Source organism: Mustelus asterias, chromosome 12 (genome assembly GCF_964213995.1).
Source record: "Mustelus asterias chromosome 12, sMusAst1.hap1.1, whole genome shotgun sequence".
Classification (NCBI taxonomy): domain Eukaryota; kingdom Metazoa; phylum Chordata; class Chondrichthyes; order Carcharhiniformes; family Triakidae; genus Mustelus; species Mustelus asterias.
The window spans coordinates 39,931,788-40,003,876 of record NC_135812.1 but is presented as its reverse complement, the minus strand read 5'-3'; positions in this window follow the sequence as shown (position 1 = coordinate 40,003,876).

Below are 72,089 nucleotides of genomic sequence, written 5' to 3'. Positions count from 1 at the left end.
GCTTGGCCAATCCACCTAACCTGCACATCTTTGGACTGTGGGAAGAAACTGGAGCACCCGGAGGAAACCCATGCAGACACGGGGAGAATGTGCAAACTCCACACAGACAGTGACCCAAGTTGGGAATTGAACTCGGGTCCCTGACGCTGTGCGACAGCAGTGCTAACCACTGTCACCATGACCCCAACTTCAGAATGGCCTGCAGCCGTTCCAAGACATCCTTAACCCTAGCACCAGAGAGGCAACATACCACCCTGGAGTCTCGTTTGCATCCACAGAAACGCCTATCTATTTTCCTTACAATTGACTCCCTTATAACTATTGCATTCCCACACTTTTTAGTCCTCCCCTATGCAGCAGAACTAACCATAGTGCAATGGATTTGGCTGTTGCTGTTTTCCCCTGAAAGGCCATTCCCCTCAACAGTATCTAAAATAGTTTTGCAGGGGAATAGCCACAGGAGATTCCTGCACTGCCTGCATAGCTCTCTTGCTCTGCCTGGTGATCACCTATTCCTTTCTTGCCTGTGGAGTCCAAGCCTGCAGTGTGGCCACCTCGTTATTCATGCTATTTATGATACTCTCTGCCTCTGGATGCTCCACAGTGTCCCCAGCCATCGCTCCTGCTCTGTAACGTGGGCTTCCAGGAGATTCAGCTGGAGAAACATCCTGCACACGTTCTGGTTCCGGGCACGGGAAGCATTCCCGGCCTACCACATGGAGCACGAAGAGCAGGACACAGTTTGAACTCTCCTGTCATGTCTTACCCATTTAGATTAAACTTTTGAAAGATGCTTTGTTTCAGATTATATTCAATTCTCTGGGGTCCTTCTTTCCTGCTCCTCGTTACTACTGAATATAACCTTTACCAACTATAAACCACAGAAATGACCTCTGAGGCTACAAATGATAAAATGATTAAATACTTACCCCGCCTTTCTACTGACCAATCAGCTCTTCCCCTTGTGTCCTCTACTACTGCAGCAGGGCAAGATCACACCTTGCTTTTACCTTGTTTGTCCTCCTCACAGTGCCATTTTTTTTTGGTTGGAGATTTTTTATGTTAAATCTATTGTATCATTTCCGGTACATGTATTAATACAGCATAGCTCCAGTGAGCCTGTAGGAATAAATATAAATTCATAACAATTATGATTGTACTTTGAACTATCCTTGTAGAATTATTTAATTAAATAAAAAGTGACACTTGGATTTAATTGAAATTACTATGTATTTATTACATTTCAAAATGGTGATTCCTCACTTCCATGCAGGTGATTCATATTTTATACTTGCCATCAAAGTTGACCCACTTTTTGGAAGGATATTTTGAAGCTTCAAAAGTCGATTTATACATCGCAATCTACAGTACTTACAATAAATAAATGGTTTTTAAAAATATTGTACTGTGTTGACAAGAGCACAGAGCAAATTTATCAGTCAGCAAATGGGAAATTCCAAGGTCAAGGCTTCAGGCCATCAGTATAAGTAAGATGAGTGAGTTACAAAAGAGGTCAAAGGTTCAAAGGATTACTCAAATCTGTTTGGCAAGCTTCAAGAGTAAGTTGAAGCCCTGTATATAAAAATAATAATCAGGAGCCCTCATGTTACCCACAATTCAGTGTCAATAATGAGACTATGTACGAACATATTGAGCTTTATTTTCATAAAAGTCATTTTAGTCGTTAAAATTCATGCCAAAATAACTAATATGAAGAGTACAGTTTAAAAAATGTAAGACGTAAATTATGTTGTGATGAAATAAATAAAATAATGGGCTGGTGTTTAAAGTGCACATATGTGAATAGACAGGGAGGATCACTAAATAATGAAAACACTGGGCCTGGCAAATACTGTCAGAATTACCCTGGTTTGCAAAAGAGGAGCTGAGAGATCAACAACACAGGAAGGAAGCCAACACTTATTGCAATGATGAAATAGCTACTCTGTGACAAGTCCAAATACATTTTGATAGCATTCAATCAAATTTAATAATTAACAGTAAGTGTTTGACCCTTCCACTATGAACCCCAATGGTATTTGGAATTGTAATGAATGCAAATCACATTATGAAGGACTTCTTTGGGAAAGCAGAAGCTGTCTGCGAATGACCAGTAAGCATTCAAAGTGTTCAAGATGATCAGTGGAGCAGTTTGGGGATGTAGTTTGTTTCCAACTTATTCTTCATTACTCCAACATAGATTATGGATAAATAAATGGTGGACAAGATAAGTGAATACCATCTGAGATCTGAGGATAACATCAGTGACTTAGATTTTGATGCTGATGCCTCTTACTGTCAGTACATCCAAAGCCCAATAAGGCAATTACAAGCAAACAACAGTCACCAAAATCATCTTAGAAATTACCAACAAGAACAAAACAAAGACATCAAGATAGCAAGAACTGTCTCCCCCTGGTGAATGTTGCAGGCCATTTAAAGTGGCGTTTCATTCGGCAGGTCTGCAATATCTTGCCAAGCAGGAGGGGCCATAAAATCCTGACCATGGTTTTACAGGTGACTGTTTGTACAATTAAGCTTGCAGTAGCCACAACTTAATATTGTACTAAACTGTTGTACAGTACTATTTAAAAAAAAAATCACAACATGGATAATACATTTGTTCAGATGGCACTTGCAACACAGGCTTACATTGTGATTGCTTGCATTGCAAGACCCAGATCATGTCAAGTTCTTTAAGAGGAAGCTCTCAGCTTAGGTAGGCATTTTTGTACAGAAGATGAGAATTAATCAGGTGGTAGATCAGCCCTGGAATACTCTATCATGTCTCTGACCACCTGGCATTCATGATGTGGAGATGCCGGCCATTTAGCAGTGGTGAAAGAATGACATGTCGTATGAGGAGTCTAAAAGAGAAACACACATTACAAAAAACAGCAGAAAAAGTGTTTCAAAAAGTCAAGAGGATTAGAAGAAAATGCATGAGGGAAAAGGTAGTGAAGGCTGCAAGGATGGACATATAAACAATCAGCACACAGGCAGTTTGGATGTTCTTCTTGTTTTTATACTTTGGTTTGGTCTTGTTAATGCATTAGAAGGTGGGGGATCACAGGACATTGCCTTCTCAGTATAAATATGAAATATTGGCAGGAATATCACCATTATGCAGTATATTAATCCTCAACAGAACAACAAGTTACAATTATATAGCATATTTAATGTAGCAAAATATCCCGAGGTGCTTAACATGGCAATATCATAAAAATGTTTTGACATTGAGCCACAGAAGGAGATATCAGGATAGATGACTAAAAGCTTGGTCAAAGACATATGATATCATAAGCAGCTTAAAGATGGAGAGATGTTTGAAGAGGTTTAGGGAAGGAGTTTAGAGCTTTGGGCCCAAGCACAAGAATGACGATAAAATTGTGGTGGTGTCAGAATGGGAGTCAGTGTAGATAGATCAGCAAGTACATGAATGAAGGGTGAATGAGACTGGTGATAAGATAATTAGGAACACAAGAACAGGGGTAGAGTATTTAGTGAAAGTGGGGTAGACTAATTAGTCATTTGGGCCTGTGCCACAATATAATGAGATCATGGCTGATCTGTGACCAACTCCATATAACTGCCTTTGCCCCATATGCCTGAATACCTTTGTTTAGCAATAACTTATATTTATATAGCTTCTTTAATGTAATGAAACATTCAAGATGCCTCCCAGGAACATTATAAAACAAAATATGACATTATGACCCATAAGGCAATATCAGGTCAGATGACCAAAGAGGTAGGGGGGCAATTCTCCCAAAAAAATGCTCAGTGCCGAATTCACGTAAAAACTGGAGTAACTCCCGCTGGTTCTTTTAGCAGGATTTTCAAAATGAACTCCCACACTCTGAGCACTGCAGAGTGCCCTAGCAGGATTCACTCAGTGGGCGGGGCCCACTCCCACTGGAGAGGCCAGCAGCATAGCGCTGAGTGGGTCACTATGTATGCGCCGATCTGTCATTGTGGAGAATGGCGCATGTGCAGTGGTTCTGCACTGCCAGCCTCCCAATCGCTGGCCAGCCCCACGACTCCATCGCTGCCCCTCTGACCCCCCCCACCCCCTGATCGCTGGCCACTCGGATCTCTCCAGACCATGTCCACCCCCACCCCGGCCCGCCCCAGCCCAATCTCCCCTCCCCCCCACCCCTAGCTGACAGTCCCAACCCCCACCCCCCTCAGGCCATGACAGCGACCCCCCTGCCCCCTCTCCCCCCTTCCCCCCCACCGCAGCCCTGACCCCCTAGACGTCTCTTGCAATAAATGATAGCATTCTACTTGGGTTCCTAGTTACTTGCTGCACTTGTATACTAACCTTTTGTGATTCATGCACTAGGACACCCAGATCCCTCTGCATCACAGAGCTCTGCAATCTCTCACCATTTAGATAATATGCTTCTTTTTTATTTTTCCTGCCAAAATGGACAAGTTCACATTTTCTCACATTTGACTCCATTCCCTAGGTCTTTGCTTGCTTACATTAGGTTAACAAGGAATGAATGAGGGTCTCAGCAACAGATGAATTGAGACGGGTAAAATTCAGCAATGTTATAGGGGTGAAAATATATGGCCTTATTGATTGTATGAATATGAGGTCAGCAGCTGATCTCATGTAACACCAAGATAGCTACATAGCTTAATCTCAGAGTGTGGCCAGAAAGAATATTGAAGTCAGTAGCTGGAGAATGAAGTTTGATTGGGGATCAGAAAGAATTACTTCTGTCTTTCCAATATTTAATTGGAGGAAATGTTTGCTCAACCAACACTGAATTTTGGATAAGCAGTTTGATAATACAGCAGCAGTAGAATGGTTCTGGAAGGATGTGAAAACTAATGTTTTACCTTCAGACAATGTTATCAAGGGATAGTGTGTGGATGACAAATAGGATGGAGGACCAAGAATTAATCCTTGGGGGAAGCAGAAATAACAGTGTGGGAGCAGGAAGAGAAGCAATTACTAGTGATTCTCCAGCTATGGTTAGGTAGATATGAATTGAACCATATGAGAGAAGTCTCACCAATTGGACAACAATAGATAAGCTTTGGCGAAGGCTGCTATGGTCAAGAAAATCAAAGGCTGCACACAGTTAAGAAGGATGAGGAGAAAAAGGTTACCTTTGTCACAGTCACATTAGGTATCATTTGTGACTTTGACAAGAGCTGTTTCGGTCCTCTGGTGGGGTGGAAACCTGATTGGAGAGATTCAAACATGAAGTTTCAAGAAAGATGGAAATGTGTTGCAGTGTAGATATAACCATAGTGCTGTGACGAAGGGAGTTCTAGCTGTTTGATCCAGCAACAGTGAAGGAACAGCGATACAGTTCCAAGTTAGGATGGTGTGTGATTTGAAGAGGAACTTGCAGGTGATGACGTTCCCAAGAATCATTCAGATGGTACACACGGCTGCCACTGTGTGCTGGTGGTGGAGGGATTGAATGTTTAAGGTGATGAATGGGGTGAATGGGCACCACCTGCCCCACATGTGGTAGAGTCTGCAGTTCCATATTAGACTTATCAGCCATTTTGGAACCCAGTGAATTGGAATGGAAGAAAATCATCCTCAATCCTGTGGGACTGTCAAAGACAACGAAGGAGGATGGGGTATTGATTAAGTGGGATGCTTGTCCTTGATGGTGTGCAGACATCCAGGCAAGTGCAAAGCATCCCATCATACTCCTGCTTTGGGAATTGGAAACGTGGCAGACATGCGAGGGAGCAGCATGGAGCAGAAGGATATAAATTGGCAACAAGAGTCAAGGCTTATATGCATACCTTGGGAGTCAGAGAGGCACACCAGTCAACTGCTCGGAACTAACCTGAGCTGGATGATAAATAATAAATAGTATCATCACAACAAATAAGTAATTTGACTGGTTGGTGAGTATCTGGTGAGTATCGAATAATGTTCAAGGTTTATCCTATACCTAGGGTTTAAAATAGTATAAGAACTGTACTTTTGTAAGTTGATAGTAAGTTGATTGGCCATTAAGTGCTTAGTGTTAGATTCAAGGCAGGAGAACAAAATAGTAATGAGGGTCCGAGAATGGTAGGAAGGAAGAAAGAGAAAAACCTAAGAATACACCAACGGTCAAAAATAGATGTTACAAACGTAAAGGCTCTGTTTTTGAATGCCTGTAGCATTCGTAACAAAGTAAATGAATCGATAGCACACACTGAAGTAAATAAATATGATCTGATAGACATTACAGAAATGTGGCTGCAGGATGACAAGGATTCCTTTTGAGGTGGTTTCTGAGAGCTGCACATTCTAGAACCAACCAGAGAACAGATAAATTAGACTTGGGGCAGAATTTTATGAGATTAAAAAGGATGCTCGCCCAACCAGAACTCATGTGAGATTGTGTGAAAAAACATTGGGCGCTTGTCCCTACGCCATTGTGCATGTGAACGATATTACGATTGGCAGGCACACATGGAAGTCAGAAACATTCCAGTCAATACTTAAAGGGCCAATTAAGGCCATTCATTTACCAATTGAAAATAATATAACATTGCCTGTGTAATTTTGCAATCATCGCAAGGGCAGCGTGGGAAGGTGGCCAACACATTTTCTTTACGTCCTCATCCAGAGATGGGATAAAAGGTCCCAGAGAAAAGGTTTTGTCTCTTTCGGCTAGTGTTCTTGACTATAAGACCACAAAATGTAGAAACAGAAGCAGACTATTTGGCCCATTGAGTCTGCTCTGCCATTCAATGAGATTGTGATTGATTTGATATGATAATTCCCAACTACACTTAACCTGCCTATTCCCATAACCCTTGATTCCCTTCCTGATTAAAAATCTGTCCAACTCATACCTAACAACCCAGCCCATACAGCCCTTTGGGGTGAAGAATGTCACAGATTCACTACTCCCTGTGAGAAGAAATTCCTCCTCATGGCTGTCTTAAATGGGTGACCCCTTACTCTGAGATTAGGCCCCCTGGTCCTAGACTCTACCACAAAGCGAAGCTCCCTGAGAATCCTATATGTCTCAATAAGGTCACCTCTCATTCTTCTAAACTCCAATGAATAAAGGCCCAACTTAATCAACCTCTCTTCATAAGAAAATCTCTCCATACCCTTTGGACTGCTTCCAAAGCCAGTATTCTTTCCTTAGACAAGGGGACCAAATCTGTTCACAGTATTCCAGGTGTGATCTAACTAGTGCCTTGTATAGTTTTAGCAAAATTTCCCTATTTTTATACTCCATTCCCTTGGAAATAAAGGCTGGCATTCCATTTGCCTTTTCTGCTGTGTGGTTGATTTGATTTGTGAGGTTTCTCTGTCATTCGTGGTGCATTTCTGGATAGATTTCTTTTGGAATACCTTTTCTTGCTATCTTTTGTCTGAAGATTTCAGCAGACTGCACCAGTAAGTGAATGAGACAGTGCATTTCTAATCAAGGGCATTGCATACACTGCTGTTGAGACCTCTTTTGAGGACGAAGTGAGGGTCAGGAGGAAGAGGAGGCCAGATGGCCCCAGGAGTAACGTGTGGGAGGAGAGGTACAGGCATGGGGGTGTGCAGCAGGGCCAACAGAGAGCACAAAATGGAGAGGTCCACAGGAAACACCACTGCCCTGTAGCTAGAGTGTGCAGGCAGTGCTCCAACAACCTCAAAATGTCTGAGGTCTACTGCCAAAGGGCTCTGTCTTTCTAGGGACACAGTCATCACCATTTGCCAGATGATTGGGCTGAAGATTGCCTCCAACTGTGTGGGTTGGAACCCTATGTCAGTGCCACTGAAGGTCACAGTGGCCCTCCACTTCTTTCCAGGGGTCAGTGGAGGATCTATGTTGTGTGTCAAATCTGCTGCCCACATTTGTATCAAGCCAATCAATGATGCTGTCTTCTGATGGATAGTTATAGTCATCTATTACCGGAAGGATGAGGTCAGCCAGGCTGAGAGATCCAGAGGCTTTGTGGTGATTGCAGACTCTCCACATTCAGTGTACCAGGAACTGCACTCATGTGGCCATCAAGACACCTGCAGTTGATCCAGGAGCCTTTGTGAACTGAAAGGGGTTCCATTCAATGAACGTGCAGATCATCTACAATTACTAGCCACAGATCTTGCAAGTCTATGCCTGTTACCCTGGCAACTCATAGAATGCTTACACCCTGCAACACTCACAGATGCAAAGGCTATTCATTGCTACTCCTCATTTGAATGACTCCTCGTCTCAAGGGCTATGCCTTGAAAAGGTGTTTCATGACCCAAGACATCTAGGAGCATCTGAGAACAGGATTGGATGAGAGCTACAATAGGAGTCACACATTCACAAGGGTAGGCGTAGAGAAGACTATTAGGCTGCTGAAAATAAAGTTCAGATGCCTGGACTGGTCAGGGGGCACTACAACATCCTCCAGAACACGTCTCCCTTTTTGTCATTGCCTGCTACGTTCTGCACAAACTAGCTCGGGTACCCACCGGAGGCTGAAATCAAAAGGCAGCTCCAAATGCCATGGAAGACGTATCTACTGAAGGATCTAATGAGGAGCCCAGGCAGGCATAGGGTGAGAACTTGAAGGCAGGAATCTCCAGGGAGGCAGGGACAACAGGAAGACCTTGACCTTAAGCTTAGCTGCCATGTTATCAATTCCAGTTCATGCCAAAGACACTGCCTCCATACCAGACATTTGTGATGCACAAACCCTGGACCTCAAATTCCAATTGGAGCCTGTGTAATAAAATTCAAAGCTCCACCGGCCCCTGCACCATCACGCATACTCAGCCCATTACAACAAAATCAATGTTTCTGTGATATTCAAAGAGACATGGAGAAGCATAACATTTTCTGCTTTGAATAATCACATCATCAAGAGAGTTTTGAAACATGAATGGAAATAATGTCACCCAGGAGAAGCACCTGTTGTGCTCAAGGAGCCTTAAACTTATGTTTGTGGGTTCTGCACCTTTGATGGCAGTGGCAGTGGAGGCAGTCTGCTAACTGCCATTGTGTCAGACCTGATGCCCTTGGCAGTTGGCCTTTGGCCGGCTGAGCCTGAGTCTGGGAGTGTGTGTCCTTTGCCATTGCTGGGCACTCCTCAGTCATTATGGCTTCATCAGATGCATTGGTCACTGGCAGAAGGGCGGAGAAGCTGCTGCCCTTGTCCAAATCATCCTGAGAGGAGTTCTCAGAGACACATTCAGCTCATCCACCAGTGTGAACTTTTTTTTGAACCTTGCTGCTCACCATTGATGGACTTAATTGGGAGACCAAATACCTCATCCATCTCTCAATCTGGCTGTGATCTTCTGACGTCATTGTTTGTGTGAGGGCTTGCAGGTCTGAGTGCAACCCCCGGACCCCTGATTCTGTTTCTGGAACTGCCTCTTCTTGAGAGTTGCCACACTCTCAATGAAGGAGGCTCTGCGCTTGGTGCTCTCTCCTCATGAACTCCTCCATGACAGAGACCATGGAGCACAGACTTTCAGGGATATCTGCCAAATTTTCCTACGCATTCTGCTGGACATCTAGCATCTGCCACCTGATTGATATCTCCAAAGGCTCATCATTTGTTTTGGACTCAGCATTGTCCTTATCTCCAGCAGTCCTCTGATGCCAGTGCCCTGGGCACTCTCTGCTTCCGCCAGCTTTCCATGTGAGTGTACTGTGTCCTCACCACCATGCAGTACCATCTGAGCTGACAAACTAATACCCACTGATGTTCTTGTATCTGTGCCGTGCCTGATTCAGAAAGAGGATGTGATGTGGATCATTCTGTCTATGTTTCATTTTCAGCAGTTAATTTGGGGACCTCAGGGTCTTTGGAGCCACTTGAGGATATTGCATCTGAGGGAAGAATACAATGACTGCTATTCTCCTGAACTGGGACTAAGTGCCCACGCCAGCTTGAAACCTGGAGGGTTTCCCGTTGGCATTAGCAGCATCAATCCGGCAGGATTCTCCCACCTGATAGATTTAATTTATTCATAGTGAGCACCTCACTGGCCACTGTTCTGAGACCAGGTCGCTATTTTTAAATTTCTGTGCTCCCCCTCCCACAAAAACATAAATGGTGGCCCCCACACAGACGAGGGGAGCACCACCAACCCCTCACCAAGAAGGGGCATCCTTTCCCTGAACCCCCAAATAATAGGTGATCACACCTCTCCACATCACCAGGCATGTGGGTGACCTGACCACCCCCCATCCCCCTCCCCCCTGACCCACTCCCTCCTCAGACCCCTACTTAGGCCCCCTTTCCCCCTCAAACCCCCACTCAGGCCCCCTTTCCCCCTCAGACCCCTCCATTCAGGACCCTCCAAGCCATGCACCTTGGCAGTGCCAACAGTGCACTGTCGCCCAGTATCCTGACACTGACACCCTGACCTGGCAACTTGGGGTTTGTGGGGGTTCATGGAGGTAGGTCCAGTGGCTATTTGCCCTACTGCTGCTGCCAGGCTGCAGAGAAAGGATCCCTCAAGGGTCCTGGGGGTTGGGTGAGTTCTAGCTGGAGGCATGAGGTTGACCTTGCTGGGTAGCCTCAGCAACTTCAAATCAAAGCTGTGTGAATATATTGAGGCTGAGTGCGGGGATGGGAGTGTAGTGGCTGGGCTTCTCCCTGTAGCCCTGGGAGACCTGTAGATCACCCCTGGCATGGTGATTTCAGTAAGAAGTCTAACTTTTTCAGGCAGCCCTGTGATCAATATCTGCATTCCTGCCTGTCAGCTGTGCAAATTCTGAAGTGGCCAGATCACTTTAACCTCCATATCTCCTGATCACCTGGCAGGATTTTAAATCATTGCATCACTCCACTGGGCAGCAGGGATTTTCTTTTTTCCCTATCAGAAGCTGCAGTGAGAGCAGACCCCTTTGAAGTGGAGGCAGCAGAGAGCGTTGGTTCCAGTTTGCCCAGCTGTGCACTCAAGCTCAATGTATTTACACAGCTTTGATTTGAAGTTGCTGAGGCTTCCCAGTCAGCTGAAATTGTTGAAACTCTCTTCACTGCACTTGAAGCCTTTGATCTGTAACAAGTTCAATGTGTGGTGCCTGGTAAGAAATTCAGCTGTCGGCTCAATGGATTTCTATCATCCTTCAGCTACCTGTGTTTATTTTTATTTCCCTTCACAGTTGAATGCATATGAAGTACCTCATTGATCCTGTGACGGCGCCCCTTCGCTTTGGGAGAGGAGTACGGCAGGGCTGCCCCTCGTCCGGCCAACTGTATTCTATATGCGTGGAGCCATTCCTGTGCCTCTTGCGGAGGAGGTTGTCGGGTTTGACTCTGCGCGGCCCGGACGTAGGGGTGGTCCTGTCTGCTGATGCCGACGACGTGCTCCTCGTGTTCACGGACCCGGCTGACCTGCGGAGGATGCGAGAATGCCAGGCGGTGTACTCCGCCGCGTCCTCCGCCAGGGTCAACTGGGCCAAGTGCTCCGGACTCCTGGTCGGTCCGTGGGAGACGGACCCCCTTCCGGAGGAGCTCAGGCCTTTCACCTGGAGCAGGACCAACCTCCTCTACCTGGGGGTCCATCTCTGCCCAGCCGAGGAATCCTGGCCGGTGAACTGGCGGGAGTTGGAGGCCAAAGTCTCCGCCCGCCTGGGTCGCTGGACAGGACTGCTCCGAGTGCTGTCCTACAGGGCGCGAGTTCTCGTCATAAACAAGCTGGTCGCCTCCATGCTGTGGTACCGGCTGGTCACTTTGACCCCTCCCCCTGGCTTTGTCACCGATATGCAGAAAGCCCTCGTGCGGTTTTTCTGGATCAAATGACTGCACTGGGTCGCTGCCGAGGTGCTGCATCTCCCGATTGAGGAGGGCGGACAAGGTCTGGTGTGCCTCCGCACGCAGCTAGCGACCTTCCGCCTCCAGACCCTGCAGCGATACCTTTACGTCGAGCCTCCTCCACGATGGCGTGCGATGGCGACGTATTTTTTCCGCCACTTGCACGGCCTCAATTACGACGTGCAGCTCCTGCACATCAACCTGGGGCGTATTCCCACCTCCCTGCGGGAGTTGCCCGTCTTTTACCAGGACCTCCTCACGGTCTGGAACACGGTCGCCTTGCGACGCAGCTCTCCCCCGTCAGGAGTAGCGGCTCTCGTGTGAGAGCCGCTGCTCAGGAATCCGCACCTCCACCCTTACGACTTCAGGTGGCTGGCAGAGAGGAGGGCCGTGGATGCCGGGGTGACCAGGATCGGGGACGTGCTGGATGGCGGAGGAGCGGGCTGGATGAGCCCCCACGTGTTGGCTGAGCGCGCGGGGGTGGCCGTCTGGCGCGCGGCCAAAGCCATCCGAGACCTTAGGACGGTCGTGCTCGGCCCCGGGTGCGCACGCGGTCTGGAGGCGGCGCAGGCGTGCGGTGGGATCCCGCCCGAGCGTTCCCCTGCTCGGTCGGAATTCCACATTGGCCCGAAGCCTAGACCTCCCCCCCCGGGTCAGGTGCCCCACTGCGTGTGCCGCCTCGCGGAAATGCCCTCCGTGCCCTTTTCCACCGCGCGGAGGCGTTTCCTGTACAGGCTGCTGCTGCACACCTTTCACTACCGCGTCCTCGCCCGTCGCCCGGATACACCTTGGCGGGCCTTGTTGCCGCCGGGCGGCGGAGGTCCCCAGTGGAGAGTCCCTCTACGGCGGGATCTCCCCCAATTATCTCGGGGACCTGGGGTGGAGGGTGCTGCACGCAGCAGTGCCGTGCAACCGTAGGTTTTTTCGGTACACGGGCTCCCGAGACTGCCCTTTCTGTGGCCTCGTGGAGTCCGTGGACCATGTCTACGCTCTGTGTTTTAGGCTGCACACCCTTTTTGGTTTCCTCAAACACCTCTTATTGATGTTTTGTTTGCACTTCAGTCCCACGCTCCTGATCTACGGGCACCTGGTGCGGAGAGGGGCGGGTCGGGATGCCGACCTCCTCGTGAACCTGCTCCTGGGCCTGGCGAGACGCGCCATCAATAGGTCCAGGCAGCGGGCGATCGACGGGGCCGTCCATCCCGACTGTCTGCCCCTCTACCGCGGCTACATTCGCGGCCAGGTGTCTCTGGAGAGGGAGCATGTGGTGTCCACGGGCGCGGTTGACGCCTTCCGCGACCGCTGGGCGCCGCAGGGGCTGGGGTGTATTATCGACCCCGATAATCACCTTTTGGTTTGACGTTTTAAGTTTCCTTTTGACTTTGTTTTTGGTTCGGGCTGTTCCCCCCTTCCTTTTGGGGAGCTGCCCCTTTTACTTTGTCCCTAAGTTAATTTGAGTTCGTTTATTACGTTGGTACCCGAAAGAGCTACCTCATTGATCCTGACCTCAATGTTAATTGTCTAATCCTGATTGACAGTCTGTGGTCTAACTTCCTCTTTGAAGTGGTTTTGCAAAAGAAGTGGCCTGAAGGTAGATTGAGTGGGAGCTTTGAGGGGGAAAGTGGGCTGAGTGGGGAGTCTGAGAAGGAAGAGGTGGCTCTATGGGGGGTCTGAGGGGGAAGGGGGCTGAGGGGTCAGGAGGATTGTGTGGAGGGTCTGAGGATCTGGGTGTGGGGGTCGGGTCAGATAAACCTCATGTCTGCCTGGTGGGGGGAGTGGTGAGGGGGGAGGATGCCTCTCATTGCTGAGGTGTTGGTGGTTTTTCCTTGACCCTAAGGTCCAACAAGCCAGGTTCTTGCTTGTGAGGACCTGTATGAAAGCCTACCTGCTGCAGGACCTGCTGGAGAGGTAGGTGAATACTGAAAGCTATTTGAATCGGGCTGCAAGCCTGCTAATTATATTTAAAGTTGTTCATTTAAACATGCATCGAGTTCCTGGCCAATATGGGCGGGAAGCCAATCGGGCTGGTGGTGCGGCTTGGAAGGATTGCAATGGGTTTGGCACATGCCACAAAACCTGTTTTTGCGGCGACGCCATTAAGGAATATGCTGGACCATAAAATTACAGATTTTGGGGTTGAATAATATCTTACTGTTGATGGTCCACAACACCATATGGGTGGCCAGATTTAAGCTGCTCAACCTGTTATGAATATATCCTATTTAACACGATGGTTGTGACACACAATATAATGGAGGGTAATCATGGCATCATAGAATCCCTACAGTGCAGAAGTAGGCCATTTGGCCCATCAAGCCTGCACTGACAAATATCCCACCCTATCCCCGTAACTCCACGTATTTATGCTGCTAATCCCCTGACACTAAGGGGTAATATAGCATGGCCAATCAACCCAACCCACATATCTTTTGAACTGTGGGAGGAAACTGGAGCACCGGAAGGCGGTATTTTTTCTCCATAAGGATTAGGTGTTGGTCAATCCTACCAACACTGTCATCAACAAATGTATCTGGGACAGAGAGGTTGGTGAGAGCAAGATCAAGTAGAGATTTTTATTCATGTTGATTCCCTCACCACTTGCTGCAGGCCCAGCTTGACAGATATGTCCTTAAGGACTCATCCAGTTAGATCAGTAATGGTACTACTGAGCTACTCTTGGTGATGGACATTGCAGTCTCCTAACAAAAGTACATTCTGTGCTTTGCCATCCTCAGTTTTTCTTCCAAGTGGTATTCGGTACAGATGGGCACTGATTCATCAGCTGAGGGAGGAAAGTAGGAGGTAATCATCAGAAGGTTTCTTTGCCTATATTTGACCTGATGCCATGGGACTTCATAGAATCTGGAGTCAATGTTGAGAACTTCCAAGACCACACCTTCTCACCGTATCCCGCTGTTTCTCCACTTGTGCCAGTGGGACATGGACGAAATGGTGATGGTGGTGTCTGGGACATTGGTTGTAAGTTATGATTCGGTGAGTGTCAGGCTATGTCAGGTTGTTGCTCGGCATGGTAGCAGGCATGGCTACATTCATCAGGAAGTGCCTGCTGCCATTTGAAACAATTTAGAAAATGAGACCCTTCGTATTAGAGATATATGCAGTAAGGAAAACACTTAATATTATTAGTATCACAGGAATCTGGCTATGAACATGAGATGGATTTAGGAACTGATAATTTATTCCGCAACGATTGAACCCTGAAGCTGGATTGATAAAGTAGGAGTAACAAACTATTGATAGATTGGGCGTAAGAGCTGGTGGATTACAGAAACAAGATGTGTTTAAATTAATGATAAGGGGAACAAAATAATTATTAACAACTGCAATTGTTCAAACTGAACAGAACAAAAAGAAGTATTCTAAGTGCAGGCTGTGGGAAATCATAATGTGATTATCATGTCTGAGAAGGAAACTGGTCAGACAAGAGATGAGCAGAAGGAAGGGTTAAAAAACAAATAATTTCATCAAGGTAATTAGTGAGCACTTCTTAACATGACATGGAGAGTAGAGCACTGAGCAGATGTTACATTAGATTTAGGTGTTGGCTTTACAAATGAGCAAAAAGCTTTGCATACAGAGCACAAATCAAGAATTCAGATATGGAGAGTGAGCATGCCTCAAACAATCTTTCATTCATTAATTCAAGTTAATCTATCAATGTCGGAGCTGCGACAAATGGATTAAGTAGGAAGCAGAAATAGAAAATAAAAGAGCAGGACTTAAATTGAATTTTTTTCAACCACTTTCAGACAATTGAATGAGAAAAGAGAGAAACATGAGCCAGAGACCATAATGTCACAAGAAGGAGGTTGGAACTAACCTAACCTAATAAAAATAATGTAACAGATGCAGGGAAGCAAAAATGTAATAGAGTAGGAAGCACAGAAAATTTAGAAGAATTAAAATAGATAAAAAGTCAATTGCGAAGTAGATTGCTGATCACAAGGGGGATTAGCAAATACATTCTCATATCTGTTAGTTTAAATAACCATGTTAAAGACCAGCTGGTTCCTTTAAGGCAAGGGTGTCCTAGCTTTTCTTTAATGACTGTCTAGTTCAATACTGGGAAGTCTTATTCCAATTTACTTGCATTTATCTCAAGAATGAGAGGGCACAGATTTAAAGTGATTTGCAAAAGAAGCAAATGTGACTGAGAAAAAACTTTTTCACACAATGAGTTATTCTGGTCTGGAATGTACTGCCTGGAATTGGAGGCAGGTTCAATCAAGACATTCAAGAGGGCATTAGATGATTACTGAAATAGAAGCAATGTGCAGGGTTACAGGGAAAAGGCAGGGGAATTACACTGAGCCATGATGCTCATTTGAAGAGTCAGCAAAAACACAATGGGCCTAAGGGCCTCCTTCTGCACATAACAATTCTGAGATCTTAGCATTCTAATTTAGAATTTATCCATCAAACAAGGCAATAGAGCTAAATCACCCCACTTCTCATCACCAACTTCACAAAATTCAAATAGGACAAATTAGCAGATAAATATAAACATAAATATGTCTGGTTTGTAAAGCAGAATACTGCAGATGCGAGCAACCTGAAATAGAATCAGGAAATTATGGAAATATTTTCTTTTATTTTTGCTTTCAGATAGCAGCACACCAGCTGAAGGTATAACAGTTGTTTCTTTGTTTCTTTACTTGCCCCATCACCATTCTCTCTGACCCTTTAAAATTAACTCTTTGTCATTCAATCTCTCCTGTTACAGATCTTCCTTTGTCTTTGTCCCACCCACCCCTTACTAAAAGGTTAAATGATCTCTAACTTTCCCAGTTCTGATGAAAGATCATCGATCTGAAACATTCGCTGGAATCTTCTGTTCTAGACTGAGTTTAGTGGTAGGTACAAAAGTGAAAGTGGTTTTCTCTGGGGCAGAACACCTGACTACATACGATCTTGCACTGTTTAGCACAATAAATATGCATCCACAAGAAGGTTGCTGATTCTCATGGTGGAAGCAGGCAGAAAGTCGCCATACCCACTATTATCTCAAGGGACTGAACATCCAAACGCCATATTTAAAGGGCACCTGGACAGCCTGCACTATCCCTTCCACCTTTGTCCGACCACAGCTCTGTCCTTCCTTGTTAGCTTTTCACCCTTCCTTGGACATTCTCCAGGCAACTTGAACTGTCACCTCCCGCTCGCAAGCATAGCCTGACATTCACAGATGCTCCCCAAAGAGGACAATGTGGCAGCAGTTCATCAATAATCATGGGAGAAGTTTACCTCACCAGATGTAGAGACTTATCTGCTATAATAAAAATGAACTTTTAAATTTCTTGCTGGCGGGTATCTTAATTTGGAGGGGACATTTAATTCCGATGAGTTGGCCTTTTAATGAGCATGTATGACATGCTAATTCATGCCAAAGAGTTTTCCAACATTGTTCATTGGGAAGCTCAACCCACCTTTAACCTTCCTTTAAAGTTTCGAGAACATCCTTGCTGAAATTCATCTTACTGTGAGGAAACTGATTTTTGGCCACTTGCCACATTAAGCCTGTCAAACTTCCTGCTGCTGGTAGGACTGGAAGATTCCGTCCATTAACTGTGTTTTTTTTCACTCTCTCTATCCTTTTGTGTAGCCCCAATATTAATTGCTCTACCATTAGTGGTTGTACCTTCAGTTGCTTAGACACCAAGCCCCGGAATACTCTCTCGACACCTCTTTGCCCTGCCACTTCATTTTTTTCCTTTAAGACACTTCTATCTTTTTGACCAAGCTTTTGATCATCTTATCTAATATCTCCTTTTGTGCCTTGGTTTTATAAAGTTTTACCATGCTCCTGTGACGTGCCTTGGGACATTTAATTATGTTAAAGGTGTTATATACATCAAAGTTGCTGTTAAAATTTAATCCTGCCCCACCACATGAACAAGAATAGTTTTATGAATTTAGAATGAATGCCATTTGTGGAGATGGGCTACACAATGTAGTCCACTTCAATCCAGCATAGTGGATTCATTAAATTCTTTGTTGCACATAGTATACTTTTCTGACTTTCTCAATTTGAAACACATGTTCTTACAATCACCCTTTTGGTTAGATATTCTCACAACATAATTGTCTTTCCAGACACAAAGTCAAATGATGACCATGAAACCATTATCGATTGTCATAAAAACCCATCTGGTTCACAAATGTCCATTAGGAAAGGAAATCTTCCGTCCTTACCCGACCTGGCCTACATGTGACTCCAGAGCCACAGTTATGTGGTTGATTGCTAACTGTCGTCTGGCATGGCCTGGCAAGCCGCTCAGTTCAATTAGGGATGGGCAATAAATTTGACTCAGCCAGTGACACCCACATCCCATGAATGAATAAAGAAAATACTCAAAAGATACTGAAGGGCATTGGACTAGTTAGTCATTTGCACTCGCCCAGAGGAACGCTTGACATTAATTTATGACAGACTATAATGCAAATGTAAAGATGAAAATCTTTTGTGCTATTCCATCCTCTTGCAGAAGAACACAATTCACCAATCTTTCTAATAGCCTTCTTGGCCTCATAACATGCTGTGTCATAATCTACCAGTGCAGAAGCTCTGTGTTGCTCTGAAGAGGCTTGAGCTGCAGTTTCAAAGGCTTATCAGTGCTTTAAAGCGCATAGAAGCTTTAATATTCAGCATGGATTTAGAAGCACCACTAATTCTTTGGCAACTGTTGAGAAAAAAATTAATGGCTGAGAGTTAACCATTGAACTTAACTTGGATTTTCAGATAATTGATCAATGCCTTATTCAAGAAAGGGTATAAGGACAGCCTAAGTAACTACAGGTTAGTCAGTGTGGGGAAAGTTTTAGAAACAATAATCAGGGGGGAAATCAACAGAGAGGCTTGAGTTAGTTACGGATAGCCAGCATAGATTTGCAAAAGGCTTGAATAATCTGACTGAATTTTTAGATGAGGTAACATAGAATGAAAGGGAGGGGAATATAATGGATATAGTCGAAATGGATTTTAAGAAAGCATTCGACAAAGTGCAAAGTATAACATGAAAGCCTGGTTAGCACAATTGAGGCTTATAAAATGAGTCAATTTCAACTTGGATAAAAAAATTGACTAAATTTATGTGTCATGATCAATGGCTGTTTTTAAGAAAGGAGGTCTACCAGACAACCCAGCATACTATCAGAAGGATGTGGATGCTTTGGATAGGGTACAGAGGAGGTTTGCCAGGATGTTGCCTGGTCTGGAGGATATTTGCTATGAGGAGAGGTTGGATAAACTCGGTTTGTTCTCACTGGAATGATGGAGGTTGACTTGTAGACCTGATAGAGATCTACAAGATTATGAGTGGCATGGACAGAGTGGATAGTCAGATGCTCTTTCCTAGGATAGAAAAGTCAAATACTGGGGGACATAGGTTTAAGGTGCGTGGGGAAAAGTTTAGAGGAGATGTGTGAGGCAAATGTTTTACACCAAGGGTGGTGACTGTCTGGAACGCACTGCCTGGGGAGGTGGTGGGAGCAGGTACTATTGCGGCATTTAAGGGGCAACTAAATGTATACATGAATAGAATGGGGATGGAAGGATATGAACTCTGTAAGTGCATACGGTTTTAGTTTAGGCAGGCATCATGATCGGCGCAGGCTTGGAGGACCGAAGGGCCTGTTCCTGCACTGTACTTTTATTTGTTCTTTGTTGATGGTAAACAGTAGTGCTCCCCAAGGGCCTGTCCATGACCACTGCATTTTTTGGTTATATATAAATTACTTGGATATTGGAATACAAAGTAAAATTTCAAATTTTACAAATTATTTCAAACTTGGAGTTGTGTCTAACAATGGGAATGATGCCAATTGGCTGCCACAGGACATAGATAGGTTTAGTACAATGGGCAGACAGGTGGCAGATGTGATTTAATACTGAGAAGTGTGAGGTAATGTATTTTGGCAGAAGAAAAAGGGAGGGGCAATAAATACTACATCACACAGTTCTAAAAAGCATACAGGGAGAGATAACCATGGCCATCTTTGAAGGTGGTAGCACATATCTGAGAGTGATCGGAAAGCACATGGGATCTAGAGGGTGGGACTTCCTGCTCCAGAAACTAAGTTTGGTGAGGGCAGGAAAAGAAGGACCTTTCCTGTTGACTGAAATGGCAGGTTTCTGCACCAGATTGTCTGCTTTTCAACTCATTAAATATGAATGTACAGGAAATACATTGGATTCAGTGGTGGGGTGAGCTGTAATTCATCCACCCTGTTGTACCTTCATCAGGTCATCTTCTTGGGTGACATATTTAAGCTGCACCCCAGGACTTGTCGAAGATAATGAGAGCCCACAAAGGGAAGAAGTAAAGTGCCCCCAAGTTCAGTGATAATGCGCAGATTTGATTTCTGTCCACAGTGGAGGCACACTGGGATGTCCTTGATGCGCGATATAACTCACGAGGCTAGAGATGCTCGAGGAAATAAAGGCTTTTATTGACTACTACAATAGAGCTACCATATATAATACACAATCCCAGACTGAAGGGTCCCAGACAGAGCAGTGACCTTTATACCTCTCCCAGGAGGCGGAGCCTGACTGGGATGTACCATAATAACTATATTACAGGTAGAACAGCCCAACCCTAACCCCAACAGTAACATGTAGAACAGCCCAACCCTAACCCCAACAGTAACATATATACAGACTCATAGTACTGGCCAGACCCTGGCTCAGTACTACCTAGTGGGAACCAACGATGGTTCACCACATTGACACCTCCTTTGAAGACAAAGGCCGGCGGGGTACAAAAAAAACACAGAACAATTGGTCATCAGTCTATAAGTTCAGACGGTCAGGGGGACCGCACCGTCGTTGTGACCTCCTCAACACCGGTGATGACACCGGTGTAGGCACTCGCGGTGGCGTTCTCCCCAAGGCGGTGTCCAACGGCTCCTCCAATGTTTCACGGGCCGGTTGACTCCAAGGTGGTGACAATCCGCTGAACTCGGACACGCCTTGAAGTGGCGACCATCTCCTGGACTCAGGCAAGCTCTACACGGGAGTAAAAGGGTTAAGTGATGGTCCCGATGCTGCCCGCGCCGTGTCAGGAGGGGAAACAATAGTTGGGGGGTCTCTAACAGGAGGTATGGGAGCGACAGGGGTTTCCAAGCCCCCTGCTGGTGCCAGGTCTCGAATCGAGACCGTGTCCTCTCGCCCGTCAGGGTATGCCACATAGGCATACTGAGGGTTGGCGTGGAGGAGATGGACCTGTTCAACCAAAGGGTCGGACTTGCGGGTCCTAACATGTCGCCGCAGGAGGACAGGTCCTGAGTACGTCAACCAAGACGGTAATGAGGTCCCAGAGGAAGACTTCCGAGGGAATGAAAACAGTCTCTCATGGGGAGTAGCGTTGGTTGCCATACACAGGAGTGAGCGTATGGAGTGGAGCGCATCAGGGAGCACCTCTTGCCAACGGGAGACTGGAAGGCCTTTTGACTTCAACACCAGTAAGACAGCCTTCCAGACTGTAGCATTCTCACGTTCCACCTGTCCGTTACCCCTACGGTTGTAGCTCGTGGTTCTACTAGAGGCAATCCCGTATGAGAGCAGGTATTGCCTCAAGTCATCGCTCATGAACGACGAGCCCCTATCGCTGTGGATGTAACAGGGGTACCCGAACAGGGTGAAAAGATCACGAAATGCCTTGATAACCGTGGCAGTGGTCATATCAGGACAGGGAATGACAAAAGGGAATCGTGAGTACTCATCAACCACATTGAGGAAGTACACATTCCGATCTGTCGAGGGAAGGGGGCCCTTAAAATCCACACTCAGTCTTTCGAAGGGACGAGTGGCCTTAACGAGTTGTGCCCTGTCAGGTCGGTAAAAGTGCGGTTTGCATTCCGCGCATACCCGGCAGCTTCTAGTAATGGACCTGACATCCTCCAGCGAGTAGGGTAGATTCCGGGCTTTTACGAAGTGGTAGAGCCGAGTGACCCCTGGATGGCACAGGTCATTGTGGAGAGCCTGCAATCAATTCTCCTGCATACTGGCGCATGTTCCACGCGACAGGGCATCCGAGGGCTCGTTGAGTTTCCCTGGACGACACATGATGTCGTAATTATAGGTGGAGAGTTCGATTCTCCACCTCAAGATCTTATCGTTCTTGATCTTACCCCGTAACGTGTTATTAAACATGAACGCCACGGACCGCTGGTCCGTGAGCAGGGTGAACCGTTTTCCCACCAAGTAATGGCGCCAATGCCAGACGGCCTCCACAATGGCCTGGGCCTCCTTTTCCACCGCTGAATGTCGAATTTCGGGGCCTTGGAGGGTACGAGAGAAAAAGGCGACGGGCCTGCCCGCCTGGTTAAGTGTGGCGGCCAGGGCGGAATCAGATGCATCGCTCTCCACCTGGAAGGGGATGGACTCATCGATAGCGTGCATCGTGGCTTTCGCGATGTCGGCTTTTAGTTTTTCAAAGGCCAAACGAGCCTCTGGTGCTAGGGGAAAAGAGGTAGACTTGATGAGCGGACGGGCTTTGTCCGCGTAATTGGGAACCCACTGTGCGTAGTAAGAGAAGAAGCCTAAGCATCTTCTCAGTGCTTTTACGCTAGTGGGCAGGGGAAGTTCGAGGAGGGGACGCATACGGTCTGGATCAGGGCCAATGACCCCGTTTTCCACCACGTATCCGAGGATAGCTAGGCGGCGCGTGCAAAATACACACTTCTCCCTGTTGTAGGTCAGATTCAGGCGAGATGCAGTGCGTAAGAATCTAAGAAGGTTGGTATCGTGGTCCTGCTGGTCATGGCCGCAGATGGTGATGTTATCCAGGTACTTGAAGGTAGCCCGCAGTCCGTTATGGTCCACCATTTGGTCCATAGCACGCTGGAAGACCGAGACCCCATTGGTGACACCAAAAGGAACCCTTAGAAAATGGTACAAGCGACCATCCACCTCAAAAGCCGTGTATTGTCGGTCCTCTGGGCGAATGGGGAGCTGGTGGTAGGCAGACTTTAGGTCGATGGTGGAGAACACCCGGTACTGCGCAATCTGGTTGACCATGTCAGAAATGCACGGGAGGGGATATGCATCCAGCTGCGTGTATCTGTTAATGGTCTGACTATAGTCAATGACCATCCAGGGTTTGTTCCCACTCTTGACCACCACGATCTGCGCTCTCCAAGGACTAGCACTAGGTTGTATGATCCCTTCCTTGAGGAGCCGCTGAACCTCAGATCGAATGAAGATCCAATCCTCAGCGCTGTAACGCCTACTCTTAGTCGCGATGGGCTTGCAGCCTGGCACGAGATTCTGGAATAAGGAGGGTGTGGTAATCTTAAGCGTCGAGAGGCTACAGGTGGAGCGCGTTGGGCAATTGGAGGCTGCTGTTCTCCCACTAAAAGCGGAGGGAGTGGCCCACCGTACTGTAGGGTTACACTCTTCAAGTGGACCATGAAATTTAGTCCGAGGAGTATTGGCGCGCAAAGGTGCAGTAACACCAGGAGCTTGAAGCTCTCGTAAACCGTGCCCTGCACCGTTAGATTTACCACGCAAATCCCTAGCACAGTGACAGACCGGGACCTTGATGCCATCGAAATTGTCTGCTTGACAGGCTGGATCTGGAGGCCACACCGTTTCACGACGTCTGGGTGAATAAAGCTCTCCGTGCTCCCGCTGTCAAACAGACAATAAATCGTGCGTTTGTTTACCTGTATGTCCATCATGGATTTGTCGAGTCTGTGAGGCTTTGCCTGGTCCAGGATGATCGACGCCACAGTTGGTTCGTGAGCGCCACTGCAGGCAGCTGAGATGGATGATGGCGACCCCTGCTGGTCATTCGCAGTCGGTGCCGACCAAAATGGCTGCTCCCATAGATCGCACGTGGGCGATGGCGCCAAAATCAGCGACCCCTGGTGGTCACGCGTCTCTTGCGACTCCGTCGTCAGGAATGGCGACGTCCTGGCCTTGCATGTGGAAGAAACCCTTGACGATGCCGACGACGAGGAACCCGGCTCCGGGGAGTCACACGCCGCACTGCTGTTCCTGGATGTAAGTTTGGATCGACATACCTTCGAATAATGCCCCTTCTTGCCGCAGGCGGAGCACAACACCACTTTAGCGGGACATTGCTGCCGAGTGTGCTTCACTCCCCCACAGAAGTAACACCGTGGGCCGCCTGGAGCTGCTGCCGTCGTCAGGCCCGAGGGTGGGCACGCCATCACGCAGCTTTTCGGACCCGCTGGACGAAGTGGGGTCTGTGACTGCTCCTGCCACGCTGTCTCCACGTGGTCGTCGGGATACATTGCCAGGCTTTTGGAGGCCGTTTCTAGCGTATCCGCTAGCTCTATAGACTTAGTGAGGTTGAGATTACCTTGCTCCAACAGTCGAAGTCGGATATAAGACGATCCGATTCCCGCCACAAACGCATCTCGAGCGAGGTCGTTCATGTTCTGGTCTGCCGACACTGCTTTGCAGTTACAGCCCCTGGCTAGCTGTAGGAGCTCGCACGCGTACTGTTCCGTCGTTTCGCCGGGCTGCCGTCGTCGAGTGGCTAAGAGATATCGAGCATGCATCTCGTTTGGCGGTTTAATGTAGCGCTTCTTAAGAAGCTCGAGGGCCCCTTTGTAGTCGGTGGCCGCACGGATCGCTAAATATACAGCGTCGCTTACCCTCGCGTGGAGGACCCGGAGTCTGTCGTCGTCTGTGGTGACCGCTGCGGAGGCTTCGAGGTAATCCTGAAAACATTTCAACCAGTGGTCGAAGGTGTTGGAGGCGCCCGCCGCACGTGGGTCCAGCATAAGACGTTCGGGTTTAAGCATTTGCTCCATGCTCTCTGTATCGTTTTCTTTTTTTTTCAACGATGTGAGTTCAATTAGTAGTCAATAAAATTGATGCACGATATAACTCATGAGGCTAGAGCTGCTCGAGGAAATAAAGGCTTTTATTGACTACTACAATAGAGCTACCATATATAATACACAATCCCAGACTGAAGGGTCCCAGACAGAGCAGTGACCTTTATACCTCTCCCAGGAGGCGGAGCCCGACTGGGATGTACCATAATAACTATATTACAGGTAGAACAGCCCAACCCTAACCCCAACAGTAACATGTAGAACAGCCCAACCCTAACCCCAACAGTAACATATATACAGACTCATAGTACTGGCCAGACCCTTGCTCAGCACTACCTAGTGGGAACCAACGATGGTTCACCACAGTCCTTTAACCTAGTGATGGGAGAAAGAAGTCCACTAACCTCACCACTTTAGCTTGGGAGGATGTGTGCAGTGCAGTCAGTGCCAATTCAGCACATAAGAAGTAAACACATGAGAGTATAAATACAGTACATGGCCTTCCCACTGCCTTCTCGCCCATCAATTTCCTGTCTCACATTTTATGTTGGGGGGGGGAAGATGTCAAGAAGCCTGCCGGCTCATTCTTGGAACAATTGATGCCCTTAAGGCTCATTAATGGTCACTTCAGAGCCTCATACTGCTTCTGCTGCTGTTTTACCTTCCGTAGGAGGAGGCCCAGTCCAGGTGGCACAGTGTATATATGAGAGTAATAAAAAAAGATGAAAGCTCGTGGAATTAATAACAAATTAACCAATAAACTGATTTGATTTCCCTGAGAGAGATTATTCATTTAGTATCATTTAACATTTTACTATGGATACCGTTGACCAAACACCAAAAGATTGATGACAGAGATACTGATCGATTTATTCCCTCATTGTCCCTCCCTTAGGCGAAGCAATATCTCTTTATTTGATGCCAGAGGAGATTGATGATTCAGATTGTGGAAAATTATGGAAAAGATGTCACATCTTAGAACACAGTGGTGCAGTTCATCGGTTCACTCAATGTTCTGCATCATCATTGCCTTGAGAATTGGAAATCTTTAACCAACTACCTCTAATTGGTCATAAGGCATGTTTTGCTCGAATAAAATTTTAAGTCTGCAACAATCCTCAGTTAATATGTTTAATCTGGAAAACAAAACTGTATTGATATTTCTAGGCTATTGTTACTTTCTATTTCCAGTATTGTTCATGCACCCACAAATTGGTGACTTGCTTTTCTTGGTACAGCTTCAGCCATGTATACAGGAAATAAATTAATGGATGAAAGAAAAAGCACAGGATTCAAAATTCTAGTCTGGATAAAAGTCTGACACTGCTTTTGGATGAGAGTTGCAAAGTCAAATTTATTACCTGTCCTTGGGTGATGGACTTTATTGAATCATTACAGACCTTGTAGTAATGGTGCTTCAATAATGGTGTTGCATCAACATATAATGCAAAATATGAACTGCCTGAACTTACAATAAATTAAAAAGGACTTGTGAAGTAAGTGATATTAAAGGGTTAACAGTGTGTTGCTACTGTCAAGGAAAGAGAAAGAACCTGCCTGTTACCTTGCTTGTCCTTGTTAAGTTATTTAACCTTTTTCTGCATTTGTCTGCAGTTCTATAATTCCTATGTCACCATCCTCTCAACAGTTTTCTGAATTTTCTTCCTTGGGCATGGAAAAATCGTAGAATCCCTATAGTGCAAAAGGAGCCGTTCGGTCCATCAAGTCTGCACCAATTCTCCTACAGAGCATCTTACCCAGGCCTGATCCCCATAACCCCACATATTTACCCCACTAATTCCCCCCTAACCTACATATCTTGGGACATCAAGGGGCGATTTAGAATGACCAATCCACCTAACCTGCACATCTTTGGACTGTGGGAGGAAATCAGAGCACCTGGAGGAAACCTACACAAATACAGGAAGTACGTACAAACTCCATTCAGTCACTCGAGGTTGGAATTAAACCTGGGTCCTTGGCACTGTGAGGCAGCAGTAATAACCACTGTGCCACCATGCTGGTTGGGCTCATTAAAGCATTTTCTGTCTCCTTCAAATTGCCTTTTCCCTTCTTTGCCAGGAAACATTATCAAGACAGTGATGAAATGTTCACATAAGACATTTGAAGCCAAAACTGACTATATTAGTCTTACATGTTACTTGTATATCAATTAGGATTAATTATATTTAAGTGGTGGACATTAATTGGTAATTCACCTCTGCTTATATTATATATAGGAACAGGCAGGTGCATGTCTGTAGCAAAATCTTGTAAGTGCATAAGGGCTAGGTTACAGTTCTATCTTTACTACTTGGTTATCTGAGTTGTAGAATTACAGAAGATTCACTTGTTGCTCTGTCGCTTTATAGTGAATGTTGAGTTTTAATGGATGCATTTGAAGATTGTTTTCCTTTATGCACTGTGTTAAACCAATGTCAGTGAAAATGCAATTGAGATGATCCTATGGATTCTGACAGGGTCAGCACTGGACTAGATTGGTGCCTGTAACTACGAGATCACACTTCTTCAGGGAAACTGGCTGTAGGCAATTTTGGAACTGTTTAAGGGGTAATTAGGAGAAAGTTCTTCAAGAATATATTTAAGAAGCAAATGTGAAACACTTTGTGAGGAATTCTGGATTTAAATAATCAATTTTACATGTAATTTTGATTGCATTAAATATTTTTTACCAGTCACTAAGATTGCAAGATCTGAAAGTATATCTCTTGGATTGGGTAATGTTTAGATTAAAGGTAGGATGGCGAAGTAGTGCAAAGCTACAAAGATGTGAATGCGTTAATTCCATGCTATTTTAGCTTTTAAGAAATCCTGAAACCCGTCTAAAACATTCCTAGCTTTGTGAATGTGTACGTAATCAATTATTTTTTACGTTGTGGGAACCCTACAATTCAGGTAAATTCTATAGCCCTGTGTCCCTGCTTTGCTGCCTCCATCGGGAACAAGATGAAATTCTTTGCTTTGACAAAGAGAGCATTCCTGACCTGCTTGAAGCAAGAATGCACAGCAATTTGACTAATAGTTTTTGTTACAGTAATGAGGTTTATAAGATCGTTGTGTTTGTTAGATGTTGGGACCATGTTGTTAATTTTGGGTAAAATGAAGGGGGTCAGATGACATGTCTGCCTGACAATAGGCCTGCATGATGGGGCTGTTAAAAATTAAAACAAGGCCCATTTTGTTTACTGGAAAGTAGGTGCAAGGTTTTTTTTTCATTTGGAGACAATGACAGCAGCCTGTGTGCAAACAGTAGATAAACTTTGAGCCTCCAAAGTCCCAGAAAAATTTTGAGATTGTCAGCTTGTAAACAGTTAGGCTTTAAACTGTCCATTTATATCCAGGATAACAGGGAGCCAGGGATCTAAAGAACAACTAATCAGCATTTCTACCTGGTTACGAGGCCCATGTGACGATAAAAGTAAAGGGATTGTGATATCGGGTTGCAGGCTTTCTTAAAATATCATTGAATATTACAGACAACTTAGTCTGTTGAGGGTCGGGGAGAGGGAGCAGCGACAGGCTGAAAGTCTTCATGCTTCACTGTGCAGGAATGCAGGTTGATCTCATGCTCGTGCTTAGATTGGAAAGACCAAACTCATGAAGAGCTAAAATGAGATTGGAAGATTTTCCTAGCTTCAACAAGAGTTCAAGTCTCCAAGGAAATTCACACCATGAAATATGGTTTTACACTTAAACATTTCTCAGCTAAGAAAGAAAAAAGATCATTTGCAAACCCTCAGGAGCTAAGAATCATTTTGGACTAATTCTGGGAGAATTGAATGTCTAGTTAAAGCACAGTGTAACATATATCTGATGGTGGGATTTTTTTGGTTGTGTTGGAAGTTTTGTCCTGTAGTTTGAAGTGTGATTTGAAGTATAATTTGTCTACAAATTATACTTCAAATTGTGCTTTTAGTTTGTTGCAGTAAATGTCCTAAAACATGAAGGGGGTGATTCTCCAGCCTCCTCAGATGGTTAGAAGGAATTTCATTGTCCCGGTAAATGAGGCATTGGCCAAAAATCGGGATTCCTTATGGACATCAAGACAATCGGGATTCACCTGAACTACACCACCAACCTTGATTAGATTTCCATCCAGACCGGTGGCAACCCAATAATTATGCAAACCTGCTAATTTGAATGTCATTAGTGGGTTTGACTGCCTATTCACCAGTCCGCCAGCGGGACTGCCACCGGGCGGGCTAATCACAAACAGGGACATGGCGTGCTGGACTCCAAGTGTCCAGGGGATAACCCCAACCCCTCACAAAAGAGGGATATCCACTGCCCCACCACTCCCCACCCCTCCACACCACACAGGCATCAGGATGACCACATCCACAATCAGTTCTATCCCCCTCAGACCCCTTCCTCTCAGCCCCCCTCTCCCTCAGACTCCCCCATTCAGCCTCCCTTCAGACCATGCAATGTCCTTTGGTACTCTGGCCTGGCAACTTGGACCCTGAGAGGGGTCAAGGAGATAGGTCAGTGGCCATTTTTCCCTCTGCTGCTGGCTGGGTACATTGGAAGGGTCTCTCAAGGGTCCTGGGGGTTGGGTGGGTTCAGCCTGGGGGCAAGGGGTTGACCTCGCCACTCTTCCTTGTGATGGGGATGTCATGGATGGACTGCCCCTTCTAGCCCTGGCAGACCTGAAGATCACTCTTGGTATGGTAATTTCAGGCAGCCCTGTGATCAATATCTTCATTCCTGCCTATCAGCTGCGAAAATTCTGAAGTGGCCAGGCCACTTTAATCTCCATGCTCCCCCAGTCACCAGGCACTCAATTAAATCATAATAGCACTCCATTCTTTTATGGAAATGACACCTCACCGATGAGAGTCTCGCTTCCTGACTCTTGTAAGATTTTGCGCCTGTGCCACCGTTTATGCTCGCGGCGAAAGGGGATACAAATTCACCTCCCCCTTTTGTTATACTTTCAGTTATTAACTGGAAGTTCAAATTTCTTTTTAGATGTTATTGGTTTCTACAGAGATTGTAACATTCTTTGCCACCTGCTGCTACCTGGACAGAGAAATCCAAAAGCAAAGTTACCTTCAAAACCACAAGCCACAGTGCTGAGCAGTTGTAGCTGTTGCAAAAAAGCTTTGTAACCACCTCTCTGCTGCCAAACACACTGTTCCTCCATCACTGAAGGTCCAATGTTCTTATAAATTTCTAATGGCTGAAGCCTTCTTCCTCCAGCTTCTTTCTTTTGTTCCCTTCTCCCTCCTCGTTGCTGGTCTGTATATTCTTGCTTCCTGGTCTTCCTCTTCTTGGCCCATTAGCTATATTGTTATACTGAGCAGCACAACTTTGCAAAAAGAAATTCCTGAAGGAACTCCCGAGCTGCAGTTCTCTCGAAGCTCCAAAAAAATTAAGTTGTCCCAAATTTTGTGGTTAACAATGACAGCCAAGGAAATGTAAATATTTTTGTGAGGAGGCATCGAGTAGAAATCATTTTTCCATTGGGAAAATTACTCCTGACGTTTTTCATTTTCTAGTGCTTTACTAGTCATAGATTTACTCAGGCACAGTGTTGGAAGCAGATATTCTACATTTCTTCTCAATTGACTTGGGACATTTGGAAACTGATCAGGAGTTTTGGGCAAAATGAATCATATACTTCAGAATGAATACCTTAATATTGATAATAACAATGTTTTGATACAATTCTCTCAATTTGGGACAGATCACAATCATAGAGTTCACGGAATTCTTCCTGAGCAGAAGGAAATCTTTCAACCCATTGGGTCTACGCCGACTCTCCAAATGAACAATTCACTTAATGCCATTTCCCTGCCTCCTCCCTCTAACTCTGCACATTCATCCTTTTCAGATGGGTGTAAATTGAAAGAGGTGGATACTCAGCTAGACCTTGGTGTCCTCATGCATCAGTCGCTGAAAGTAAGTGCGCAGGTACAGCAGGCAGTAAAGAAAGCAAATGGTTTGTCGGTCTCCACTGCGACAGGATTTGAATATAGGGATATGGATGTTTTGCTGCAATTGTATAGGGCATTGGTGAGGCCACACCTGGAATGTTGTGTGCAGTTTTGGTGTCCTTATCTGTGGAAGGATATAAGGAACGATATATGACCCTCACCCCCTCCCCTCCCCAGAAAAGGATAGAGTCCCCCTTGTTCTCACATTTCACCCCACCAGCCTCCGCGTGCAAAGCATAATCCTCCACCATTTTCGCCAACTCCAGCGTGATGCCACCACCAAACACATCTTCCCTTCACTCCCTCTACCAGCATTCTGCAGAGACCGTTCCCTCCGGGATAACCTAGTCCACTCCTCCACTATACCCAACACCTCTCCTGTCACTCATGGTACCTTCCCATGCAATTGCAGAAGTTGTAACACCTGTCCCTTTACCTCGTCTCTGCTCACCATCCAAGGTCCAAAACATTCATTCCAGGTTAAGCAGTGTTTCATTTGCACCTCTTTCAATTTGGTCTATTGCATTCGCTGCTCCCAATGTGGTCTCCTCTATTTCGGAGAGACCAAGCGTAGACTGGGTGATCGCTTTGCTGAACACCTCCAGTCTATGTGCAATCAGGACCCTGGCCTTCCGGTTGCTTGCCATTTTAATACACGATCCTGCTCCCATGCCCACATGCCTGTCCTTGACCTACTGCAATGTTTCAGTGAAGCTCAGCGCAAACTGGAGAAACAACATCTCATCTTCCGGCTAAGCATTTTACAACCTTCTAGTCACAACATCAAATTCAACAACTTCAGATGATTTGCTCTACCCCACCTCGACCCTTTTGTTTTCCTTCTGTTTTATTTAATTTTTTACTGTTCTCTACCTTTTATTTCTTTATTGTCTTTCTTCATTTTCCTTCTCCCCCCAACCACCCCTCCCCCCTCCTGCCACTCTATCCTCCTTCCCTTACCTTTTCTCGTCCTTTGTTTCTCCTTTTCTAAATCGTACCTCTGTCCCATCCACTTTCCTCTCCACCCTCCTCCCCCAACAAATTCATTTTAGCTTCTCTGCCGTTTGGCCATTCACACCCTTTATCCTCTCTGTGGACAGCTGTTAGCTGTCTTTTCCCTGATTTCTGTGGCTATGACTCATTTTTCATTCCCTCCCCCTGCAGTATAAATATCTCCCATTTTCTATGCCTTTTAGCTTTGACAAAGAGTCGTCTGGACTCGAAACATCAGCTCTTTTCTCTCCTTACAGATGCTGCCAGACCTGCTGAGATTTTCCAGCATTTTCTCTTTTGGCTGTGGAAGGATATCCTTGATATAGAGGGAGTACATGATGATTTACCAGGCTGATTCCTGGGATGGCAGCTCTATCATATGAGGAGAGACTAAATTGATTAGGATTATATTCTGGAGTTTAGAAGCGTGAGAGAGGATCTCATGGAAACTTATAAAATTCTAACAGGGTTAAACAGGGTAGGTTCAGAAAGAATGTTCCCAATGGTGGGGGAGTCCAACTAGAGGTCATAGTTTGAGGATAAGTAGTGAATGTGTGGAATTCACTGCCACAGAATTTAGTTGAGGCAAAACATTGTCTGGTTTCAAGAAGAAATTAGATATAGCTCTGGAGACTAAAGGGATCAAGGGATATGGGTGAAGGGAGGATCAGGATATTGAATTTGATGATCAGCCATGATTAACATGAACAGCGGAGCAGGCTCGAAGGGCTGAGTGGCCTACTCCTGCTTCTAGTTTCTATGTTTCTATGTTGTTAGATAACAATCTAATTCCCTTTTGATTCAACTTGCCTCCACCACACTATTTGGCAGTGCATTCCAGACTCAGAGCACTCATTGCATGAAAAAAGATTTCCTCAGACTCCTATTTATTGATTACAGCTCAGCCTTCAACATTATTATTCCCACGAAACTCATCTCCAAACTCCGTGGTCTGGGCCTCGGCTCCTCCCTCTGCGACTGGATCCTGAACTTCCTAACTCACAGACCACAATCAGTAAGGATAGGCAACAACACCTCCACGATCATCCTCAACACCTGTGCCCCACAAGGCTGTGTTCTCAGCCGCCTACTATATTCCTTATACACCTACGACTGTGTGGCCAAATTCCCCTCCAATTCGATTTTCAAGTTTGCTGACGACACCACCGTAGTGGGTTGAATCTCAAACAATGATGAGACAGAGTACTGGAATGAGATAGAGAATCTGGTGAACTGGTGCAGCAACAATAATCTCTCCCTCAATGTCAACAAAACGAAGGAGATTGTCATTGACTTCAGGAAGCATAAAGGAGAACATGCCCCTGTCTACATCAATGGCGACAAAGTAGAAAGGGCTTCAAGTTTTTAGGTGTCCAGATCACCAACAACCTGTCCTGGTCCCCCCACGTTGACACTATAGTTAAGAAAGCCCATCAATGCTTCTACTTTCTCAGAAAAGCAGACAGGTGAGTACGTATCCTTGCATCTCTGAGGAGGTCATTCATCTTCTTGCAAATTTGAACTCCTCCTGAGACTCCTGCCAATCCTTGAAAATAGGGGGGCTGTCCTCTTCTCCATGGCGTGCAGCATCCGGTCCACATCTGTGTCCAGGAATCTTGGGGGAAGCTTTTCTTGCAGCTATGTTCCTGTCTGAAATGAGAGTGGGTGCTGAAGGAAACATTCATGCTTCTCCCGCTGGTAAAGGGCTAACAGGTAATTCCCAACTCCAATGAATCAAGTGGCGGTGGAGTCAGGACATCAACGTGATTTTCATGGGGGGGAGAGCTGGCCCATTCACATAGGCTGAATGAGGCCTGTTCAGCGCTGCCAACACCAATGGGAAACACTCCGGTGTGTCCGCTGGCAGCAACACTTAGAATCAATTCAGGTAAATTGTGCCTTTAGTCTCAAAATGGGAGAATTCTGCCCATTGTTTCTGGAAATTCCCCACCACTGAAATTAAACTGACTGGTGTGTAGTTGCTGGGCTTATCTTTATACCCTTTTTTGAACAAGGGATATTAAGATGCGACGGATTCTCCTGGTCTATCTCAATCCTGTAGGATCTCATGTGTGGAGACCTTCTGATTCTTAGAATCCCTACAGCACAGAAAGAGGCCATTCGGCCCATCGAGTCTGCACCGACCACAATCCCACCCAGGCCCTACCCCCATATATTTACCCACTAATCCCTCTAACCTACGCATCCCAGGACACTAAGGGCAATTTTAGCTTGGCCAATCAACCTAACCCGCACATCTTTGGACTGTGGGAGGAAACCGGAGCACCCGGAGGAAACCCACGCAGACACGAGGAGAATGTGCAAACTCCACACAGACAGTGACCCAAGCCGGGAATCGAACCCAGGTCCCTGGAGCTGTGAAGCAGCAGTGCTAACCACTGTGCTACCGTGCCGCCTTCTTTCTGCTGGTCTTGTGCCCATACTCTCCCTAGGCTTCAGCACTGATAGATCTCTTGCTCTGTGCCTGAAATTACAGTTATGAGCCATTTTTTATTCGTTCATGGAGTTGGGTGCCACTGGGTAAGCCAGCATTTATTGAGAAGTAGTGGCGAGTTTCCTACTTGAACTGCTCTTATTCATGTGTTATAGGAACACCAACAGTGCTGTTAGGAAGTGAGTTCCAGGATTTTTCCCAGTGACAGTGAAGGAACAGAGATATCATTCTAAGTTGGTATGTAACTTGAGGGGAACTTGGTGGTGTCCTCATGCTTCTACTAGCCATGTCTTTCTAGTTGGTTGAGGTTATGTGTTTGGAAGTCACTGTTACAGGAGTCTTGGTGAGTTGCTCCAGTACATCTTGCAGCTGATACACATTGCTGCCACAGGCTTTGGGGAGTTAGGAGGTTAGTTACTCGCTGCTGAATTCTCAGCCTCTAACCAGCTCTCGTAGCCACAACACTTATATGGCTTTCAGTTTCTGGTTAATAGTAACCCCCAGGGTGTTGATATTGGACTCTCAGCGATAGGAATGTCATGGGGAAATGGATTGGATTCTGTTTCTCTGTTCTCCTCATGCTGCTTTACCCCCTTGTGGTCATTCAAGATCATGTTAAGTTTTAGTTTCTGTTGCAGAGCTGGAAGTTGTGTTCTCAATCTCCTTCCCATTAGCAATTCTGATGGTGAAAAGCCATTTTTTCGTAGTGAAGTTGGGTAACTCAGAAGAACGAAATTAAGGTCTTCAATCTCCTTCATCAAGTCTTTGATGGTTTGTACATCTCTCTCAGCTTCTTCATTTGCCTGAGGATAATGAGGTGAGCTGGTTACATGGATGAATTTGTATGCCTTCACAAAATTTTGTAATAATTCTTCAGCAAATTGCAGACCATTCTTTTGATATCACAATGTTCACCACATATATACATTATCACTAATGGTGTTGTATAAATTTTCTGCAGAGATTGAATGACTGCTTCCACTGTGATGCTGTGCAATCTGTTTATTTCAGTTTGCCTTGAGTAGTAATCAATGATCATAATGAATATCTTGCCTTTAATATCAAATAAATCCATTCCCAGGTGCTCCCACAACTTGATGGAAAAGGAGGAGATAGTCGTTTGTTTTGCTCTTGACTATTCACTGCATGTTTAAGTCAATTACAACTCATTTCTGCTGTAGAACAGGAAATGCCTGGCCACCAGATGGATTGCTGGGCTCTTGCACATATTTTGCTTTCCCTAAGTGAATCTTGGTGAAGTTTATAAAGAATATCAAGCTGAACCAAATGACTAGGAGATCATCAATGATTCTGAGGTGCTTTCTTTGTAGTGCTGAGGACTCAGAAATACTGCCGTAGTACTGGATTGTTGGGAGTATAGTCTGGCCATCTTTCCAGACAGTATTGCTTGTTTTATCTATGCAACATGTTTGCTGTAGTCACTTGGTGTTGAGTAATGTGAGGTGTAAATGTTTCCAATTCCACGATGAAATGCAAATCTTCTAGATTTGTTCCTTCTATTGGTATCCTTGATGGTGCTTCTGCTGTCGACTAGTACATCCTTTGAATGTACTCAGTTATGAAATCATATCTCATTAATCTTAATCTGAACCATTGGATTCTGGGCAGCATCTTTGCAATTGCGATCCCATCACATCATCCGAGAATTTCTTGCACACCCATATTTTTGCCAATGCTTCCTACTCAATTGTGGCAAATCTTTTTTCTGTGTGTAATCTTGAGGCATAGTAAACTGGTCTATGTTTACCATCTCTCTGTACCTGAAATAATACTGCATCCAAACTTGTAGACTATGCATCTGCTGTGACTATGATTGGTAGCTCTGGGTCATAATGTGCCAAAATCTCAGAGAAAATCAAAAGATTTTTTAATTTTGCTGGTCTACCTTCCAGCACCACTGTTGATCCTGACACAAAGGCACATTGACCTCTGCCAGATTTGGGAGGAAATTGCCTACTTGGTTGACGATCCCAAGGAATCTCTGAATCTCAGGACTGTTCCTGAATTATGGAAACTCTCTGATTAACTTTGTGTTTTGTGGGTCAATTGTCCTTCAGGATTCTTGTACAATATGACCTAGAAATTAAATCAAATTTGGTGAATTCATATTTTTCATTCAATGCTACAATCCTGTAAGACTCTCAGGACAAACTCTACAATCATAGTCTTCTTTCATGGGGCCATGTACAAGTATGTTGTCTATATGGCAAATTACTCTTAGAGTTTGAGATATTGTTCTCTGGAAAATTTCAGGAATGGACATAATTCTGAATGGTTATCTATTAAAGCAGTAATGACCAAATTATTTACAAAACTGGTCAGCAATCTGGATTCTTTGTCCAGAGGCAATTGCTAAAATCCATTGATTGCATCTAATTTGGTGAATAGCATATTCTTGTCTCATTTGGCAAGACTCTCATTCACTGCAGTCATCAGATGGACCTCATTTTCCACTGATTTGTTGAGTTAAATCCATGCAGATTTTTATAGTCATTTGTATTTGGGATCATGACCATTCCTGAACACCATTTTGTTGGCCTGGTGACTGTAGATGTAATGCTTTGCTGTGGTATGTTCTTGATTTCATTATTGATGTTGTCCAAGAGAGATTGAGTAACTTTCCCGCAAATTGGGCAAACTGCAGCTCTTAGGATAACAAGATACTTATTATTTAGTTTTCACAAGCATGTAGGTAAACTCGGAAATTCATTCCTGAATGTATTGCTGAATGCTCATTAGCAACTTCATCACCTTTATATATTAGCTTCAATTTTAAGCAGGTTTTTCTAATTAGTGAAGTAGAGTTTTGATTCTAGATGACATACAGAAGTTCTTTGTACTTCAATTTTGTTATGAGTTGGCCTATGATTTTGTGTTGCTGCGGTTGGACCCTGCAATTTGATAGATGAGAGCTGTTGTATAATGAACTTAGGCTATTTTATTTTGTCAGATAGAAGAGAAACTCCTGTCCCTGTGTCTAATTTAAACTCTGTGGGGTGTCCATCCACTTCAAGTTTAATACTCCAGTTTTTTTTTTCTGTTGATTTCATTGACTCTCAGAAGAAAATTTATTTCCTTTCTCTGTGGTTCTTCCACTTTTTGTATGTGGTTTGACTTTAATATTTTCCTTCTTTTTGCAGGTTGTCAGTATTTTAGAAATGTAGATAGTTTTAAAATGTCCTATTTTTCCACAATTGTGGCACTTTGCTCCCCTGCCAGGCATTCTTCCTGCTTGTGCAGGTTTAACCCACCACACTGAGAACATTTAAGATAGTGGCTGGCACAGCTTTTCCCTGTTTTCACAGGCTTCTGCTTTGGTGTCCTTTCTCTCTTCTAGTCTACATACTGAATGGCTTCACTTACTCGTTTCCATAGAACCTCACCTTCTCTGTGAAAAAATGCTCTATATTATTTTCTGATGTCAGTTTGTCTTGTAATTTTTACTACCTTGACTAGAGTTAAATCCACTGTCATCTTCAAGAGAACTGATAGGGTTTCATCTAAGATCCCAACTATTATTCAATCATGATTCAACTCACCCTTCAACGTTCCTTAATTTTTGCAATTTTCTTTTGGCCTGAATAGATTGTTGATGAGCGACTCTATGCTCTCACCTAGTCGTTGCTTTCACTTGTTAAACTTTGCCCTTTTCAATAATTAAATTGCTTGCAAATGCTGAAATCTGAATCAAATACTTGCAGAACTTCTTCATAAGATGTTTAAGTCTCATTGACTTGCTTCACTATCTCATCATCATCAATAACTCCAACTGCATAGAATAATGCACTGACCTGACCCTTCTGTTCTTTTATGTGTAATCGGAAACTGTTCTATATTTGGAAAACTTATTTCTCTAATTATCTCAGTGCTGTACCTGTTGCAAACCTTCAGCATTCTGGAATGGTTCTGGGAGTGATATTGTGGATTCTGTGCTTGTACCAACCCCTGGAATAATTGCTGCTTCACTGATGTTGCTTGTTGATTCTAGCCTGTGCTCACTGCTGTCCAGACTCTGGATCTGTGTCTCAGGTTGCATCTGCTGCAACTTTGCTCTGGCTATTTGGTGAGTTTTGAATCTGTTACTTTCACCCTTCTTTCACTGAACTATTGACTTGCCAGGACTGAAGCTTCTTGTCTTTTATTCACTGTTGACTGCCATCATGTTTTGTCATGTGTTCAGGGTTTAGATGAGGTTCTGTTGAGCTTTTCTATTCTCCCAAATTAAACTGATCAAGAATGTAGTTTATTAAAACCATTACTCTATATTTACAGCTACTATGTACAGATTGGGACCTCTGCATGTGGTTAGAACTATTGTTCCTTCCAGATCTGTTACTCAATCATGTGGTGCTACATCATCATTACATTAACATCTGATGTCAACCCTTTCCAGCAGGAAGCTAACTCCAGGATTCAGAATACAGGGCCAGGCAATTCAAGTGAGATGTTTGTGACATTAACCCTTTATTTGATACTGATGCTGAAATAAGGGTGAGCTGAACTGATTCTGACACAGTAGATACTTTTCGTTTTCTGGATGCCGAAGGTATGATCAACTGCAATTTTATGCTCAGCTTCAACTACACCATTCATAACATTTGACCACTCACTCCAAACAAGACATCTTAACAATGAAGATGACTTGATTGTATACGACCAAGCGTGAAGTAAAGTATTTGAAGGTCAGTCAGTCAGTATTAATGCAGTTCAAGTTCAGTAATACAAATAAGGGGAAAAAATCAAATTCTACAATTTTCTGCAAATACAGCTTATTTAATTACAACTTTCTTGCTTGGCTAGTCTCTTAAAGCTGCCTTAGCAGTGGTGATTTTTGGATCAGCTTTACCTCTGATTTTTGAAAGCTGTTTGAGTTATTTTCATTTTTCACTGTAAACATGAGGCACAAACTTTTCTTGTAACTAGCTGCAGGTTACAGTTTCTGGTATTAACATCACAAGGTTCTTCCTTCTCTGGTATGACTGACAATACCATGCTGCCCTTGGCTGTCAGTTTATCTTGGCTCCCATTGTGGTGCGGAAAAGCAGCAGCATCAAAAATAAATAACCCTGGCTACTTTCACTCTTTGCTCTGAGCAAAAAAGGTGAATCTATTTTTCAATATCCTTAAAAAACATTAATGTCAAATTATAATGTAAACACGCTGGCAGCACCTTACCTCAGAAATATTTCCAGTCAGAGAAATGTTCAATCCAACACACTTAGCAACTTCTTTACATACAACATAAAGTTCCAAGCTGAATTTGGGCTCAGTGCTGAATATGTTGATCTTGGCACAACGTTACAATTGGCCTTCACACTCCTGAGCTGCGGAGAGAAAATAAATCCTGCTTCTAATCACTGTCCAGCCACTCTTGCTGAGAAGTAAGTATGTGGCTGTTGGGTGAGTAGAGAGTTGGCTCAGTTGTGCTGCCCTTCGTGGTGAAACTGCTTGTCAACACTTATTATTCAGGCTCACACAAAAAGAAAAGCACAGTACCTCAGGACCACTGGTGCCTCTGGAACATGCTTTGATAGGCGGTGCCTTCAGGAGAAGAGAAGTTTAACTAAAGAGTGGTGAAAGGTAGGGGGAAACATTATACTGTAAATGTTAATGAAAGAAAACTGTCTAAGATATGTTATCTAATATTAGAATTCAGGAACAATTCTTAAATGTATGTGGCATCATTTGAACTGAAATTAATTACAGAGCTGTCCTTACTCTTTGTGATCCATGGCATCATATCTTGCAAGCAAAGATGAATTATTGCTCAAAAGATTCTGTCATGCTCATGCATTTAAATTTCAAATACCGTTCAAAAAACACAGATCAGGGCCAGTGGACCCTTCTATCCATGAAATATTGATCAGTGAGCTTTGTTTCTCATACAAATGTTTTCTTCTGTCCATTTCTCTCTATTCTGCCATTTAATCAGCTTCTGCTGGTGGCAACACTGGGGACATTGGCTTGAAGGAGATGCTGAAAAACAGCGAAAAGGGTCTGCAATTACATTAATATAGATAGAGCCATTAACCAGCCTGGGGTGCTTCAACATGATTGAATGAGAAGCCAGTTTCCCCAAAGTGCCTGTGCTACACGTTTTCAATTGTATTGTCACCATTCAAATGAAATTAAAGAAACAATAATCAAAAACAGATATGGTAAAAAGATGTAACTATTATTCACAATTTTTTTCTGAATATTTGATTTGAAATGAGGTGGTAACATTTCTCTTCACAAGTTTTAAACCCAGAGCTAAAGGATGGTAGAAATTAGACAGGCTTCATTCTGTCTTCAATCTAATTAGTAATCCTGTCTAATCTATCCTCGGCTTACTTTTATATTTCTGAAGCTTTGAAACTCATGCAAAATAATGTTTATATATATTGAACATGAGAAGAACAGGAGGTGAAAAAAACCAAGGGCAGCATTTTCACCAGGGATATGATTTACAAGGACTGCCAAGCAATCTTTAACCAGAAGGTCGCAGATTGAATTCCCAGTTGGAGCGAAGGTAGCAGTTGGGATATTTTAATTGATCTCACATTCTAAGGAAATATGGGACAAAATTCTGGCTCATACTCATTGCCCTGCTAAAAAAATTGACATGGCTGAACCTGCCTAAAATGAGATCGATTCAACTATCTTTAATATGTACATTTACTCAGGTAGGAATACTTTGGGCACTCTTAATTATTTTAGCATGGCTCACCAAAAGCAACAAGTTGAATATGCTGAAAAGAATTCTGGACCTCCACTTGAAATGAATGTTAGGCATATAAAAATAGGGGACAAACTCCTACTTAAATTGGACAGCCCTTAATGCAATGAGTGCAGGGTTAGCTGCATTTTGGTGGTCTAGGACTACCACTGGAGACCACCACCAAAACAGCCAGGCTTATTGTAAAAACTGGGGAGGAACTGATGACCCATAAGACAGATAAACAAACAGGAATGGGGGAAAATAACTATGCACAAGGCAGAGCTCCAACTCGATTCGTGTGCTTCACCATGATTGGCCTGATGGATCATGTGACCCCCACCAATAACTCAGCCCTTAATATTAAAATAAAACTTACATGAACAGGGAGTTAATGAGCAGGACTACTTCTCCTGGCTCTGGACCAGTACTGAAGATTGTTACCAGCCTTGTCCTGGGTCATCTTTGAGCTGTTGCTGGCCTTGCAGCTGTCTGAAATTGATATTATGTATCTTGTTTGTTCAGCTCTTGCTGTGAACAAATTGGCTTCCATATTTTATTACATATCCTGTGACTCTATAGAAATGTCAGTTCATTCTTTGTGTTTAATCCAAGAGTGGGACTAAAACACATGACAATCCCGTTTCCGAAACTAAACTCCAGTACAATCTTACCATTTGAAGTATGCCATTAAAGCAATGAGATACAGATTGCGCAGGCCACAGGCGAGCTTAAACTCTTTCAAATTATTAAAGACAAGTTCAGGCAAAGAGCATGTACAGCTCAAGAGATTTATGGGCATATTTTTGTGTCAGTATGATCATAGAAGCCTATATTGACGTATGTACATAAATCTTCTTTGTTTTATATATTCTACTGTGGTTATTTCAATACTCATGTTCCTTAGTTCATAGCATTCGTTTAAAATAGTAGTTTTGGGCAGTTTTGTGCTATACTGTTGAATCCTTCCTGTGTGCACATTCATTCCCACTGATAATCCTTGTCTTTCTTGGCTCCTTTCTTGCCTCTGTTCCTTGTTATCAGTTTGTATTTTCTAGTGATCACTGTTGTATATAGTGGTTTCACTTCAAGGCAAAGTTGAAGCCAAACCCGTCCATTCTTCAATGAGATGCAGTGGATAGTAGGGCAATAGAGCAATTACATTATAGAGTTTTACTCATCCCATCCAGGAGACAAAAATGAAATGTGTTAATTTGAGTAGGGAACATTTGAGGTAACAAGTAATCAACAAAAACCAAGATAGATTTTATTCAAATAAGAGCACTTGCTGCCTATGCCCCCACCCTTGACCTGTCTGAAATTTTAGTGGGTATGGAAGGCATTGTGCAGGCCATCTTCCCTTGAGCCTATTGAGTTCCTTAAGTGACCAATCAATAGCCTATTAAGGGACTCATTCAGCCACTGACAGAATTTTGTCTTGCAGTGGGGGTGGAGGTCCATGCCATGTGCGAAGCCTGGTGTGGCTTTAGCTATGCAGGCTTTTGTCGGGCAAGGGCGCGCCCTTTATAGACCCAGCTCAGGCACCCTCTCCAGATCAGCCACTCATTTAACCTTCCCTCGGTTCTCTTGAGGGGGCCCTGACATCAGGACAATGAAAATAGCTAAAAGGAACCTCCCACACCATGGTCGCACACCGTTCCCCCCACTATCACAGAATTCATCCACTCCAATGGAATCGCTCTAACTCCCCCCACCATGGAATCCCCCCAAAAAGACATGGACCCACTTCTCTTCCCGCCAAGGGCATCTCCCCCATGCACACACCCCCAGCAGTGCCTAGCCTTGAACCTCTCCTTCATGGGGATTGTACTTCATTGATGTGGCATCACACTGTCTGAGTGGGTGGGCTGCTCACAGCACCATGTCATGAATCACATTTGCATGCTTTTGCATCTCATTAAAAACCCAGATTGTTGAAATCATGCCCCCATTCCAAATCAAATGGCCATGCTGGTGGTTAATTGGACTGTCTTGAATCACACTCAATTATAACAGGTGTGCAGCTGGCAAATTGCTCTTCACTCGCAACTTTGAAGTTTGTATGTGCAATGCTCAACTACCTTTTACTGCACCGTGTTTGCGGCTGCTCAGGCTTGTTTTTTCTAACCTAAGGTGGCCCTTTGTTACTAAGCAATAACATAGTTTTCCTTTAAACACTTTCATGTCATAAATCCTTTAATTACAGTGCAGGCAACACTATAAAGTAATGAAAACCTACAAACCCACAAATACAAATCTAGATTATTTAAAACTACCTCTGTTTCCTGACAATAAGTACTCCACTTGTGAACACTGAAGAAATTTGACATGGTGCAGTCTTTTCAAGCATTGTGCCAACATTTCACTGCCTATGGCAGCCTTCAAGAGGCAGGTGTGGCACTGCAAACCTCCGTGCACTCCTGGCAGTATGCCTGAAGCATTGCAAGGCAACTCAAGGGGAATAATAATCTATCACTGGTTCTTTGTGAACATAAGAAGTTCACAGAGTAGGCAATTCAGCTCCTTGAACCTGCTCTGCCATTCAACACGATCATGGCTGATCTCATCTCGTCTTCAGCTCCACTCTCCCACCCATTCTCCATAATCCTTCAACCCATTACTAATTAAAAATCTGTCTATCTCCTCCATAAATTTACTCAAAGTCTCAGTATCCATGGCACTCTGGGGTAGTGAATTCCACAGATTCACAACCTTAGTAAAAAAGTGTAGCTTTATGTAAGTTTAATTTTGTGTTTCTGTATAAAAAACAGTTAAAACTTTAGTTTGCTCCATGTCATACAAAGGTGCCTGGCCAGCATTTATTGCCCCTGAGAAGGTGGTGATGAGCTGCCTTTTTGAATCACTGCAGTCCATGTTCTGTGGGTTGACCCACAATGCCGTTAGGGAGGGAATTCCAGGATTTTGACCCAGCGACTGTGAAGGAATGGCGATATATTTCCAAGTCAGCATTTGAGTGACTTGGAGGAGAACTTGCAGGTGGTGGTGTTCCCATGTATCTGCTGCTCTTGTCCTTTGAGATGGAAGTGGTCATGGGTTTGGAAGGTGCTGTCTAAGGATCTTTGAATTTCTACAGTGCATCTTGTAGGTAGTACACACTGCTGCGTCGGTGGTGGAGGGAGTGGATGTTTGTGGATGTTGTGCCAATCAAGCGGGCTGCTTTGTCCTGCATGGTGCCAAGCTTCTAGAGTGTTGTTGGAGCTGCACCAATCCAGGCAAGTGTATTCCATCACACTCCTGACTTGTGCCTTGTAGATGGTGGATAGGAGAGTCAGGAGGTGAGTTACGCGCCACAGTATTCCTCATCTCTGACCTGCTCTTGTAGACACTTTTTATGTAGTGAGTCCAGTTGAGTTTCTGGTCAATGATAACCCCAAGGATGTTGATAGTGGGAGATTCAGTGATGGTAACACCATTGAATGTCAAGGGGCAGTGGTTAGAGTGCCTCTTATTGGTGATGGTCATTTCCTGGCATTTGTGTGGCGCAAATGTTATTTACCACTTGTCAGCCCAAGCTTGGATATTGTCCCAATCTTGTTGCATTTGAACGTGGACTGCTTCAGTACCTGAGGAGTTGTGAATGGTGCTGAACATTGTGCAATCATCGGCGAACATCCCCACTTCTGATCTTATGATGGAGGGAAGGTCATTGATGAAACAGCTGAAGATTGTTGGGCCGAGGGCATGATTCTGAGGGACTCTTGCAGTGATGTCCTGGAACTAAGATGACTGACCCTCCACAACCATAACCATCTTCCTATGTACCAGGTATGCCCAGCGGAGTGTTTGCCCCCTGATACCCATTGATTCCAGTTTTGCTAGTGCTCCTTGATGCCACACTCAGATCAAATGCGGCCTTGATGTCAAGGGTTGTCATTCTCACCTCACCTCTGGAATTCAGCTCTTTCATCCATGTTTGAACCAAAGCTGTAATGAGATCAGGAGCTGAGTGAACCTGGCGAAACCCAAATTGGGTGTCACTGAGCAGGTTATTGCTGAGCAGGTGCTGCTTGATAGCACTGTTGATGACCCCTTCTATCACTTTACTGATGATTGAGAGTAGACTGATTGGGAGATAATTGGCTGGGTTGCATTTGTCCTGCTTTTTGTGTATAGGACATACCTGGGCAATTTTCTACGTTGTTGGGTAGATGCCAGTGTTGTAACTGTACTGGAAGAGCTTGGCTAGGAGAGCGGCAAGTTCTGGAGCACAAGTCTATTGCTGGAATGTTATCAGGGCCCATTGCCTTTGCAGTATCCAGTACCTCCAACTGTTTCTTGATATCTCTTGACAATACACAATGCCAATGACTCCTGTAAAACTAGGTCCCACTGAGGTATGTATCTCTGGTGGAGGACTTGGGTGAAAGCAATGAAGGCTCTGCATCCAGTAGGCCCATAGGATCCATATCTGAGGTGGTCTGGGGCTGGGGCTGATGGGTTTTTTAGTGGTGTGTCTCCACTTCTTCTTTCTGGTGGCTATAATAGAGAGAAGAGACAGTTAGAGATTGGCTGGATAGTGAACTGCATTAAAGAGCACTCATAACTTTAGCAAGTTGGTGAAGACTAGTGGATGAAGCTTGTTGAGAGATGCCCATCTCACCTTCAGCTTCCCTGCCCTCACAACAGCTCTCCTGCCTGCTCCTCAAATGGGTGAATGGCCTGATCTCTGGCATCCTCCCTGTGCTGTTTGGGTCTCTCTCTTTGTTTTTGTGGCCAATCTTTTCCTACAGAAAGACAGATGAACAGACTGTGAGCAGGACAAGATGGCAAAGCAAACGATAAGTTTGCTTGCCTTCTGTGAGTGCTGAGTGGATCTGTGTAAAAGCTGAAGATGTGACTTATGCAGGATGTGACAAGAGATGAAGATGTAAAACTGTGTCAGAAAATCAGTGATGGCTTCCCTTGTATTGATAGTGTGCGAGATCCCTGTGGATTGTAACCCTGCAAATGCCTGATGGCCTTGTGAGAGTGTGATTTGAGATTATGGAGAAGGTTGAATTATCCTGATTGGATGGATAATCATTCATTCTCTTCTTGTGCTGGAGAGTACCCCTCTGCTAAGGGGTGCAAGCTCTGACCATTCTGGTGACCTTCTCCCAAACCTTTGTGGTGAGGTTAGTGGACCTCTAGCTCCCAGGAGTAAAGGATGCCCTGCTGGTCTTCAACTGCCAGATGGAGTGCCACCACTGCCTTGTTGCTGAACTTGAGTACACAGTGTTTGTGTCTTCTTGGGGCCATCACTCTCCATGACAAGTCCTGGGCTGCTGAGTGAGCACAGGACTCATATGAAATATGGTACTCGGAAACATGAGCTGATGAAGTCATGGCGGGGCAGGTGAATCCTAGACCGTCCCTTCATGAATGAGTGGGCAAATGCTGTATAATGTGGATAAATGTGAGGTTGTCCACTTTGGGAGCAAAAACAGGAAGGCAGATTATTGTCTGAATGGCTATAGATTGAGAGCGGGGAATGTGCAAAGTGATCTAAATGTTCTTGTACACAAGTTGCTGAAAGTAAACATGCAGGTGCAGCAGCAGACGGTGAAGGGGATCAAAGGATAGGGGGGAAAAGTGGGATCAGGCTGTTGAGTTGGATGATCAACCATGATCATAATGAATACTGCAGCAAGCTCTAGGGTCTGAATGATCTACTCCTACTCCTATTTTCTATGTTTCTGTGCAATGCCCCTTCAGCTAGGTTTCTTAACAAAAAAAGTAGATTTGTCATTTGGCTACTTTGCAAGTCACAAGAGCACATAAAGATGTGACACGTGACATAATCCATTAGTTCTAAAAAGGGAGTGATAATCTATATGAAATAAACAGAAGTATTAACATTCAACATTGATTTTCTATCCTGATAGAATATTGAATAGAAACCATCCATTTAGATAGTGAAAATCTGTGATATATACTAAAACTATATATCTTGGCAAGGTATAGGTTAATAAATTAAAATCAGCATGGATTTTTTAAAAGCAAATCATGTATGATTAACTTGATTTATTTGATGAAGTGATGGAAAAGTTGAAGAGGATATTGCAGGTAGTGTTCATAAGGGCTTTTAAAAGGCATTTCACAAAGTATCACATAGTTGATCTGTTAGCAAAATTAAAGGATTAGTGGTCAATGGCAGCATGGATACAGAATTGGCTAAGAAAAGCAAAAAACAGAGTAGCAGTGAATAGTTCATTTTCACACTGGAGAGGGTTATGGGGTTTCCCTGGGGTCAGCAGCAGAATTGCTTTTTTTGGTATATTAATGGTCTGGACTTTGGCATTTAGGGCACAATTTCAAGGCTTGAAGGTGATGCAAAAACTGAGGGAATGTAGTAAACAATGACAAGAGTGGCAACAGGCTTCAGGAGGATGTAGACAGATTGATGAGATAGACTGCCACATAAATATATTTGGTAGTAAGAATAACAAAAAGGAATATGAACTAAATGGCATAATCTTAAATGCGATGCAGGAGTAGAGAAATTTGGGGTGTATGAACACAAACATTTGGAGGGGGCGAATATTGTTAAAAAGTATGTGAGATACTTTGTTCTAATAACAGAGGAATAGAGTATAAAAGTGAGGAAGTTATGCAAAACCTGTATAAAACGTGACTTGGCTAGAATATTTCATTTAATTCTGGGCACCACGCGTTTGAAAGGATGTCAACACCTTACAGAGGCTGTAGAATACCTTTACTACACTGGTATCACAGATAAAGGATTTAAGTTATGTAGAAAGACTGAAGAATCTGGGGATTGTATCCATACAGCAGAGAAACTTTAGAGTAGATTTGACAGAAGTGATCAAAATCATGGATGGTTTTTGATGGTTTTGATAGAGTCAATAAAGTGAAATTGTTTCTGGTGGCTTAGTGGGTTAGTAAATAGAGCACACAAATTTGAGTTGATTAGCCACAGGACCAGAGGCGACATGACAAAACAATTTTTCAACAAAGTGACTTGAGATCTGGAATGCAATTCTTTAAAGTGTGGTGGAAGCAGTAATATTCAAAGCCAAAATGGATAAATATTTGACTGTATTTTTTTCAAAATTTCTTTTCTGAATGAGTGTTCACTTCCGTTTTCACAGCTTGGCCAACTGGGTTATTTATCTGCCTGTAAATCCTACCAATATGCCTAATGGCAGGAAGTAAAAATGGGAGAGTTTCTTCGTCAGCCCTAATGCAGAAGGCAACAGCAAACCTCTGCAGCACTTGTCAATCATTATCATGGACCAATCCAATGAAAGTCTATGATTGCCAGCACTCTGTTAGGGCATGATACCTGAAGGAGGAAGAGATTCACTTATTCGTACTGTGAAGTACTTGTGTATAAATGTTGGCTGAGAACTTGATCAGACATGTTTAAAAGTCCCCTGACACTCACAGATGAACAATGGCCACTTATTTGAAACACTGGAAGGCACCAAGGAGCCAATGGCATTGTAATTCAGGAAGAATCAATAGTCCCAAAAATCTACTGTTGCTTCATTGCCCCACTTTAACTTTACTGGGAGTCCACCAGAATAGCCAGAAAGTCAGCTAGTTTGTGAGTAAACTGAATCCCTACCTTAAATGGGGGAATTGCATTGTGGACTGTTGGGAATGATGATTCATCCAATTGGATATCTAATTATTCTGTTGTGTGCACCACTAGAACAGATTATGGTCTGATTCGCCAAAGAGAAAGGTCGTAATGTCTTAATTTACATATTACCACAGCCACTAACAACATGCAGCAGAGGAGGAAGATATGTTGTAAAAAAAGAGCAATTTAGAAAACCGAGACATGAGGATGGAACCTGTCAGACCCACAGCCACATGCCACAGCGATGTAGGGAGCAAGTTTGCTCAAAGGTTTTTCCTTATTTTAATTATACCTGTGGTTGAAAATGTTCTTCACAGGGCTGGGATAAAATTAAAGTGACGATCTGATTAGCAACTCTTATATTCTTCCAAGCTGTTGATTTGATATTACTGGTAGAACTAAAGTAAGTTACCATGCCAGATCCAGGCTATTTGGCCCATCAAATATGCACCAGTGTTAAAAGCAAAATACTGCAGATGCTGGAATCTGAAATTAAAACAGAAAATACTGGAAACTCTCAGCAGGTCTGACAGCATCTGAATAGAGCCAACATTTAGTCTGGATGACCCTTTGTCAGAGCTGGCCAGCTCTGACAAAGGGTCATCAAGGCTCAAAACATTGGCTCTATTCTCTCTCTCTCTATTCTCTCTCCACAGATGCTGTCGGACCTGCTGAGATTTTTCCAGCATTTTCTGTTTTTGATGAACCAGTGTTTCTATATTATTCCAGCTGTAATCTCACTCTCCCACATCCTCCTGATACTATTTAATATTTTTATATTCCAAGCAACCATCTGATATTCTTTTCAGAGAATTTATGGATTCATATTCAACAATGGCTTCCAGCAGATCATTTCATAGCCTAACAACTCTCTGCAAAGAAATTAATTGTTTGTTCATCGCCTTCAAGGCAGTGATTGGTGCATGGCCTGGAACATATAAAAGGGAGAAAAATCCTCAAAAAGACAGATTTTTACTGTCCATTCTCAAAGAAAAGCATTGAGAACACAGATATACAGTGCCTTTGATGTGATATTTTAAACGCCTGTGACAGCAGATAACAGGAACCTTTAGATTAGGTTTAAAGTTCTGAAGCACAGCATGTGGTACTGATGTTTAAATGATAATTTACTGTTGTGAAATATCATTTTTAATTTCACTGCAGCAAATTATCACATCAGGAGTTGGTGACGTTATCAGCAATGATCTCAGAACTCATGTATTTAGTACAAAAGATATTTTAAAATGTCAAGCCATTTAAAGGAAAAATCTAGCAGGAATTTCCTCAAAACAGAATTTCAATAAAAACTTGCTTTCAATCCTCAATCACCCTGAAAAGAATTGCCAATATATTTAAGAAATATATAATTGGGAGTACAGCTCTATAATGGGCATACAAGGTGGTCAGAGCTCTTAGAAGATGTGATTTTCGTAATTATTTAAAAATAAAAAGTCTTATCCAAGTTTAAAAAACAATCTCACTGATGATTTTAAGGTGAGAGGGGAGAGATCATAAAGAGGAGACATATGACAAATAATATATAAAATGCTTGTGATTCTATGTGCATTTGTGAAAACTATATACATGTGTTAAACACCTATGCTATAGATATGATCCCTATATTGTTTTGTCTTGCTTACCCTACCACTACATTTTGGTGCTTCTCCAACATCCAAAGTAGAAGTGGAGGTAGCCTGATGACTGCTATGCTCTTGTTCTCTGTGATGACTTTGGCGGGCATCCTCTGGACGATCAAGACTTTGAGGGTGGATCTGCTTTGGGTTTCCTGCTGTGGGGCAGGTGCACCATCCTTGGAGCTGATTCTGATTGGTTCACAGGAGGAGGGGATTGGGATTGGCTGGATGCTGCCGGAGTCACCTGAGTGGATGGCCCGGGGTGTCCAACTTCTGGTCCTCCTTCCTATGGGTGCTCGAGTGTCCCTGGCTGACTCTATGAGGAGAAGGGGCAACTGGAATGAAATTGAGATGCCCCTTCCACCTCTCGTGTAGTCATTGGTGGATGCCAGCAACGGCTACAGTGATGGACTGCTGCTTCTGCACCAGTGCAGGACCAATATCTCCAGGACAGCTGCCATCCTGCCAGTGTTGACCTCAGTGTATTGACCTGCTGGCTCAGACTGAAGGCAGGCATTTTTCCCCATTGCCTGTTGCAATCTGGGGAGTGTAGCTGACGTCCCTTCCTGATATTCCCATGATTTTGCTGCAGCTCCACCAACTGAAATTGGACCAAGTCCAGAGACATGTCACCTGACACAGACTAAGCAGTTCTCTGATTGCCAGTGATCTCGGATGTTCTTGCTTCCACTTGCTGCGGACCAGATTGTAACCCTGATCTAGAATGTGATCCCACAGAGGTGTGTGTCTCTGCACAAGTGGAAGGTGTCAGTGAATGCTGCGATGGGTCCTTAAAGGTGTGGTTGGAGTTTGAATTGAGGGCCTGGTTGGCTGAGGCACTTGGTAAAAGTGCCTATGAAAGAAAATTAGTTCATGGCAGGTGACTTGATAAACACTCAATTTACTCACAATATGGTTGTCTGAGGAATAGGCTGGAGCAGAATCCTCACTGGGGTGATTGTCACCGACCTCTCCATCGCAGCTGGAATGGTCCATGTCCTCTCCTGTCAGCTGAACGGCATTGTTCTTGTACTATGTGATGACCTTAAGTTGGGCACTCTACTCATGGTCTGGGACCTCTCCCTCTGGTTAAGCATGAACTTGTCCTGCATAATGATAGATGGAGAAAATGTAAGCAGGACGCATGCCAGGGTAAATGATAAGGATGCCTACAATAAAAGCAAAATACTGCTGATGCTGGGAAATGAAACAAAAACAGAAAATGCTGGTAAACTCAGCAGCATCTGTGGAGAGAGAATGTTTATCCAGCAGTAATAAGTCTCCAGTAGCAAGCAAGAATAAATAAAACAAAACTTCACAAAGTAAATTGCAAGTAAAGATTTAATAAAGATCCTTCTTTACTCAACCACTTGTACCATAGCTGAGGCTCAAAAGCGCCCCAAAATCCCCATCTGCTTCCTATCTCTATTGGGTCAGCTGACCACCACAGAGTGTTGCCATTGGTTACATTATAACAGAAAAAAATAGAGTTAAAGTTTTGAGCCTGTTTCTACACTCAAACAAGAGTCCTCTTTATCAGTTTTGATAAGAATACCTTGTGTGAACATTGAGTGGAGCTATGGATGGGATGAGGATGCAAGCTCCAGAGAATATGAGGCCAGATGGAGATGTGAAGATATGTGTGAAATGTGAGTGGTATTGTCTTTCAAGCTGGCAGTGCCTGAGATCTCTGGAGTGTCATCCTACAAATGGTTGATGTCTTGTGAGTGTGGGAATTGACAGTGATGACCTGGTTAACTTACCATGATTGAATGGATGAGATCAGTCATCCTCTTTCTGCATTGGATGACTGATTCTCTTCAATGGAGCATTAGCTCAGGGAGGTGTCACTGAATTTGGGGGCTGCTGTCTTTTTGCCTCTTGGGCTCACAGCAGTGAGACTGCTGTGCATGGCACCCAAAGTGAGGTACCGGTGAGCTCATGGCAGGACAGGTGAAGCAGAGGCCACCTGCCTGCAATCCAGCATGTTTCCTGTGTGCATAATTAATTACAGTAAGAAGTTTAACAACACCAGGTTAAAGTCCAACAGTTGGACTTTAACCTGGTGTTGTTAAACTTCTTACTGTGTTTACCCCAGTCCAATGCCGGCATCTCCACACCATAATTAATTAGACAGGTAGCAGACAATATGGCATTAAAACTCACCTTGCTGCCGATGGGAAAATGTTGATCTTCATGCTCAGCATTGCACTGAAAGCATGATGTGAAAATTCTGCCTTACAGTTAACCTAAGGCTTCTTTAAGAGACACTGTTATGTAAACAACACCCTCCCAACAATTGTTACATCTGAGATTAAAAGCTATGGTGTCAAGTCCTGCTCCAGAACAAAGTGACCTGCTACACCCTTAATAAACTATAAAGCATATGTGCCAAGCATCTGCTTTCACATGACATAGGCTTTTACAAAGGGCTTTATTTTAGAGTTCAGCTATATCAACAGCTTTTGCTGGTTTCTAAGCATAACAAAGAGAATGAAGGCCCTGAATTTCCATGTCATGTTCTACACATCGCTAGTGTTAGCCTGATAATCTTATTTTTTGCGACCTGTAGACTGGAGCCACTCACTCTTTCACACACATCTTTTTTTAAAATCCCATTTATTTTGGTTCAGACCCTTTAAGGCTGCACTGCCATTTCTGTTGAGGTCTGAAGTCATTATGCAGTGAGTATAAGGATGCAGCCTGAAGCTCATTGTAATCAATGCAAATAAGGATTGAAGTGGCTGAAACCCATTACTTACACTCCCAATAAGAGTGTTGTGAATGAAGTCAAGAAGGTGCACCTGTTGCTAGCTCCAGTTGATACTGATGGAAGTGTTTTACTTGCATGTGGCCTGGAGAAGCGATAATGAATGATTACCTGACTAACAAAAGAGTACTGAGATCTGATCTGAAAGTTACATCTTTTTGCGTTCAACGAAATAAACAAAATCAACTTAACTTCAGGGCAATTCGAAATGGGCAGCTCCCTAAAAGGAGGGAAACCGCCTGAAACAAAAGATAAGGCGGAAAGGAAACTTAAAATGTCAAATTAAAATGTGATTAAAGGGGTCAATAATACACCCCAGTCCCTGCGGTGCCCAGCGGGCACGGAAGGCATCAACTGTGCTCTCAGACACCACATGCTCCCATTCCAGGGACACCCAGCCGCGAAATGTAGCCGTGGTAGAGGGGCAGACAGTCAGGTTGGACGACCCCCTCGATCGCCCGCTGCCTAGACCAGGAGATGGCATGCCTTGCCAGGCCCAGGAGCAGGTTCACGAGGAGGTCCTCCTCCTTCCCAGTCCTGCTCCGCACCAGGTGTCCGTAGATCAGAAGCGTGGGGCTGAAATGCAAACAAAACATCAACAAAAAGTTTTTGAGGAAACTGAAAAGGTTGTGTAACGTATTACATGCAACACAGACATGGTCCACCCACTCCACAAGGTCTGACCTGAAAGGTACTATGTAAATCCATGGTGGAAGCAGATTCAGTTATAAAGGAATTAGATGTAAACTGGGAAAGGAAAAATATTGGGGGCCGGGGGCCGGGGGAGGGGGGGGGGGGGGGGGTGGATGGCTGGTGAGGAGGGAACAGAGAGTGTGACTAATTAGTAAGCTCTTTCAAATTGGCAGGGCTGGTATGGTGGTCTGATTGGGCTCCTTGTGTGCTACATGATTCTATGGTAAAAGTGATTTTGTAGCTCTTTTTAAATAGTATCATGAGTGTCATGACAAAGGGTCATGAAATATGAAATTATATTTCAGTTGTATGGAGCTCTGGTTCAACTCTATCTGGGGTATAGTATTCAGTCCTGGGCACCACACCTCAGAAAATCTATTTTGGCTTTGGGCAGGGCCAACAGGGCCACATTATGAAGACAGGTAGAGTAGGCTTCTATTCCTTTGGGGTGAATTATTTGGAATATAGTAGATAAATAAGAGTCTTTTGGGGTAGATAAAGAGAAACTGTTTCCTCAGTTGGGGAAGTCCAGAGCAAAGGGATATAATTTTAAGGTCTGGGTGATGCCAAGAAATGCTTTGGCACAAAAAGGGCAGTGGATATCTGGAACTATCTCTCCCAAAACAGCTATTGAGGCCGGATCGATAGAAAATGTTAAAACTAAGATTGATAGATTTTTGTCAGGCAAGAGTATTAAGGGTAGGAAGAATAAGGGAGCTAAATATTATTTAAATGGTGAAAGATTGTAGAAAGTCAAAGGACAGAGAAATTTGGGGTCCTTGTGCATGAATCACAAAAAGCTAGCATGCAAGTTCACCAGGAAATAGAAAAGGCAAATTGAATGTTGGTCTTTATTTCAAATGGAATGGAGTATAAAAATAGGGAAATCTTGCTAAAACTATACAAGGTGCTAGTTAGACCACACCCAGAATACTGTGAACAGTTTAGATCCCCTTATCTAAGAACAGCTATACTGGTATTGGAGGCTGTCCAAAGAAGGTTAATTGGGTTGCTCCAGGGTATGGCAGTACTTTTTTATGAGAGGTTGAGTTGGTTGGACCTGTACTCATTGGAGTTTAGAATAATTGAGAAGTGACTTTATCAAGACATATAGGATTCTCAGGGGACTTGATAGGGTAGATGCTGAGAGATTGTTTTCCCTGTGGGAGACTCTGGGACCAGAAGGCTTAACTTCAGAATAAAGGATCGCCCATTTAAAACATAGATGAGGAGGAATTTCTTCTGAGGGTAGTGAATCTGTAGAATTCTTTACTACAGTGGGCTGCCGTTTTCTCTCATGGCCAGCCAACAGTGTTTCCCTACTTTCCTCCATGCCATCCAGCAGTGCCTGAAGACCAACCTTATTAAAATTTTGGACAATTCCTTTCTGCTCCCTTTCAACAAGTGGTGTAAAGATTGCTAAAACCATCTATCATAGCAAATTGACAGTTGGCATAGTTTTTGAAAAACAAATACCGCTGACTTGCCGCTTTCTTATTTTTCTATTTAAATTTTCAACCACTCTTTGTTCTTAATGATATGCTTCTAGCTCTCTGCCACAACCCCTGCCCTAACATAGTACTCCAGCATTACAAGGGCATTGTATTCAGTCAATGCCATTGGATATAACAATGACTAGACTCAGTGATCCATTAGAGGGTCTTTGTTAAAGTGGATCAGGAAGCAGAAGTCCCTACTCAGGGATACAACACAGGAACAAACAGTCATGCGAAGATATGTATTCACATAGCGTCTTTCACAATCCCAAAGCACTTTACAGCCAATAAAGTACTTTTAAAGTGTAATCACCATTGCATTAGAAGAAATGTGGTAACCAGTTTGGCCCTACAAATATCCATAAACAGCAATGAAATAAATGACCTGACCATCTATTTTAGGTGTTGACCATGCATCGCTCTCTCACTACTGCAATGATCCGTCAGCATAAAATATAAGCTGAAGTCTCTGCAGTGATACAGTAAGGTGTTGCTGGGGACATTGTTCTGTCAATAGGGAAACAAATTTTCTGCAACTGATATCACATTAGCAAGAAACAATAATACAAGGATTACTGGTTGTAATATTAGAATATAAAACATTTTTGGACAATTATTTATACATAGACAATAATAAACAAGTTGACTTCTCTATTAAAATAGGATGACATTCCCCTGTTCCTGTTGAGCATTTGTTCACTAATATTGCAAACACTATTTTCTAGGCTAATATTCTTTCTCCAAAAAAAAGTCAATAAGACAAAAATATGTTTACACTTATTTTGTATTTTCCTACTTTCTCCAATCTCTTTAAAAGGTGTTCTCACCTGCGGGGTTCCACTTCAAGTGTGCCAAGTGCCCTCATAAACTTTACCCAAATGGACATTCTTCAAGACTGATCCTAGACAGTGGATACCAGCAGGTATTAGGCTGTTAAGGATATCGTGGCTGAGTTCAATCACTTTCTGACTCAGCATCCACACACATAGGCATTTGCCTGTAGGGCTACTGGAATAACAAACAGGATTGGAAATCTCCTCTCAGTCTTTTCCCTCCCTTATCTAGGGATGTTGATACTACTTGTAGTGCTCTATTTTTATGGCAGCTAAGATTAGCTAATTCAAAGCAGAACAGGGAATCGAGCCTGCTGCCCTTTGCCCTCTCATGTTTAGTATTGTCAGGTGTTTTCTTCCCAGTTTTCGCATTTAATAAAATTTGTTGATGCTGTAACATTCTTGTGAAGATGATGTCTTTCCTTTCTCCCTTAAATTTTTATTGAGGAAATACTATTGTTGCATGAATTGCAAGATTTAGACTGCTGTGTCACTAATTAAAAAGATAGATAGAGCCTCTTTGAAAAGAGTGAACAATAGAATTTAACAGGAACCTGTTAAACCTTTGAAGTCTAATTATCAGTGCTTGGTATTTGAGGAATATGTCGCATTTAGAGGCCTCAGTTTTACTTTCCTCAAGTTATTTTTAATTGTTTGAGAAAGGCAGTTTATAAAATTATTAACACCAAGAAAAGTTTTTGCACACTGTTATTGTGTGCAGCACATACCATTTGTTTTCTGTGCAGCAGATGATGGTAAAATGACTACTTCTGAGTTGTAGCTACAGCCCTCCCTCAGAAGGTCAATAGATTATTAATAGCAGCCTTCAAACCACAATGAATAAAGTGGTAAAATTTCAGAGATATGAAATAAGCTGCAATGATATTATTATGGTAAACAATCAACGTGACCTTTCATTTGTAGAAAGAGGGTTTACAATATGACCTCAGGCTTGGATGGCAAAGGTCAGCTTGGACAGATGGCATGCTTAGGATGACAGATGTAAATTGGTTGAAATCTGTTAATGACAGTCTCAAGCCTATTTCACAAGACAGTTCCTCTTGTTGGTGGTGAAGGTGAAGGATCCATTATTCATCTACACACAGTTATCAGTTATACTCTTGTTAATTTAATGTGAATCGTTCATTTTTAAAGACAACCTGGGATGTGATGCATGGCATAGACATTTAATGACAATTATTTTATAATTTCCCTTCAGCAAATAACTGTATCAGGACCAGAGAGATTAGTGAGAACACCAAGATGAAAAAAGGGGAATGCTTTGTTTCCTATTTTGACCTCGCTGTGGATAGAAGGATTAAGTACTGATGCAAATTATGATTTTTATGTGACTGGGCTTTGATGATGATGAAGTCCACAACATAGATTTTTAAAATGTAGCTAATCAACAGAAAATAAAGATGTGCACTGTATTATGGTATATTCCTCCATAAACTTGAGTACACCCAAAGTTTTGCTGCTTGTATCCCAATTAGCACAAAGTCTATTAGCCTATTTCCCCTGTGCTCACTGACATACATCGGCTCCTGGTCCGGCAACTCATTTTTAAATTTCTCATCCTCGTGTTCAAATCCCTCCACGATCTCACCCCTCCCCATCTCTGTAATCTCCTCCAATTATACAAGCCTTCAAAAACTGTTCTTCCAATTCAGACCTTAACTTTGCATCACCATTGGTGATTGTGCCTTCAGTTGTCTAGGCACTACGTTCTGAAATTCCCACCCTATACCTCTCCACCATTCTACCTCTCTCCCTTTCTGTAAAGTATTCCTTAAAACCCCACCCTGATACAGCTTTTAATCACCTGCCCTAATTTCTCCTGCTTTAGTGTCAATATTTTGGCCGATTACTCTTCAGTGGAGCACCTTGCATCAGTACATAAAAGGTACTATGTAAAGGCAAGCAGCTGTTAGCAGCACGAAAGTACTGGTGGTATTTTGCTGATGGTATAACAGGTAGAAGTACTAACCATGAGATGAGAAAATTCTTTGTTCTGTTGTACAGAATTAATAGACTATAAAGCACAAAAAGGTGATGTGAGCCAACCGGTATATGTTAGTTTTTATGCTGTGCATGAACCTTTTCCCTACACTCTTCATCTAACCCTATCAGTACTCTCCATTCCTTTCTCCCTCCAGCTTATCTTGCTTCCCCTTAAATTTATCTATGTGGGTTTGTGCCGAGTTAGTTCATCTCAGCCAAGATAGCAGGTGGAGATATTGCAATTGGCCTCAACAGCTAGGAAGGTGAAAAATGAGCCAGGGTTCCTGCTGCTGATTGCTATTCAATAATTTATTCTGAAAAGTGTAAATGTGTAGCAATTTGAATGAGGTACCACAAGGCTGCCAGAATCTATGGAATTATAGCCAAACCCTTTAAGTAAGGATGAGAGCTCATTGCAAAAAAAGAAGCATACAATTGATTATAGAAAAAAATTGAAACTTAAAAAAATTGTAACTGAACAGAAATCGGAACAGCTGAGTGAATATCCTAAGAATGGTCATTTGCCAATGACAGGAAGACAAAAGAAAGGCGTATGTTAATGAATTAATAACTAACCTAACCAGAGAAAATGGCAGCTTTAGAGCTTTTGGCTGGAATTCCTCGTATTACCCCCACTGTCAGTGAGAATGGAAAATTTAGCCTCAACCAAATCTCCATTCACTGAAGTGGGACTGCATAATCAGAGTTGCGGGTCAGCTCGGATAATTCCAGCCTCTATCTTCTGAAAACGTTAATCTCAGTGTCTTGATTTTGGTGGCTAATATTTTAAATATCAAACATTTAAAAAATAATATCTTATTGATACTTGTTTACTTTCATTTACATTACATAAGGCTTTGCAACAAAAGTTTAGTCCAGTATCTTTTGTTGGATTCTTGATAGAATTGTCTCCTTCTCAAATGCCAATTATAAAATTATGTTTATGCCTATGATTCTTCCACATTCAATTCTCCATCAATTCTAGTGGCTGATAGTACATTGCCATGCCAATGCATTGGTAAATTATGTGAGATCAGAGGTCCCAGGTTCCATCCTGAGCTATTGTTCATGGGATGTGGGCATTAGGTCAACATTTATTGCCCATCCTAATTGCCTTTGGGAAGGTGGTGGTGAGTAACCTTCTTGTACTTTTGCCGTCTATGTGATGTAGCTTCACCCATCATGCTATAAGGGAAGGAGTTCCAGGAATTTGACCCAGTGACGGTGAATTAACAGCGATTTAATTCCAGAACAGAAGAGTGCAGTCTGGAGGGGAACTTGCTGGTTGTGGTGCTCCCAAGAATGTGCTGCTCTTTTCCTTCTCGGTGGTGGAGGTCACTGGTTTGGAAAATTCTGTCAAGCTACACTGACTTAGTTAATCTCAATTTGGGGACCTGGATACTGACTGGAAAATCCCAGTGAGTCTCAATTAATTAGCTTTATTAGGTGGTTTTCATGCAGCATGTGGGTGGGTAGCCCCCAGACTGCCCCTGGATAAACAGCCTGTGAGTGGGTTGGGGCCAGGGAACTGAATATAATACTGGCACTATTTTTAGCACTTTCCCACCTCCAATTCTGGTCCTGGATGGGGCCTAAAGATTGATACAGTGTTTTCAGCAAAGGAAATGAGAACATGAACTAAAAGAAAAGAGGACAAAGATTAAGAAACACATAAATCATACAAACACTACAGTGCAGAAGGAAGCCATTTGGCCCATCGAGTCTGCACCAACTACAATCCCACCCAGGCCGAATCCCCATAACCTCACTTATTTACCCTGTTAATCCTCTGACACAAAGGGGCAATTTATCATGGCTAATCTGCACATCTGTGGACTGTGGGAGGAAACTGGAGCACCCGGAGGAAACTCACACAGACACGGGGAGAAGATGCAAACTCCACACAGACAGTGACCCAAGGCAGGAATTGAACCCGGGTCCCTGGCGCTGTGAAGCATCACTGCTAACCACTGTGCCACCATGCTGCCCAAGAACTGTTCAAGGAGATTCTTTTACTCCCTCATTAGTGTTACATATTTGGGGTCATTGTTGTGTTGTTGCACAATCACTTTAAGAGTTTAGTCACATTTATAGTCGTAATATCATCAGCAGCTTTGCCTCAAACTTAAACAAGCTTTTGTAGAGTTAGTAGCAATTCAAAAAACAAGTGTAGTGTTTGCATTCAACCCCATGTGCTACAAATCTACATTCTTTGCCCTGAGAGTGCAGTGCATAACAGGATGAAAAGAATACTGGTGATGAGGAGCAGGTTAAAATTATTTTCAGGTAAAGAAAATCGGAGCTGCACTTACCAACTGAAAACTTCAAAACGTTTGACACTGGAGCAGGATCAACAGCAGGTCAGTTGATTGCACCTGGCATTGGACAAGTAACATTGTTGGGCTGAGGGAAAAAAAAGTCCATACCTACAATTAAAACTGTCACCCTGAGGAGTTCAGGCTGCATACCTCACCACCTGCATGATTAGATTAAGATATGGAGGTAGTGTGAGAGGGAGTTCTTGCATTGCATTAAATCCAAGTCAGGTTGCTACAATTGACTTGTATTACAATTTACAATGTAAGCTAGACCACTGATATGAATGGAAGCTCCTGAAGGAAATTTGCTAAGCAGATCCAGTATCACTGTAAAATAGTGGGATAGTTTGGTGCCATTGGCCCATTTGAGGAAGAACCTGAGAATTAGAAGTCCTATGCAGAAAGATTTCAGTACTATATCTTAGCTAATGAGATTTCTGATGATATTTTAGTCTCTATTTTACTTAGCACCTTTGGCAATTAAATTTTTAATCTACTCCAAAGTCTGATCCAGCCTGAGAAACCTGGTAGCAAAACATATCACGATTTAACTAAGATACTGGAGGACCATTATTCACCCAAAGCATTTTAGTTTCTACAGAAGGAATCAATGAGGAAAGAATATAGCACAATTTGTTGTGACACTAAAGCACCTCGCAGAGCATTGTGAATTTGGTGACTCTCTGAATGATGTGATTAGAGACCATCTAGTTTGTGGGCTAAGGAATGAGACCCTATTGCGGAGATTGCTGACTGAATGAAAATTAAGTCTTAAAACAGCCGTTTCGAGGGAGCTCTCTATTAAGGAGGCTTCAGAGAAGGAACAAGGATCCATAAAATGGCTGCCCCTCAGAGAAAGCCTACCCAGCAACAAGCGTGTCATTGTTGTGCAAAAACATGCCATTCACAGCCTGAGTGCTGGGGCAAAGTCAGCCAACGTAAAAATTGTGGCAAAATTGGCCACATAGCACGAACTTGCTGGAGGAAACCAGTTTCCCCAGAAAAGAATGTTCAACGAAAGAAGCAGGATGCACCCGAAAGCAAAAGCAAAAGGAATTCCACCAAAAGAATTTACAGGGTGGAAAAGAAAGCCAATAAGAACAATGAAGACACAGTACATGAATCTGATGAGGAATTGAAGTTAAATGTACTCTCACAGGGGTCGGGGCAGTTCCTAAATCAAGTGGACAGCCCATGTGCATGGAGGTATATCAGGTGGCTGCCATCTTCTAATTCCTGAGACCACCTATAAGCAAAATTTGAATCACCTACCATTAAAGCCAACAGATGTCATCCTGAGGATCTACACCAGGGAAATAGGTGCCATTAAGAGGATAAATCACAGTCTAAGTGTAGTTAAGTGGGCAAACTGTAGAGCAGCCACTCCAGATTGTCCGAGGCAGATTTCCAGCTCTCTTTTGGGATAGCATCAACACCCATAAGACATAGGGGGGAATTTTATCATTATAAGCCTAAGTGCCGAATCTGGGCGTCAAATAGATCCGTGCCTGGAATCCTCTTTGCAGCGCGCCCATACGCGTTTTGCCGGCTCCGGCCCGATCCGCGCCGTGGCCGGGGCTTAGCGCTGCCGGACCGATCGGAGCTCTGAACTGTGCGTGCGCAGTTTGAAAAAAATCTGACAGAGTGCAGAAAAGGGAGAGAGCGGCTCTCTGACGTTCATCCTCTGGTCCGGGGGGTGGGGGGAGGGGGGGCGGCGGGGAGTGGTGGGAGGGGAGGGGGTGTGATCGGTCATTCCCTTGGGGGTGTGGGAGGGGAGGGGGTGTGACCGATCATCCACTGGGGTGGAGGGGGTGTGACCGAACATCCCCTGGGGGGGGGGGCGGGAAGAGGGCGTGTGACATCATCCCCTGGGGGAGGGGGGAGAGGGGGTGTGACATATCATCCCGTGGGGCGGGGGGGAGGAGAGGGGGTGTGACGTTGTGGTGAATCATCGTTGGTTCCCACTGGATAGTACTGAGCCAGGGGCTGGCCAGTACTACAAAGATGTACATATGTTACTGTTGGGTTGTGCTACTTGTTGCTGTTGGGGTTAGGGTGGGGTTGTTACACCTTTGTACTGTAGTGTTGTGGCACATCCCAGTCGGGCTCCGCCTCCTGGGAGAGGTATAAGAGTCCCTGCTCTGGCCGGGACCCCTTCAGTCTGGAATAGTGTATATAAGTTCTGGCAGCTTCATTACAGTAAATAAAAGCCTTTCATTTACTGAGCTTCAGGCCTCGTGTTTGAGTAACGCATCAATGTTATTTACTGTCGTTAAACTCTCGTCGAAAAGAAAAAAAAAGAGAGTATGGAGCAAATTCTGAAGCCGGAACGCCTTACGCTAGATCCATGTGCGGTGGGCGCTTCTAACACCTTCGACCACTGGCTGAAGTGTTTCGAAGATTACCTAGCAGCCTCCGCAGCGGTCACCACAGATGATGACAGACTCCGGGTCCTCCATGCGAGGGTAAGCGACACTGTCTACCTCGCGATCTGTGCGGCCACCGATTATACTAAGGCCCTCGAGCTTCTGAAGAAGCGCTATATCAAACCACCCAATGAGATACACGCTCGTTACCTCCTAGCCACTCGACGACGGCAGTCTGGCGAAACGATGGAGGAATATGCGAACGAGCTCCTACAGCTAGCCAGGGGCTGTGACTGCAAAGCTGTGTCGGCTGAGCAGAGCATGTACGAACTCGCCCGAGATGCGTTTGTGGCCGGGGTCGGATCGTCGTACATTCGACTTAAACTGTTGGAGAAGGGTAACCTTAACCTTACCCAGGCCATCGAGTTAGCAGAGATGCTCAAGACGGCCTCCAAAAGCTTAGTATTATATCCGGAGGACCATGTGGAGACAACGTGGCAGGAGCAGTCACTAATCCTTCCTCGTCCCTCGGGTTCGAAATGCTGCGTAATGGCGTGCTCACACTCGGGCCAGATGAGGGCAGCAGCCCCGGGTGGCCCGCGGTGCTATTTCTGTGGAGGAGCGAAGCATACTTGGCAACGGTGTCCCGCTAAAGCTGTGTTGTGCACCGCAAGCGGTAAAAAAGGGCACTATTCAAAAGTGTGCCGATCTAAACCCAGGAACGGCAGTGCGGCCTGCGATTCTTCAGAGCTCGGGTCTTCGTCGTCGAAGTCATCGCGGGGTTCGTCCACGTACAAGACCAGGATGACGCCATTACGGTTGACGGAGTCGGAGGAGTATGACCACCAGGGGTCGCTGAGTTTGGCGCCCACACCCACGTGCGACTCATGGGAGCGGCCATGTTAGTCGACACTGACCACGAACGACCAGCAGGGGTCCTCCTCATCGATTTCAGCTGCCTGCAGTGGCGCTCATGAACCAACGGTGGCGTCGATCATCCTGGACCAGGCCAAGCCTCATAGACTTGACAAATCTATGATGAATATCCAGGTAAATGACCACGTGATTTATTGTCTGTTTGACAGCGGGAGCACTGAGAGCTTTATCCACCCAGACACTGAAGCGGTGTGGACTCCAGATTCAACCTGCCAAACAGACAATCTCTATGGCATCAAGGTCCCGGTCTGTTGCCGTGCTAGGGAGTTGCGTGGTAACCTTGAAGGTGCAAGGCACAGTTTACGAGCGTTTCAAGCTCCTTGTATTGCCGTAACTTTGCGCGCCAATACTTCTCGGACTAAACTTCATGGTCCACTTGAGGAGTGTAATCCTACGGTACGGTGGGCCACTCCCTTCACTGGCAGTGGGAAAACAGCAGCAGCCTCCAAATTGCCCAACGCGCCCCACCTGCAGCCTCTCGACGCTGAAGATCACCACACCCTCCTTGTTCCAGAATCTTGTGCCAGGCTGCAAGCCCATCGCGACTAAAAGTAGGCGTTACAGCGCTGAGGATCGGATCTTCATTAGATCTGAGGTTCAGCGGCTCCTCAAAGAAAGGATCATACAACCCAGTGCTAGTCCGTGGAGAGCGCAGGTCATGGTGGTCAAGAGCGGGAACAAACCCCGATGGTCATTGACGACAGTCAGACCATTAACCGATATACGCAGCTGGATGCGTATCCCCTCCCGCGCATATCTGATATGGTCAATCAGATTGCGCAGTACCGGGTGTTCTCCACCATAGACCTCAAGTCTGCCTACCACCAACTCCCCATTCGCCCAGAGGACCGACAAAACACGGCTTTTGAGGCGGATGGTCGCTTGTATCACTTTCTCAGGGTTCCCTTTGGTGTCACCAATGGGGTCTCGGTCTTCCAGTGTGCTATGGACCGAATGGTGGACCAGAACGGGCTGCGGGCTACCTTCCTGTACCTGGATAATGTCACCATCTGCGTTCATGACCAGCAGGACCACGACACGAATCTCCTGAACTTCCTACGCACTGCATCTCGCCTGAACTTGACCTACAACAGGGAGAAGTGTGTGTTTCGTACGCGCCGTTTAGCCATCCTAGGATACGTGGTGGAAAACGGGGTCATTGGCCCTGATCCAGACCGTATGCGCCCCCTTTCTGAACTTCCCTTACCTGCTAGTGCAAAAGCACTGAGAAGATGCTTAGGCTTCTTCTCCTATTATGCGCAGTGGGTTCCCAACTACGCGGATAAAGCCCGTCCGCTCATTAAGTCCACGAATTTTCCCTTAACGCCAGAGGCCCGATTGGCCTTCGATAAATTGAAAGCCGACATTGCGAAAGCTACGATGCATGCTGTAGACGAGTCCATCCCCTTTCAGGTGGAGAGTGATGCATCTGATTTCGCCCTGGCCGCCACACTTAACCAGGCGGGCAGGCCCGTCGCATTTTTTTCCCGCACCCTCCAAGGCCCCGAAATTCGGCATTCAGCGGTGGAAAAGGAGGCCCAGGCCATTGTGGAGGCCGTCAGGCACTGGCGCCATTACTTGGCAGGAAAACGGTTCACCCTGATCACGGACCAGCGGTCCGTGGCGTTCATGTTTAACAACACACAGAGGGGCAAGATCAAGAATGACAAGATCTTGCGGTGGAGAATTGAACTCTCCACCTATAACTACGACATCATGTACCGTCCAGGGAAACTCAATGAGCCCTCGGATGCCCTCTCGCGTGGAACATGCGCTAGTATACAGGAGGACCGTTTGCACGCCCTCCATAATCACCTGTGCCATCCTGGGATCACTCGGCTCTACCACTTTATAAAAGCCCGCAACCTGCCTTACTCAGTGGAGGACGTCAGGTCAGTAACAAGGGGCTGTCGGGTTTGCGCGGAATGCAAACCGCACTTTTACCGACCTGACCGGGCACATTTAGTCAAGGCCACTCGTCCCTTCGAGAGACTGAGTGTCGATTTTAAGGGCCCCCTTCCCTCAACAGATCGGAATGTGTACTTCCTCAATATCATTGACGAGTACTCTCGGTTCCCTTTTGTTGTTCCCTGCTCTGATACATCCGCTGCCACGGTTATCAAGGCATTCCGTGATCTCTTTACCCTGTTCGGGTACCCCAGCTACATCCATAGCGACAGGGGCTCGTCGTTCATGAGCGATGACTTGAGGCAATTCCTGCTCTCCTACGGGATTGCCTCTAGTAGGACCACGAGCTACAACCCTCGGGGTAATGGACAGGTGGAACGCGAGAATGCTACAGTCTTACTGGCGTTGAAGTCAAAAGGTCTTCCAATCTCCCGTTGGCAAGAGGTGCTCCCTGATGCGCTCCATTCTATTCGCTCCCTCCTGTGTACGGCAACCAATGCTACTCCCCACGAGAGGATGTTCTCATTCCCTCGGAAGTCTTCCTCGGGGACCTCATTACCGTCTTGGTTGACGTACTCAGGACCAGTCCTCCTGCGGCGACATGTCAGGGCCCGCAAGTCCGACCTGTTGGTCGAACAGGTCCATCTCCTCCATGCCAACCCTCAGTATGCCTATGTGGCATACCCTGACGGGCGAGAGGACACGGTCTCGATCCGAGACCTGGCGCCAGCAGGGGACGTAGCAACCCCTGTCGCTCCCATACCCCCTGTAACAAACCCTTTATCTCTTGTTTCTTCCCCGGACACGCCGCGGGCAGCATCGGGACCATTGCTTAACCATTTTACTCCCATGTACAGCCTGCCTGAGCCCAGAAGATGGTCGCCACCGCAGGGCGTGTCAGGATCCCATGGACTACCGTCACCTCAGGGTCAACCGGCCTGTGAGTCCGTGGAAGAACAGCTGGACGCCGCCTTGGGGAGAACGCCACCGCAAGTGCCTACTCCGGTATCACCGCCGGTATTGAGGAGGTCACAACGACGGTGCGGTCCCCCTGACCGTCTGAACTTATAGACTGCTGACACTTTATTCTGTTTTTTTGTATCCCGCCGGCCTTTGTTCTCAAAGGAGGGGTGAATGTGGTGAACCATCGTTGGTTCCCACTGGATAGTACTGAGCCAGGGGCTGGCCAGTACTACAAGGCTGTACATATGTTACTGTTGGGTTGTGCTACTTGTTGCTGTTGGGGTTAGGGTGGGGTTGTTACACCTTTGTACTGTAGTGTTGTGGCACATCCCAGTCGGGCTCCGCCTCCTGGGAGAGGTATAAGAGTCCCTGCTCTGGCCGGGACCCCTTCAGTCTGGGATAGTGTATATAAGTTCTGGCAGCTTCATTACAGTAAATAAAAGCCTTTCATTTACTGAGCTTCAGGCCTCGTGTTTGAGTAGCGCATCAGACGTCTCATCCTCTGGTCGCGGGGGGGGGGGTCGGCTGCCAGTCTGCGGTCGATGCCTCCTGCCGGAGTGGACGTGTGGCCATGCCATCCCACGAAACCTTCAGGATGAAGCGATTCCTCGCTAAGAAGATGAAGCAGAACCAGCCGATTCCACAGTGTAAAGGGATCCACCATCACTGGTACACTACCAGCCACAGCCATCTCTCCCGCTCTCTTGCCCCTGCAGGGAAGAGTAATCTGCGGCTGATAGTGTACCAGTGATGGTGCCAGGAGGGATCGGCCGCAGACTGGCAGCTGACCCCCCCCCCCCCCCCCCGACCAGAGGATGAGACGTCACAACCCCTCCCCCACCCCCAGGGAAGATACGTCACACCCCCTCCCCTCCCAACACCTCGCTCCCCCCCCCCCCCCCCCAGGGGATGAGATGTCACACCTCCTCCCCTCACACCCCCCCCCCCACCCCCGCCACCCAGGGGATGAGAAGTCACACCCCCTCCCCTCCCACCTCCCCCCCCCCCCCCCGGGGATGAGACGTCACACCCCCTCCCCAGCCCCCCCCCCCACCCCCCACCGAGGGGATGAGACGTCACACCCCTCTCCTCCTCCCACCCCCTCCCGCCCCGACCAGAGGATGATCTGGGTCAGAGAGCCGTTGCAGTCTCTGACCCCGCTCTTCGGAGGCTGCAGCGGCGACTTCAGACTTTTATTTTGCAGGTCGGTTACAGCATGGACGCAGATCGGGCCAGAAGACGGTAAAGTGGGATTTGATGGTAGAATTGGGCGCGCGGTTCATTAAGTCTATTTAAATGCATGCAAATGCATTTAAATTGTTGGGCCGCCCGATTTGGGCGTGGGCCGGACCCGCGCCCGAATCGGGTGTCGGTAAAGGCGTGATCTGCTCGGATTTGGGTGCAGATCGCGTTAAAGGCCCGACGCCCAAGTTTACCGCGATTTCGCGCCCGGAAGTTTGGCTAAAATCAGGCCCATAGGAGCAGACTCCACCATTCAATCATGGCTGATACTTTTCTCATCCCCGTTCTCCTGCCTTTTTCCCATAACCCTGATCCTTTTATTAATCAAGAACCTACGTATCTCCCTCCCCCAACATTTTTATCTGTCACAGCTTACAGCTTCTCTGCCATTTGGCCATTCACACTCTTTATTCTCTCTTTGGACAGCTATTAGCAGTCTTTTCCCCTGGTTTCTATGGCTATGACTCATCTTTCATTTCCTCCCCCTGCAGTATAAATATCTCTCATTTTCTATGCTTTTTAGCTTTGACAAAGGGTCATCTGGACTTGAAACGTCAGCTCTTTTCTCTCCTCACAGATGCTGCCAGACCTGCTGAGATTTTCCAGTGTTTTCTCTTTTGTTTTCTGATTCCAGCATCCGCAGTAATTTGCTTTTACCTATCTACCTCTGTCTACAAGACACTCAATGACCTGGCCTCCAAAGCCTTCTGCGGTAAAGAGTTCCACAGATTCACCATTCTCTGGCTGAAGAAATTCCACCTCATCTCTGTTTAAAGGATCATCCCTTTAGTCTGAGGTTGTGCCCTCTGGTTCTAGTTTTTCCTACGAGTGGAAACATCCTCTCCACGTCCACTCTATCCAGGCCTTGCAGTATCCTGAGAGTTTCAATAAGATCCCCCCTCATCCTTCTAAACTCCAACGAGTACAGACCTAGAGTCCTCAACTGTTCCTCATATGACAAGCTCTTCATTCCAGGAATCATTCTTATGAACCTCCTCTGGACCCTTTCCAAGGCCAGCACATCCATCCTTAGATATGGGGCCAAAACTGCTCACAATGCTCCAAATGGGGTCTGACCAGAGCTTTATACAGCCTCAGATATACATCCCTGCTCTTGTATTCCAGCCCTCTTGACATGAATGCTAACATTGCATTTGCCTTCCTAACTGCTGACTGAACCTGCACATTAGCCTTAAGAGAATTTTGAACTCTCAAGTCCCTTTGTGTTTCTGATTTGCTAAGCATGTCCCCATTTAGAAAATAGCCCATGTCTCTATTCCTCTTTCCAAAGTGCATAACCTCACACTTTTCCACATTATATTCCAGCTGCAACTTCTTTGCCCACTCTCCTAACCTGTCCAAGTCCTTCTGCAGCCTCCCTGCTTCCTCAATATTACCTGTCCTGCTGCGTATCTTTGTATCATCTGCAAACTTCGCAACAGTGCCTTCAGTTCCTTCTTCCAAATCGTTAATGTATTTATGAAAAGTTGTGGTCCCAGCGCTGACCCCTGAGGCACACCACTAGTCACCGGTTGCCAACCTGAAAAAGACCCCTTTATCCCCATTCTCTGCCTTCTGCCAGTCAGCCAATCCTCTATCCATGCCAGGATCTTACCCTTAACACCATGGGCTCTTAACTTATTTAACAGTCTCCTACGTGGCACCTTGTCAAAGGCCTTCTGGAAATCTAAATAAATCATGTCCACTGGTTCTCCTTTATCTAACTTCCTTGTTACCTCCTCAAAGAACTCTAACAGATTTGTCAGACATTACCTCCCCTTGACGAAGCCGTGCTGATTCAGTCCTATTTTATTATGCACTTCCAAGTACTCTGCAATCTCATCTTTAATAATGGACTCTAAAATCTTGCCATTGACCGATGTCAGGCTAACCAGCCTATAATTTCCCATCTGCTGCCTCCCTCCCTCTCTTAAACAGCGGTGTTACATTTGCTACTTTCCAGTCCTCTGGCACCCTCCCTGCCTTCAGTGATTGCTGAAAGATCACCACCAATGTCTCCACAATTTCCTCAGCTATCTCTTTTAGAACCCTGGGTGTAGTCCATCCAGTCCAGGTGATTTATCCGCCTTCTGACCTTTCAGTTTCCCCAGAACCTTCTCCTTAGTGATGGCCACTACACTCACCTGTGCCCTCGACTATCCTGGAGCTCTGGCATCCCTCTGGTATCTTCTACCGTGAAGACTGATGCAAACTAACTATTCAGTTCCTCTGCCATTTCTTTGTTTCTTCTTATTATTTTTCCAGCCTCATTTTCCAGTGGTCCAATGTCTATTTTTGCCTCTCTCTTACTTTTTGTATATTGAAAAAAACTGTTCCTATCTTCTTTTGTATTACTAGCTAGCTTACACTCATATTTCATCTCCCCCTTATTGCTTTTTAGTTATCCTCTGCTTGCTTTTAAAGGCTTCCCAATCCTCTGGTTTCCCATTAATCCTCGCCACTTTGTATGCTTTTCCTTTTGCTTTTATTCTGTCCTTGACTTCCCTCGTCAGCCATGGATGCCTCGTCCTCCCTTTACCATGTTTCCTCCTCCTCGGGATGAATTTCTGTTGTGCCTCCCAAATAACCCCCAAAAACTCCTGCCATTGCTGTTCCACTGTCTTCCCTGCTCGGCTCCCTTTCCAATCAACTCTGGCCAGCTCCTCCCTCATGCCTTTGTAGCTACCTTTATTTAATTGCAATACCATTACATCTGATTCTAGCTTCTCCCTCTCAAACTGCAGGATAAATTCTATCATATTGTGGTCATTGCTCCCTAAGGACTCCTTCACCTTAAGTTCCCAAATCAAATCTGCCTCATTACACATCACCAAATCTAGAATTGCCTGTTCCCTAGTAGGCTCTGTCACAAGCTGTTCCAAAAAACCATCTCTTAGACATTCCACAAATTCCTTTTCTTGGGATCACTGCCTGATTTTCTCAGTCCACCTGCATATTGAAGTCCCCCATGATTATTGTAATATTGCCTTTTTTATATGCTTTTTCTATCTCCTGATTTATTTTCTGCCCCACAGCCTGACTACTGCTAGGGGGCCTGTACATAACTCCCATCAAGGTCTCTTTACCTTTGTGATTCCTCAACTCTACCCACAGAGATTCTATGCCTACTGATCCTATATCACTTCTTGCTATCGATTTAACTTAATTCCTTATTAACAATGCAACCCCGCCCCCTTTGCCCATCTGCCTGTCCTTTCGATAGGTCACATATCCTTGGATATTTAGATCCCAGCCCTGATTCCCTTGCAGCCACATCTCTGTGATGCCCACAACATCGTACCAGCCAATTTCAATTTCAGCTCATTTACCTTGTTCCGTATACTGCGCACATTTAGGTACAACACCCTCAGTCCTGTATTGACCATCTCCCTTCTCATACTTGTCACCATTTTTGCTCTGCCTGAGGTTAGATTCCTGCCACCTTCTATACTCTCTGTTCTATTACGTGGTCTGCAAACTTTACTAACCTCCCCTGAGTCCTCAGCTCCTTTAACTAGTTGAAAGTCCTCATCATTAACCTGCACTTCTACCCTCTCCTTTAACTTTGATTTTCTAATTCTCCATACAACTGAATCCCCCCCCTTCCCCCTAACTATTTAGTTTAAAGCTCTATCTACAGCCCTAGTTATATGATTCACCAGGACTCTGGTCCCAGCATGATTCAGATGAAGACTGTCCCATCGGAACAGGTCTCCTCTTCCCCCAATACTAGTGCCAATGTCCCATGAATTCAAACCCATTCCTCCCACACCAATCTTTGAGCCACGCATTTACCTTGTTAATTTTATTGACCCTGTGCCAATTAGCTCGTGGCTGAGATTATTACCTTAAAACATGTAGTTACACAGACTCGATGGACAAGAGCTGATGCAAAGAGGGATAGCAGCAATCACACTGTGATCTCTGGAACTATCTTTGCTTTTTAATTTAGCTCCGAGCTGTTCATACTCCCTTAGCAGAACCTCTGTTTCTGTTCTACCTATGTTGTTGGTATCTACGTGAACCACGACAACTGGATCTTTACCCTCCCACCCCAAGCTCCCTGTACCACGGTCAGTTTGCTCATCCACCCTTCAGTACCTGTTCCCGTACACACAGCGAGCAAGTATCTCAAACCTGTTGGACAAGTTCAGGGACTGAGGCTCCTGCAACTCTACCTCCTGGATCCTGCTACCTGCCTCACTCGCAGCCACACCCTCCTGTCCCTGACCAGTGGCTGAATTCAAGGTATTTAATTTAAGGGGTGTGACTGCCTCCTGGAACAGTGTGCAGGTATCTCACCCCCTCCCTGATATGTCGCAGCGTCCAAAGCTCAGACTCCAACTCATCCACTCTGAGTTGGAATTCTTCAAGCTACCAACACTTACTACAGACGTGCTCACTGGGAACCACCCACAGTCCATGGAACAGATTTTAAGTGATCTTCAGAGGGTATGATATCACTTTGATGACATATTGAACACTGGTAACGAATAGGAACGCTTAACCTAGAAGCCACATTGAAATGCCTTCAGACGCATGTTTTTTGTGTCAGGAAAGATAAGTATGATTTCTTTCAAAATGTCAATACAATATTTAGGCCGTGTGATTGATT